This window comes from Nelusetta ayraudi, unplaced genomic scaffold (genome assembly GCF_046127955.1).
Source record: "Nelusetta ayraudi isolate G7.1 ecotype Tasmania unplaced genomic scaffold, CSIRO-AGI_Nayr_v1 ptg000042l, whole genome shotgun sequence".
NCBI classification, from domain to species: domain Eukaryota; kingdom Metazoa; phylum Chordata; class Actinopteri; order Tetraodontiformes; family Monacanthidae; genus Nelusetta; species Nelusetta ayraudi.
In genome coordinates, this window is record NW_027466092.1 from 20,016,253 (window position 1) to 20,077,200 (window position 60,948).

At 44.4% G+C, this 60,948-nt stretch overlaps 4 protein-coding genes and 2 long non-coding RNA genes across 18 annotated transcripts in view; all 6 read left to right on the forward strand.

Annotated features, from left to right (window-relative positions):
* Positions 1-9,029, forward strand: part of LOC142894177 (sodium/potassium/calcium exchanger 2-like) — a 37,900-nt gene extending 28,871 nt beyond the window's left edge. For 7 of the 10 annotated variants that reach the window (XM_076035377.1, XM_076035381.1, XM_076035379.1 and 4 more), the window contains 4 exons: positions 3,345-3,483; positions 3,581-3,670; positions 4,177-4,343; positions 6,153-9,029. In XM_076035377.1, coding sequence (XP_075891492.1) covers positions 3,345-3,483; positions 3,581-3,670; positions 4,177-4,343; positions 6,153-6,402 — 646 coding nt within the window. In that variant the 3' untranslated portion in view covers positions 6,403-9,029. The remainder of the gene's footprint in view (positions 1-3,344; positions 3,484-3,580; positions 3,671-4,176; positions 4,344-6,152) is intronic. The other 3 variants (XM_076035384.1, XM_076035383.1, XM_076035376.1) reach the window with 1 other exon arrangement.
* Positions 9,030-14,698: 5,669 nt separating this feature from the next.
* On the forward strand, positions 14,699-22,341 carry sepsecs (Sep (O-phosphoserine) tRNA:Sec (selenocysteine) tRNA synthase). 2 transcript variants are annotated; one of them, XM_076035410.1, is made up of 12 exons: positions 14,699-14,854; positions 15,523-15,638; positions 15,715-15,869; positions 15,961-16,079; positions 16,189-16,347; positions 16,431-16,584; positions 16,661-16,763; positions 17,999-18,128; positions 18,437-18,528; positions 19,402-19,495; positions 19,575-19,665; positions 20,393-22,341. In XM_076035410.1, exons 2-12 carry the CDS (start codon positions 15,525-15,527, stop codon positions 20,646-20,648), a joined length of 1,467 nt encoding a protein of 488 aa, XP_075891525.1. In that variant the 5' UTR covers positions 14,699-14,854; positions 15,523-15,524; the 3' UTR covers positions 20,649-22,341. The 2 variants fall into 2 exon arrangements, with proteins under 2 accessions (XP_075891525.1, XP_075891526.1); XM_076035411.1 differs by lacking the exon at positions 14,699-14,854 and adding an exon at positions 14,877-15,076.
* A 159-nt stretch (positions 22,342-22,500) lies between these two features.
* On the forward strand, positions 22,501-27,883 carry LOC142894187 (leucine-rich repeat LGI family member 2-like). The gene is made up of 8 exons (XM_076035407.1): positions 22,501-22,877; positions 23,033-23,104; positions 23,903-23,974; positions 24,494-24,565; positions 24,699-24,770; positions 24,851-25,020; positions 25,086-25,250; positions 25,736-27,883. The coding sequence occupies exons 1-8, from the start codon at positions 22,693-22,695 to the stop codon at positions 26,551-26,553; spliced, it is 1,626 nt and encodes a 541-aa protein (XP_075891522.1). The 5' UTR covers positions 22,501-22,692; the 3' UTR covers positions 26,554-27,883.
* Positions 27,884-29,092: 1,209 nt separating this feature from the next.
* LOC142894178 (coiled-coil domain-containing protein 149-like) lies at positions 29,093-38,457 on the forward strand. 2 transcript variants are annotated; one of them, XM_076035385.1, is made up of 13 exons: positions 29,093-29,297; positions 30,129-30,290; positions 30,400-30,438; positions 30,930-31,037; positions 31,139-31,255; positions 31,526-31,698; positions 31,914-31,986; positions 32,103-32,184; positions 32,695-32,839; positions 32,933-33,009; positions 33,454-33,486; positions 35,312-35,398; positions 36,812-38,457. In XM_076035385.1, the coding sequence occupies exons 1-13, from the start codon at positions 29,247-29,249 to the stop codon at positions 37,213-37,215; spliced, it is 1,551 nt and encodes a 516-aa protein (XP_075891500.1). In that variant the 5' UTR covers positions 29,093-29,246; the 3' UTR covers positions 37,216-38,457. The 2 variants fall into 2 exon arrangements, with proteins under 2 accessions (XP_075891500.1, XP_075891501.1); XM_076035386.1 differs by lacking the exon at positions 33,454-33,486 and having other exon boundaries at positions 36,812-38,455.
* A 3,945-nt stretch (positions 38,458-42,402) lies between these two features.
* Positions 42,403-47,774, forward strand: LOC142894180 (uncharacterized). Its single transcript, XR_012927784.1, has 2 exons — positions 42,403-42,527; positions 44,122-47,774. It is a non-coding gene; the product is annotated as an uncharacterized LOC142894180 (long non-coding RNA).
* A 430-nt stretch (positions 47,775-48,204) lies between these two features.
* Positions 48,205-58,696, forward strand: LOC142894181 (uncharacterized). Of its 2 annotated transcripts, XR_012927786.1 has the most exons (5): positions 48,205-48,615; positions 50,351-50,450; positions 57,181-57,262; positions 57,619-57,733; positions 58,460-58,696. It is a non-coding gene; the product is annotated as an uncharacterized LOC142894181 (long non-coding RNA). The 2 variants fall into 2 exon arrangements; XR_012927785.1 differs by lacking the exons at positions 57,181-57,262; positions 57,619-57,733; positions 58,460-58,696 and adding an exon at positions 50,740-51,473.
* Positions 58,697-60,948: the final 2,252 nt, after the last annotated feature.

Genomic DNA, 60,948 nt, shown 5'->3' on the forward strand with positions numbered 1-60,948 from the left:
CACATGCATGCACGTACACACGCAGGCACTCACCTCCAGCACAGTCTGTGGTGAACATCCAGACGCCGAGGTTTTAATGACGCTGGCAGATGGAAGAGGCAACCAGCCAGCCCAGCAGACGTTTTGGGGTCACACGGTGACAAGTTAAGTTTTGGTCTTTGTTTCTCCCGTGTCGGAGAAGTCATGTTCCGGGCTTCAAGGTCGATGTGTGTCAGTCACAGCAGCCACTCCTCCTACGGATCCCAGGATCCCCAAGCTGCACCTCCAAGTCTCTCGAAGGCTTCTGGAGAGGCCTGAGAAGAAGTTTTTTATTGTCTTTGTAGGTAGCAGCAAAGTTTAGTATTTGATCAGTTGATCTGACGACAGGAAACAAAACAACCAGCCAAAGCAAGACCCACTGCTTCCTGTGGAAAAGAAAAGGCTGCACGCCGAGTTCTTTCAGCAGAGGCGTCTGTCTCGAGTTAAGAAGTCTAGTTTTTTATCCATGTAATCAATTTTTCATTGTACAGACTTATTTTGTTTTATTTATATTTGATTGTTTTCATATCAGTTCTGTGTCTGTATTTTGTTTTTAAATTTAAGAAGTTATTATCGTAAATCAAATTTCTTTCTTTCTTTCTTAAATAGTGGAAGAAAAAAATATCTGAAACTGAAATAATATCTCCATCACAGGCTCTAAAATCATTATTATGCAGACTGTGTTTAAAGCTATGACATTTTTTTTTTTGTCTTACTAATTATTCCGGATTTAAACCTCAGCCATCTCTGGTTCTCATCCTGAGTCTTCAGCGTAGCTCCACGTCTCTGTGTGACATCTATGATCTATAAATATCATTGTGGAGCCGCACGGCAAGCTTTGGAAGACAAGCCCAGCACATTGATCCATCCTGCTGCATCAAACTCCTCCTCCTCAGATTGATCTCTTCCCTCTCCAGCTAATAATAGCCTTTCCTGATGAGACTGATGATGATGCTGCTGCTGCTGCTGCTCGAGCGGCAAAAACAGATTATTTTTCTTATACCTCCAAAAAGTTTGGAGAAAACTTCAAATAATTTCAGGCGGTGAGTCACAGAATCAGGAAGCTTGGCGCTGCGCACAAGCTTTGCCAACTGCTATTTTTAAAGGTTCCCACAATGCCGTCTGTGTCAGTGGGATGTAGTTCCCACCTTTGCATAATGCCGGGCGCACGGTACGCTAATTGTTTGACGCCACGGCAACCAGGCAACGGGGAAGAGAAAAATACGACGGAGGTCAAATTTAAATCTGCAGCACATTTTCCCCCGCGCCAGCTCCAGAGAACTGTCATATCCTGCAGGAATGTAACGCTCCGTTTGTCATCAAAAGCTCAACTGGGGATAATTTTCTAACACATCCAGGCGGTGACTCATGGCAACTTGTCAGATTTATTTTACTGTAGCGCACATTTGGAATATTTTAAGGTATCCTAAATCCCCTTGAATAACATCTTTAAGCACATCCTGTGCGATGGCAGTCTGTGACTCATGACTTGCTGGTGTACACTGGAAGCGGAAAGGGGAGGCTTTTAATTTAAAATTACATTTAGAAACATATTTTTTTGGAAGAACTCAATGCCCAGCTGATAAATCCAAGCAGGAAAAGCTTCATGGTGGAAGCTTGGAGGTGTCCGGAACAACGTTTTTCAAGACGAACAAAGATAAACGATGACCAATGAAAATCCAAACCAAACATTTCTATCCAACAGATTTAAATCAAACTTTTAATCTCAATTGTCATAGAGTCTTTCGGTCTCATTCAGTGCAATGGCACACGATTTAATACAACATTTTGTTGCCATTAGGAAATGTTATCCTTGACTACTGTGCTGCTCACCTCAAGTTCTCTAGTAAAAAACTAAAAAGAAACTCCAGAATTTCTATAACAATTACGCATTACCCAACTGCTGTGTCTCTCACATGTGAATATGGGCGCTATAGAGCAGCAGTGTCACCCTAACCCTGACCGCGCCCACACACCAGCACCATGGTGGTTTAGTAAAAAGTCGGCAGTGTTGCCCGACTGAGACGCCACAGGGCAGGAAGTGGCCCCTGAGGGAGTGGCATTTCGGTGGCCGTCTGAGCAGAGGGGGCGCCCGGCTCAGTGGGGGGGGGTCCTTCATCACACACTCATCACAGAGGGGAGTGGTCACAAGCGCTGTTGCTGCTGCTGCTGCTGCTGCTGCGGCAGCCAGTGCAGCTTCCTGGAAGTGCCGGCAGCAGAGATTTCCTCGTTGCCGTCAGCAACTGACGGTCACCTGGCACAGCCGTCTGGGTGCTGAGGGGAAGGAAGAAGGAAGGGCAGGGAGGAGGGAAGGAAGTAGGGAAAGGAGGAAAGAGGGATGAAGGAAGGAAGGAAGGAAAGAGGAATGGAAGGAGGGAAGGAAAGAGGGGGGAAAGGAGTAGGAAAGGAAAGAGGGAAGATAGAAGGGAGGGGAAGGAGGAGGGAAAGGACGAAAGAGGAAAGGATGGATGGCAGCGAGGCCTCTCTGTCTGGCCACGCTGCCATTGCCACGGTTACCAGCCGATGGTCGTCAGCGCTTGGCCGCTGCAGGCTGGGCGGGCAGGCAGGGTGAGCGTCACGTGACTGGCTGCGGCAGCATCGGCAGCATCGGCAGCCAGCTGTGCAGGATTAAAGCTTCCCTCCGGACGAGCTGAGCCGCTGGGGAGAGAGGAGGATGATTCTCATCTCCTCGGCACCGCCGGCTGTCTGTGGCGCGCTGGCCGCTCTGACAGTGACCTCTAACAGCCACGGGTGCGATGTGCACGTGCCGATCTGTCGTACGCACTCCTCCACCCACCTTCCCAGCAGCCCGTGTGGCCGTGAACCCCCCTACCAAACTTCCGGGGTCCAATATTCCAGCAGCCCATTCATTTCAATGGAGTTGCTCACCCAGTGGAAAAAAAAGTTAGTGGCTTCCTTGTTACTTCTGCATTAAGCAGCCCCATAGAGCATGGAGCAGTGTTGTCACTTCCCATCATGCCTCTGTAGCTCATGTGATGCAACAGGACGCATCAGCCAATCAGAATGAGCTGAGATGCCGTGACATAACGTTGGGAACAAACTTTTCTGGCGAGGTTTTGGCCTTTGTAATTTTTTTTGAAATATTAAAGATCCAAGACTTAAAAATCTACAATGGAAAGATTTATTATGAACGGTGTTTCAGGTCACAGTAAGATGTTTATTCTTGCAAAGGGAAACAGGCTTTTTGGGCCGTATTTGGTTTTTGGTGCCCACTGGGAAAAAATTGGCGATGGTGACAACATCTGCAAGCTGGAACCTCCGTCCGAGCGCTAACGTGGCTGTACCCCCCCCCCCCCCCCCCCCTGGCAGGCCGAGGAAGAGGAAGAGGAGGACCAGCCTCTCAGCCTGTCCTGGCCCGAGTCCGGCCGCAAGCGCTTAACTTACCTCCTCATCATCCCCATCGTCCTGCCACTGTGGCTCACGCTGCCCGATGTCAGGAAACAGGTACGTTGGACAGCAGGGACGACAATGATGATGTCCCAGGATGTCCACAGTTTGGGACTGAGTTTGATTTCCTGTTTTTCCTCTTCTTCTCCGGCAGTCGTCGGCGAAGTTCTTTCCACTCACATTCGTGGGTGCCATCTGCTGGATCGCCTGCTTCTCCTACCTGATGGTGTGGTGGGCTCACCAGGTACATTGACTCCACAGGACTCCCTGCTGTAAAAAAAAAACAAACAAAAAAAACATTTGGAAATTCTTAAAATGTCTGCTCTCCATCTATTTTCTACCACTGTTTATCCTGCACTCAATGTCAAGCGGGTGCTTCAGCCTTTCCCAGCTGTCTCCTACAAGTGAAATTTAAGTTTACTGGCTTGAACCAGTATTGCAGGGCCACGTATAGATAAAAACAAAAAACAGACAGCAATTCTCACTCAAGTTAAACATATTCTCTGAGGAACAGAGTAAGAGAAAGTTGTCACGCCCCCGCCATTTTCTGTGTAGAATAATAAAAATATAAACCGTGTTCTAGAATCCTCTCTGTCGACAATCGTCTTATTTAACAGCCCGAGTTGTTGTCGCTTCGCGAGCATCACAAGGGAGTTAAAAATAGCTGGAATAAGAAAAGATTAGGGTTTTATTTACTCCTCGGCTTAGTTTTTTTTCCCTTCTTCTTCTCCTTCCTCCCTTTTATTTCAGGTTGGAGAGACCTTTGGGATTACGGAGGAGATTATGGGCCTGACTATATTAGCAGCTGGAACCTCCATCCCCGACCTCATCACCAGTGTCATTGTGGCACGCAAGGGGCTGGGCGACATGGCCGTCTCCAGCTCAGTGGGCTCCAACATCTTTGACATCACTGTCGGGTATGGCTGATTAAAACCAGTGTAGTGATATTACGCTGGGATTTTAAGGTTTTAAAGCTACCAAAAAAGCATATAAAATCTTAACTTTGCACCTGTCAATCTAACTTGGAAACTATATAGACTTGAAGAATAGCAGGGATTCCCTTGTAGCGGCTGCAGTGTAACCTTATGGGGCAACTGCAACTTTAGAGTGGCTTCACCTGGAAGTCTTCAATCTTGCCTCCTGCAGTCTGAGGTTGTCAGTGTCGCATTCAGAAACATTACGGAAATGTTTTCCGGGAGTGAAGTCTTACAGTACAATAATACAATTTATTCTGATGAATAAGAAGTTTGGTACAAAATCAGATGGAGGGAATAACATGGTGCAAGCAGGAACTAAACCTGACCAGAGCACACAGTTTATGCCACGATACTATGCGTGCTTGCTAGCAGTTAGCCACATTGTTTGTCACTTGTTTAATCTAAAGGGGGTAAAGGATCAGTCCACAGAACATCAAGGCCTATTGAAACAAATGAGAGCAGACTGCCATCTAATGTAGCGAAGGAGGACATACATGGCAGTGCAACCACCGGAATGTCAGTAGCTGTGTTTTCATGACCCCTAGAATTTTGCAAAACCTAAATATCGCAATAAAGAACTGGTAATGGAAACACCTAAACTTTGAAAAACCTCTCAAATATCGCTGGAAGGTTTTTATGCTCTCATGAGTTGGTTTTTCAGACGCATCGATATAGAGGTATACCGCAAATGTGTCATGGAAACACTTTTTTTGCATTTACACTTCACCAGACGTGACGTACAGGGTCACGCAACCAGTTCTCTTCAAGTGAAAATGGTGCATTATGTTTGGACGGAGGAGGAGACAGAATATTTTTTTTTATAAGTAATCAAAGAGAAAAATATAACAACCATTCCTGACAGCAAATAACATTGAAATGCAGATTTATCCCAAAGTGTTTTGTACCTCCATCCTCCTCAATGTAGGGTCTCGCAGGACGAGATTTTACGAGAATTATTACGGTGTATGCGTTTCACACCATTCAATGGAAACACCTTGCAATATCGCTTTTATTTTGCGAAAAAGTGCAGTGGAAACGCAGCTTGTGATCACAGTGACAGTGGAGATTCAGTTCAGTGAAAGGAGTCCTATTATGAAAAACTGACTTTTTCCAGCTCTTTAAAATGTCATTTAGCGACCTATGCCAACGAGTTGCATATTTCTAGCTGTTACTTCAGCATTAACAGTGTTGCAGTGCTAAAACAAGCCATTTGGATTTCACACAACTTTCTACTAGAAGGTGAGCAGATGATCGTTCTAGACGCTTAGGCGAGGCATCACTGCCTCCTCACCCTGAGAGCTAGTTGCTAGTTGTATTGTTCACCCCTAGTTAGCGCTAGCATTGAGTGGATAGGGAGTCGCTTAAGTCAAGGCGGAGTCAGAGATAGATAGCAGGTAGGGGAGGGGGAAGAGAGCCTCTTCAGACTGAGTGACAGAAATGGTTGTTTTGTGAGGCCTATGCAAATCAAACAAGGAGTTTTTTGAATCTTGTTTTATTGTTGGATGTGGACCACAAAAATGGATTAATTTCATCTGGAAATGGCCATAACAGGGCCCCTTAAAGAGCCCAACTCCAGGCATTCCCTCAATCCATGACTCTATGACTCAAGTCATGACTCAACATTTCTCTTCTTTTTACGACCAAATATGAAATGACTGAAAATAAACGTTAAATCCGCCCAAATGATGTAACATTGTCGAGTCTTGTTGACGGCGCACCACACAACGTAACTCGTGTTTGTGTCTGCAGGCTGCCCTTCCCGTGGCTCCTGTGGACGTTGCTCAACGGGCTGAGTCCCGTGCAGGTCAGCTCCAATGGCCTCTTCTGTGCCATCGTGCTCCTCTTCCTCATGCTCCTCTTCGTCATCATCTCCATCGCCGCCTGCAAGTGGCGCATGAGCAAGCTGCTGGGCTTCATCATGTTCATGCTGTACTTCGTCTTCCTGGTGGTCAGCGTCATGCTGGAGGACAAGGTCATCAAGTGCCCCGTGACCATCTGAGAAGACGCCTATGACCACCGGGGGCGCTCCCTCTTTTTCTCACCAAGTCACCGACCACAAGCACCAAACCGTACGGCCATCCTTCCTTGCCGTCATCGCCCCCTGTTGACCCTCGTGATCCTTTTACCCAGGAGCAGCAGAAGTGCTGGACAGACGAGAGACAAACTCTGGCTTGGTTTAAGTTTAAGCCTGACCTGAGTGGATTTTTTTATTCATTTATTTATTCATTTATTTATTTATTTTTTACTGTTCATAGTTTAAGCCTGCAGTTGAGGAAGGCGTGCAAGAGTCGCTTCAGTTCGAAGCGTTATGCAGGCTGTTAGCATCGCGAGCGCAGCCTGATTCAACGTGGGTAAGTTGAAGACAAGGCAAAGTGGCTGAAATGTGTGTTTTGAACCACGTGCTTTGGTCAAACTGTGTGGATGGGGATGTCTTAGTTAAAGACTCTTCAGTTGGACAATGCACGCAGGCAATGAGGGACAAAACAAGAAGAAAGAAAGGAAAAATGCTCTTTCAAACTTTACTTCTTTACTTGTAAACTCATAATGTGCGCAGTTTCTGGTCAGATCCTCCCCGTGCTTCACGCTGGATGTCATCTCTTACCACTGAATGTCACCTCAGAGGCTTCTTCTTCTTTATCATTGTTTTTCATTTGAATAGAAATAATAGAGGTAGCTGCACTGTAGCAGTATTAGCAAACGTAGGGTCAACTTGACAATCTGCCATAGTTTTCCTTTGCCACTATAACCATTCTGAATGCTCAGAAACCTGTCACGCTTCACACAACAAAGATATCGAGACCAACTTGCTAACGTTTAGTCTCTTGGAGGAAAGAAAATTGCTATCTTTCAATTTTCTTCACTGGTTGCGGAGGGATAGAATAGAAAAAAAAAACGAAAACAAAAAAAAACCGACATGAGCACCGTAAGCTCGTTAAAGCTCCACGATGACGTGGATGCCAAAATAAAACATTACTGGAAAAGAATTTAACAGTGTTTAAGCGTCATGGTTGCGTTAGATTAGTCGATGTGTCGTTCACTTTGTCTGCAGTAGAACTGAGCTTAAACCACCGGCTAGTCCCACCCCTAGGTTAATACTTCCAACTGCATGTAAAGTAAAAGTAACAAATATAAAAACGACAACAATAATAGTAACAATAATAGACCAATCAGATTTTTTTTTTTTTTTTTAAAAAAAGAAAAGTTGTACACCAACATTTTTTTTTTATAACTGATGCAAACCACCGCTCGGACTCTGTGTAGGAAAAAAAAACAACAACATAACATTTACGATATCTATCCAACTCGTGCAATTTTTTTTTTATCCAATCAAAGGTGCTTTGTGTGCATGTGTGCAGTCCTTGCATCGGAAGTCATTGCCACAGCAACAGCAACAACACCACCTCGCCCTTGTGTTCATTGATGACTTATGCGACCAGTATTTTGGCAGGAAAATGCTCACTAATCTTCATTTTTATACCGAAATCCACAATCCCAGCCTCTCTGTAAACTACACAGAATGTGGAAATCACAAAGTAAACAGCAATATAGTGTGTGCGCAATTGTGTGTGTGCGTGTATGTGTGTGTGTGTGTGTGTGTGTGTGTGTGTGTATGTATGTGTGTTGTCGTCAAGAAACCCCACCCCATCCCCACTCCCACCACCCCCACCCGCCCCCACCCATGCGTCTGTCCTTGAGAAAAAGGGGCAGGGTGTCTGCGCCTCGACCCCCATGTTAGCTCCTGCTTTACCTCAACACTCAGCCTCTGTACAGCAGCAGCGTGGACGTGGGAGAATTCACTGTAAAATAATGGTACATAGATTCTCTGAGACTGTAAGAGAGCAGCGCATGCTGGGAAAATGCTATGGGCTGGTTACCCATCTACTGTACAGCTTTGACCCACTATATATGTGCTCACTATATATGCATCTGTATGGATCCACCATGATAAAGGTTTAGCTTGATGAAAAAACAACAGCTGTTTATTGAAAGAGATTTTTTTTTTTATTACTTTATTTTTCTTTCTTATGGTTAGTTTGCTCATTTAACCAAGACTCATGGTGCGCCCCCCCCACACCCCCCACACCCCCCCACCCCCACCCCATCATCCCATGAGCTCACATTACATTTTTAGCATGTCTTTAGAAGCTGCCAGGTCTCTAATTGGATGGATACTGACAGAATGTTTTTTGATTTGTTCTTTTTTTTTTTTAAATCAGGAAAGAAAGTAGCGATGTTAAATTGTTTTGTGTGGACCAATCTCATGTTACCTAGGTTAACGTTTCAAAAAATATCCATTATAGGCTGCTATGATGATTATCCCTGGTTAGAATCCCTGGGTAGAATGGAAAGCAAGATACGGAAAAACAACAACGAAAAGTCCAGAAGCTAACGGTGTTTAGCACATTACAGAATAGCTTACCTTAGATAAAGGAAAACAGTTGGCGGTGGAGCACAGACAGAACATTCTTGCACTGTACATGTTTTTATTATTTTCTTGGTGTTACTGTACGATTTATTTAAGGTGTACATATATACAGATACAAATTAACCATATAATCTCTATGTGTAAAATGTCTCCCTATGTAAAAAACTAAAAGTATATAATATAATAAAGATTCAAATATGCATCCATGTGTCAACTTGTTTTATGCACAGAGATGCACATCTCTTCGATCATTGTCTGCTCAGAAAAGATTTTCTTCATTCCAAAAAAATCCTTTTTGCCTTTTTCCACTGAAAATGTTTACGTTTGTGAGAATTATAGGGGATAGATGCTGAGCTAATAAAATCTCTGTCTGCATACTTGCACCTAGAATTTATCTAATAACCTATTTTGCAAATCTGAAGATGAGGTGCCTGAGAAGGAATTATTACTATGGAGGTCATATGACCCCAAATATCCACAAACCAAATGAAGCAGCTCAGGCTAGAGTTTGGTCGGTTTTATTCACTGAATTCTTACAGGATGACCATACCCTGTGATTGTCTTTACCTTTATAATATATTATGAATGTTCTCACGTTTAGAATAATAAATACTTGAACTAAGTTGTAGTACTCGTTCAAATCAATGACTCGGTACTGTTGAAATATGTATAAAATCTGCCCATCCGTTCTTAAGAGGTTTCAAGTGCCCTCCTGAATAAGTTGTGGAATCTGTCGCCCTCGTGTGTCCAACCTGGCGTACTGCAAAAAGGTGACTCAGCGCTTAATTCCAAGTTACTAAAAACAACAAAAATTTCCGCCGTTTTCCCTCTGAATGTCTTTGACGGTTTGTGTGACTGCAAATACGCGTGAGTCGAGCCTATTTGACTCCATACCCTGCTCTGGTTCAGTGGGTACAGTGTGTATTTCTGTGGAAGTTAAAGGCGGGCTTACCGCTCTTTTGGGAAAGGGGGCGTGTGGGAGTTGCTTCACCCAAGTAGAAAAAACAAAACAGGGACACTTAGGTAAAATCCCAAAGAAAAACGTCTTGGTTCTCATGTATGATGCAGACTAGTTCTTTCTTGATTCGGAGGGCTTCCAGATCAATATTACAGTACTGTGATTTCAGAGAAGATACGTGACGATATCAAAGTGTTTCCTTTTAACTTGACTCAAGGCAAGTCTCTGCTGTTGGGGGCTTTTCAGGAGTTCAGGGAAAACAAGCACTGGGCTGGGCTGCACACGTTCAAGATATTTGACTCACAATATAAAACTTGGATAAATGCCACAATTATCCCATTTGGGACAACTTCTGTCATTTGGATTCCAATGTCTTTAGTGTCAAATCTTTGCTGTAGCTATTAAGCCAAGCAAACTGTACCACGGTCAAAGATTTCATGGCCTGTTTCGTTTTGATTCTATTTTCCTGATTTGAAGATAAGTGACTTCTGCTAATTTTGCCAAACCATAGACGATAACGCTGCCACTGAGAGTAACAAAGTCAATGCTGCCTTTACCATAAAACAGGAAAACATTTGGGGGAACAACCGAGTCATGTATGTTTCTGTGCGCAATGACAAAAGGCTGGGTTTCTTTAGCAGAAGTGTTAATGTAAGTCCTTAAGTCCTCACAAAATGTTTCAGCGTATCACTACTGAGCGAGCATTGATGAGAGCCACCTGCGGCTGAAGTCAGGAATAGCAGTGCTTCAAGCGAGTCAGCTAATTTTACTTGCTGATGCTGATGGCTGCCTCATTTTCACCCAAGTCTCAACCCTGCACGTCCTGTTAGTAGGAACATTTCAAAACATCTCACAGTCAGTCACGAGTCATCGCCTAAAGTGTCTCATTTTGCTGTCTCTGAATTTCGGGAGACTCCAGGGGCTCCCGGGGGGCCTGACAGCATATGATGACTCACAGCAGGGTCCATTGCCATTCAGTTCAGAAACCAAGTGAGTAAAGCATTTTTCGATTCAAACAAGGACAGCATTAATTGAAAAATAAGTTGCTTGCTGGGTTTTAACATTTTTTGCCCAAGTTTTAAAAACGCATCTTGAAAAGAAATTAAAGATCGAGAGCAATTTTATTTACCAAGAACAAAAACTTCTGTGGCATCTGAAGTCAGATCATTTAAACAACGGGCTGCTCAATGCACCATCAAAGCTTTGGACTGAATACATGTTTCAGGTGGTTGGGTCCGGAATCACCTCAGCTCACTTAAGGCTGTGTGGTTCATTTATCTATATATCTATCATTTATCTCCCCTTGCCCCAGTCTGTGACCCTGAAGAACTCTCAATACTAAATGCTACACTAGTACTTAAGATACACCACAGTCCGATGCCTTTTTTTGCTTGTACACTTGGCCAAAAAAGTTTTATTGTGATTTCAATGAAATATGAAAATGAAAATTATCATCTTGCGTGTTTGCAAATAGTGGAGATAAGGTCACAACAGCTCGTTGCAGCTCATTCCAATATCCGGTGTTGTGTTGATTCCATTTGTGACATCACAGCTGACTTCCTGACGCCACCAATGACAAAGATCTGACGTCAGTGTGAAGCTAGTCACATTTTTTTTTTTAAATGTTCGCTGCACGTTAAAATTCCATAGCTTACTGTTGACACAGGCGTCACCATTGTAAACAAACACCTGGTGACATCACGGAAACAACAAGCTTTCTGAAGTGTGGGAGTTGCTGGGTGTGGCTACCGTCGACACTTAAGTGAGTCACCAGTTAAAAAGACGGCTATAAGTTATGCTAAACCAATTTGAATTGTGCACTTGAAACACGCTTGCTGAAAATTATTTAAATGTTTTAAACATTTAAATATATATATATATATATATATATATATATATATATATATATATATATATATATATATATATATATATATATATACAGGTCTGTCTGTTAGTATCTTCACATAAATGTCATGAACTTACCATTTTCCACTTTTTCACAAGCTGAAATAAATTGGTTGAACATGTGACCCTTGTTGTCTTTGAGGTAATTACTAAGAAAAAAAAAACACTTGTGTGCAGTATTTTCGTAATGTTTTCACGTTTAATTTCAAAGAAATGTAATTTAAACCACTTTAATACCTAAAACAAGTCAATTAAACCATATTCCTTGTGCGCATTCCACGACAAAGCACATACAAAAGGACAAGAGGGGGGGAATTGTGAAACGCCGTGCTCTGAGAGAGGAACCGGTTTAAACCAGTTATTTCGCTTGCTCATCCAAAAGCTTTAAACTGCAAAAGAAGAGAGAAAAATGAAATCGGGTTTAATTGCAGCGGCTGATGTAAAAGTGAGTCAGCACACATGTCCTTTACTCAGCACGGCACGGTGACTCCTCACTGAATCAGATGCACACAGCTGAAGTCCATCTTGAGTTCTGTCGAACTCAACCCTTACAGGCCGAGGCAGCCTTTCACACTGGTGCCCGATCTGGAAGCGACTCCACTTTCCGGTCTAGACGACATTTGAATCACTCGACGTGATTCATGGGTGAAGTTACGCCTCGGTGTGGACTTGCACTGGGCCCGTGTGTGTGTGTGTATGTGTGTGTGTGTGTGTGTGTGTGTGTGTGTGTGTGTGTGTACACACGGTCACGCTGCGAGTCTCGAGTGAATCACTGAATTCGAAGAGTTGGGACGATGCTCGTCATTCTCTTGAATCTCTTGACTGTTTTCGGACCAATTGGATCCTCCGTCAGCGGCCCAAAGGCGCGGGTGTCGCCCTGACTCCGAGAGGAGCGGCTCGGCCAAGCCTAGAAAGTAAACGTTTGGAGCTGCGAGAGTCCCACACACCCTGCAAATGCTGCCTGCACGAGTGGGCGGCGGCGCACGGCTTTTCCTCTCACACCTTCGGATCACCGGCGCATTTAAGACGAGCCAAGGTGGAGTGAGTGACGGAGTGACACACAGCTTCCTCACATCTCGGTCACTCTTAGGACTTGGGAATTGAAGGCCTGTTCAAGATGGAATGTTTCGCGTATTCTTCGAAGACCTGTTGGCTCACCGCGCGCGGTGAGGATGAATCGGACTCGCAGGCGATTGACCGGGACCCGAAACCAACACGACGGACCCCGGAGGGAAGGCAAGATATTGGCATAGCTGCTTGTTGGGTAATTCTGCTATGCCATCAACTTGCCATCCCTCTGCCTCCCCTTTACGGCCAGCATCTCATGGATCAACTCGAGCTTCTCGAATAGGAAAGTTTAGATCAGAATGCGTTCCTTTAAGTTGAATGCCTTTTCGAGTTGGCTCTGTGCGCGTAGCACATTACGCTTTAAGAACGACACTGTGATACGAGCAAATCATTTAAATGAAGCCTCTTTTGTCGGGTCGAAATGTTTTAGCTACACTCAACAGATGTCTCCTTTAGGCCTGTCAATTACAGCTGGGGGTTTGATATAGGATTTAAAAAACTTAATAACAAAAAACCTAAACACAGGGTGATAAGACACAATAAAAAACAAAAAACATCTGTATTAGTCACAATTATAAAAGAAGTTAAACTATATTTTTAGACGTATAACTATTTTTTTTTAAATTACATGTGGTTCTTTTTACAATTTCAGTTAAAAGTTATTTAAGGACTGGTTCATTTGTTTGTTTTTTTTAGTGACTGTTAATTTTTTTTTTTTTTTTTTTAATTGTATCTGTGACTGATTTGTTTAAAAGGAGGGAAATATGTTGAATGAAAGTTGTTGAATGTGTTTAAGTTGTTTTATTTCTTTGTTACACACACACACACACACACACACACACACACACACACACACACACACACGCAAATTACTATGACCACTTTAATTGCGATCTCCAGAGGCACAGTGTTTAAGATGATAGCTCTAAATAGGAGAGCAGATTGAAAACTTTTTTAATGCTCATCCATGTTTTTGAATATCCCAGATGATAGTGCAGTCATCACAAAATCAAAGGCGAGGGTGAGTCCACGTTTGGTGCTAGGACAGAAGTTATTTTCATGTGGCGTCATTGTCATCTCATACTCTGCGTATTCTCTTTTATGCCAGCATGTAGATCCCTATAAATGTCACACACAGAGGCTTAAAAACTATTAAATTAATTGATTGGAAAGAATACATTGCAGTATGTGTATAAACACACACACACACACACACACACACACACACACACACACAACATTGTGTGTTGGATAAAAGAAAAAAAAACAACAACTATAATTTGAGAATAAAAATGAAAACTTCCTCCAAAAGCTGAATGAGGATCCATAACATAGTTTCCACAGCAACTTTACATGCACCATTGTAAGTTATTGACTGAATATAACAAATATTTAGGCAACATTAAATTACTAAATTTATTTTTAGAATTATCTAAGAGAGATGACATGGGTCGAGCACATTTTCTTTGACAGGGTTTGTTTTGAAATAAATGTCATTTGTCGGCAAAGAAACCCAATATACCCTGCAAGAATGAGAACAATATAAACAACAGACAAGAGTAATAAAACAGTATTTGGAATTAATTGTCAAAAGGCTATCCTCAAGTACAAAAAAAGCTAATAAATAAACACTTTTATTTTCTGTGAAACCAGTCTGAAAGAGATAAAGGAATTAAGAAATACACGACTGTAATTTACCAAATTTTAGTTAATATATATATATATATATGTTTGGCATTTAGTGTGTTTATATAGCTTGACGGAAGAGATGTTTCTTTGGGCTTGCTCTGGCTTTCAGTATTGATGCATCCTCTGGAAACGGATGCGAGGTATTAATGCAAATAAAATATTATAGTAGTATTTTTTTGTTGATCTTGACAGCACGGGTTTTTGTCTGCTGCTTCTTCTTCTTCGATTCACATTTTCCTTAATACGCTCTGTGTTTAAATCACGTGACCGTTTACTGCATGTCATGTGACGTCTAATCTGAAGTTTTCCTGCTGCCCTCCGCACCACGCTGCCTGCTCTCTCAATGTCCCTTGACTGCTGACGGTCTTTGTGACGGTGGCCAGTGCCAGGAGAAACTGTCCGGTAAGCCGAGCTTTCGTCTGATGGCTAGAAGTCAGCATTTTATTGTGCTTCCGGTTTTCATTGCCAGGAGGTTAGCCGCGCTGCTAGCAGCCCCGCCGCTACCGTAAACAACTCTAGGTCAAGTCATTTTCAATGAACGCCTACGTGTTCCTCACACACTCTTTTTATAATCGCCTCGCGTATTCCTTTGGAAGTCGCTACCCCAACACCACCAGTGACAAGGTAATGTGCTTGAAAGCAAACCGGAAGCTCACATAAAAAGTCAAATAAAATGTGAAGTTTTGTGGGGGGGACAGCGCCGCGTGAAATATTAAACATTGAAGAAAAAGATGACGCTATCAATGAAACATTCTGTGTATTTCAACGACTAAGACATCAAAGCGATTCATTGTCCTGGTGTTGCCATTTGCTAAATTAATGAATTTTATTCTCGAAAATCAATTGTGAAATATCATAGATTTAAAAAATTTTTTATATGTGTTTTATTTAACTTCATAGAACAAATAAAATACACATGCTTAAGTTTCATTCCATCTTTTTACCTGACAGAGGAAAGGTTTTCCTTTGAATTATTGTAAATTAAAATAGCAGAATTAACCCTTAATATATTAACATTTTGGTGGGAGGAGTTCTGTCCCCCTCTCTGACTTCCTGGTTTGTCTCACTAGCAATGAACAGTGAAAACTTCAGCCTGAGTGAGAGGCTGGTGTCGCCCTCCTACATTCGGCAGGGCAGCCAGGCTCGCCGGAGCCACGAGCAGCTCATCAGACACCTGCTGGAACAGGTAGGACGCTCTGGCTCGGCCATTCGTCCCCGTGCCTCGTCCCAGTGGGGGGTGACAGCGTCTCTCCTCCGTGCAGGGGAAGTGTCCCGAGGAGGGCTGGAGTGAGAGCACCATTGAGCTCTTTCTCAGCGAGCTGGCCGTGATGGACAGCAACAACTTCCTTGGCAACTGCGGTGTGGGCGAGCGGGAAGGGCGCGTGGCATCCAGCCTGGTGGCGCGGCGCAATTACAGGTTTGTGCGTCTCTGAAATCCTCCAGTTTCAATCCAAAGTCCAGTTCCTGCTCGCCGCCTGATGTCTCGGCACGTTTGCGATTGCTGGCAGGCTGATCCACGGCATCGGCAGGTCAGGTGACATTGCCGCCGTCCAGCCCAAGGCAGCGGGGTCCAGCCTGCTCAACCAACTGACCAACTCTGTGGTGCTGGACATTCTGAAGCTCTCAGGTTTGGTGTGACGGATTATGACCGACGTGAACACCTCCTCTGTCCAAAGTGGGACATCTTATCTTTCGATGGTGTGACAGCCTCCTCCTCCCTCCTTCCCGGCTGTCAGGCGTACGAAGCGTTGCGAGCTGCTTCGTGCTTCCCATGGCGACGGGGATGAGCCTGACGCTGTGCTTCCTCGCTCTGCGCCACCGGCGACCCAAGGCTCGCTACATCGTGTGGCCTCGCATCGACCAGAAGTCCTGCTTCAAAGCCATGATCACAGCAGGTCTGTAGCCCTTTTGCCACGTGTCCCACCTCCTCCTGTCCCGCCGGCGTCCTGCTGCCTCACAGCCTTTGATCTCATCCCAGGTTATGAACCGGTGGTGGTGGAGAACGTCCTGGAGGGCGACGAGCTGCGGACCGACCTGGAGGCAGTGGAGCAGAATATCCAGGAGCTGGGAGCAGAGAACGTCCTGTGCGTTCACTCCACAACTTCCTGCTTTGCCCCGCGGGTCCCTGACAGGTAGGATATCTTCGGTCAACTCCTCCCCCTGCAGGCTGCGTGGCAATGATTTTATTTACTGGTTGTCCTCTCCTAGGCTGGAAGAGCTGGCAACTATGTGCGCCAAGTATGACGTGCCGCACATCGTAAACAATGCATACGGGGTGCAGTCGTCCAAATGTATGCATCTCATCCAGCAGGTATAGTTAACACGCAGCCAATCAGAGCCTTGCTCTTCGTCGATCACACTTCTATTGATTCATATGATTTATAATTCCCATGAAGTACGTCCAGACACAAGTGGTTTCCTCTTACTGAAAACTAAAGAAAAACACATGGACAAAATGATAATTAACATGTAAGAAATATAAAGACAAGTGAGGTTATGAAATGCTTGTAAATGTGTCAGAAAAGAAAATTCAAACCTAAAACAAAAACATACCTGGTTGGCTGTGTGCTACCACAAGAAATGAGGCTTGTCTTCTTCTCTTTGGTTACTTTTTAGCTCCTTGCTCTTATTAAAAGGTCCGCGCTCAGTTGACATTCATCTTGCAGCATACTTGTCTGACTTCTTCGGGTACCTTTGCACACACTTAACCACAGCGACCTCTAAAGGTGACGTGTAGAACTACACATAATAAATAAACAGTAAAAGTCATATAAAGACACACGAGGTATAAAATTGGGCAGTTACATGCTTATTATTATTATTATTATTATTATTATTATTATTATTATTATTATTTATTTATTTATTTTATGTTGTATAGTATATTTACATATATATATATATATATATGTATATATATATATATATATATATGTATGTATGTATGTATGTATGTATGTATGTATGTATGTATGTATATATATGTATGTATGTATATATATATATATATATGTATATATATATATATATGTATATATATATATATATGTATGTATATATATATATATGTATGTATATATATATATGTATGTATATATGTATGTATATATATATATGTATGTATATATATATATGTATGTATATATGTATATATATATATGTATGTATATATATATATATGTATATATGTATATATATATATGTATGTATATATGTATATATATATATATGTATGTATATATATATATATGTATGTATGTATATATATATGTATGTATGTATGTGTATATATATATATATATATATATATATATATATATATATATATATATACATATTTTTTTTTTTTTTTAAAGGAGAATAGTTACAGATAATAATTATATAATGCATGTTAACTTCACATTTTGCTAAAACCTGTGCACAAAGTTGTTGTCAATATTCCTTCATTTTAAAAATCTGTTGTCAATCAGTTACTTGCTGCCTGGTGACAAAAAGAGGAATGACTGATTGGATTTGTTTTGTTTTTTTTCCTCCACTTTCCCTCAGGGAGCTCGTGTTGGAAGGATTGACGCCTTCGTTCAGAGCTTGGATAAGAATTTCATGGTTCCAGTAGGGGGCGCCATAATCGCAGGGTTTGACGACTCCTTCGTCAAGGAGATCAGCAGGATGTACCCAGGTGAGAAACATTGTTTACGTGGTTGTTTACTAATCTTGATAAATTATGTGATTGAGTGGAAATTTCATTTCTGTTGAAGACATATTTCGAAGCAGAGCAACTCTACAAAGTGACCCAATTGTCACATAATTTGCATTTGCACACGTATTATTGCTATTAACAGCATGTTTTTTAGGATGTGTGAAATAGTTGTTGTAGCCTTGCTGTGTGCTTTTGTCACACTGGCCACTTAAACTGTACGAGATGTTTTTTTTTTTTTTGAATTTGATACTGAGTGCTGCTCTCATCACCTCCTGTCCTCCATACAGGTCGTGCGTCGGCATCGCCCTCCCTTGACGTCCTCATCACCCTCCTCACTCTGGGTGCTGCTGGGTACAGGAAGCTCCTGTCAGAGAGGAAGGTGAGGGATAACACAGCGTCAACAACAACAACAGCGACACTGCAGCAACTTTGTCTCAGCGTTTCTGCAGGCGAGGATGATTGTTTTTTTTAGGAACACGTGGCGTGAAGGAAACTGCCTCGCAGCGCTTTCATACGACCTGCCGCCATCACAACTTCCTTGTTTTTTATGATTATTATTTTTTTATGTCCGTTGTGTAAATAATTGATACAAAGAAGGCATTTTTTTCCCTCCACATTGTCTGCAGCGCTGAGTGGCCACGGTCAAATACCGTAAATAATTTACACAAACAGCCAGGCGTTTTGGAAAAAAAAACAAAAACGGCTGCGATGTCGAATGCGCAGTGACACACATTCACACACATTCACACACATTCACACACATTCACACACACGCAGACGCTGTCTGCACAGTCGCCATGGTGCCTCCCAATATGAAGTTGCCTTTTGTTACGGGAGAACAAAGGACACTCGGAGACATCATTGAAAGGCTGCTTGTGTAGGGAACGAGCGTTCTTCATGCTCTCACTTGAGGGACGGTGTGACTCAGCAGAACACACACACACACACACACACACGCACACACACACACGCGTGCGCACGCACACTGTGTTTTACTGTTATGCAGCTATTGCCTCTGTTGCCTCAGTGGAAAAGCACCTATTGGCCTCCTGTTTGATCGTTAGTTGATGTCAGGATGTAGAGGCTTTTCTGAGAAAAATATCCAGATGTTTTTTTTTTTTTTTGTTGCTAATGTGCTTGTGTTGCAAAAAGCGCTGCCGCCACTCTGATGAAGCCATTGCGGCATCGTAATGGAGCAGGCCACTGCTATTTATAGCCTCTACTCTCCATGTATCTGCGCCTCTTGCCTCAGGAGATCTACTCCTTCCTGGCGGAGGAGCTGAAGAGTCTGGCGGCGACACACGGGGAGCGACTCCTACACACCCCGCACAACCCCATCTCGCTGGGTAAAGCACGGATCACAAACACGCCTGCTTTAGACGCCCTCGTGCACGGCGTTGAACTCTTCTCCATCCTCCCCCACAGCTCTGTCTCTGGACGGCCTGCAGGCGAGCAGCGACAAGGCGGTGACTCACCTGGGCTCCATGCTGTTCACGCGCCAGGTGTCGGGAGCCAGGTACACCTTGCATGTTGTGATTCTCCTGGCATGAACATTTTCCACAAGGAAAGTCTTTGGAAGTCACTGTGTTGCAGCAGGAGTCACTCAGGCTGAGTGGACATGATTAATCAGCCGGATGGATGAGCCCAGGCTGAGCTACTTCACTTGATTGGATTGGCCTCCTCAAAGAGCTGCGTGTTGACTGAACCAACACTCCACCGCTGTTTGATTATCTGACTGAGCAAGTCGGTGCTTCTAAATATGAAAATAGAGGAAACAAATGTGATTTGAGTTTAATTCCTACAGCGATTGTTAGACTTTGCTTACTGAAAAAAAAAAATTTTTTTTCTTCTTGTGAGTTTTTAAAGGTCCAGTGTGTAAAATTTTTAAGGAAGCCCGGTATTTAAAGTAGCCCGCCGAGTGCATTTGTATGAAGGGCTCTGTCAGGTGGGCTTCCTTAAAAAGTGGCGGGTAATGGCAAGATGGCAGCTAAGTAGGAGCAAGAGCCTCATTTCTCTTTGCATATTCTTATATGTACCCATTGTAACGGTCGGGAAAGCACTTTTATTGTACTGCAAATTTACACTTCATGTATTTATGGGCAGTTAAGCGTTTACCAATATGAAAATCATGAATTGAAATTTCACACACTGGACCTTTACATATCCTTCCACTGGGTTTGGCTTGTTGCCATGTTGCTGACACGTCGCACCACTGTGTGTTTTTCCTTGTCGGCCATCTCCAGGGTGGTCCCCCTGGGCAAGGAGCAGACCATCGGCGGTCACACCTTCCGCGGTTTCATGTCCCACTCCGAGGCGTACCCCTGCCCCTACCTCAACGCCGCCGCTGCCATTGGCGTGACCCGGGACGACGTGGCGCTGTGCATGAAGCGGCTGGACAAATGCCTGCGGAGCCTCAGAAAGGAGGGGGGCGGCGCAGCGGCGGCCGGGGACGCCACCGTGGAGCATTTAGATCCCGCCTCCCCAGCCACTGACCACTAGCTCCATGATGGACGAGGGGACTATTTGCTGATTCAAACCATTTTTTTTTTTTTTTCATCTCGCGATGGCGCCTGCGTGTGGTGTCACATTTCCCCTGCGACGATGCTGCAGGATGAAATTCTCTTTTAATGATCGAGTTTGTCACTTTGAAAACAAATCTGCGCTGGGAATTCCTCCCGCTCTGCTGCATTAGGCTGGTGTTGTTTCTGCTCTTACTCCTTGTCATGTAACACAATACCAGTAGTGGGATAAACACCAGGCTCTCCCTTCTCATATCGGTCCTTGTTCATCGGGAGGCGGAGCCTGTCGCACACCCTGAGGTCCCAGAATAGACGACCACAGATGAGCAATCTATATTTCTATACCGCTCCTCTCAAGCCCTTGTCTTCCTCTTCCTCCTCCCCCTCACCCTCCTCTTCTTCACTGCCGTCAGCTTGTTTCTGCAGAGGCTCAGAGCGTGTTGGGAACAGGAGTGCAGCTCTGCACCTTGCAGTAAAAGACGTGGGCAGTCTTTAAAATATAGCGGTATTTTGAGTTTGACTTTCTGTCCGTTTCCGTCTCCCCTCCCCTCCCCTCTTCTTTTCTTTCCTGCTGATGCTGATATTGACTTGTAAAGCCCCACCCTCCTCCTACTTTCTATTGAACATTGAACATTCTCTGTGTAAGAGTTGGGGCTTCATGGTATTTCCGTGACAACACCGAGATTGTGTTGAATCCCAATGGCCTCTTGTAAAACCATCAGGTGTGTTCAATGTCTCCCTGCTGGATCCACACTAAACACTTTTTGGCCCATGAAATGGCCCAGCCTTTGTAGCACTTTGACAAATGGCCCTGTAGCTTTCAGTCCTGAAAGAGGGCAGCAGCAGCAGCAGCAGTAGGAGGGAACCAGGAAAATAAGATTGCGATTCACAGTCGGGCCACATCGTTCAGTCACTGCAATAACACAAGCACTGGTCTCAGTAAGGAGACTGTGATGTTAACCAGCCTCTGTTTGCCCCCTTCAGCTTCACAATCATGTTTCCACACATTTAAAGTACACCATCATTGTCTTTTGAAATTTTTTTTCAAGACTCTTTCCAACAGAAGAATGTGACATCTGAGTTGCAACGTCAGAACTGCCAATGATGGAATATTTACTTTAACTATTAGACACTTCTGTGGCAAATTGTTTTTAATGCAAGAATTCCTGATGCGTTAAAAATGTAATTCATCATTTTGTAATTGTTCACTGGCACTGGAGTTCACAAATAGGGAGACCGTAATGAATAATTATTTTTACTCATTTAAGTCCGTCCTTTTTTTAAAAAAATATATTTTATACACACACACACACACACACACACACACACACACACACACACACACACGGTCAGGTGGGGAGGGTTTGACTTAACTAAAACACCAAATTTGCATGGGAATTTCTTCATCCGGCGTGACCTTTCAAAATAAAGCGCTGCATCTCATTGCATGTGTGTGCTGCTGCGGCATTGAGGATTTGCTGACTCTGCACTTGCTCTGCTGCGCGTCCATGACTCAGTGTTTAGATTTGAATTATACATGAAATGTGTTCCGTCCGACGTGCAGCATCCCGGTGTTTATCACGCACATGCGCACTGACTGTGTGTCACTGCAGCTGTCTTCTCTCCTCGCGTCTTCCTGGAAATAAAGCAATAGACATTCGACCCGCTGACGTGACGTTTTGACGTACTTCTTTTTTTATTATCAAATTAACGCCTTTAAGAAAAAAAACAAAAAAAACTGTTAAAGTTCTGGTGGTATTCGCGCGCGCTTGTGCCACGTTTCAAGTGCGGCACGGCCTCGCGCTGATTTGCGTTTACGCGCTTTTATTTCACCCAGCAGTCTCTGTTCTCCGTCTTCAATAATTAATGAGAGTGGACGGAGCTGCGACTTGATTCGCTGACGCCGGGAGGGGAGCCAGTGCGGCACTTTTTTTCCTCTCACCACCGCGCATGCTGAAAACGCACCGCACCGCACCGCCCGCCGCAGGAGAGCTCCCCACAGGCGAGTCCCTCGTCCTCCCATCATGAAGCCGCCGGTGAATAACTGGACGTGGGCGCTGCTGTCCGTGTTGCTGTGCCTCCTCGCCCGGCCGGGACTTTCCAAGAAGGCTTGGCGCTGTCCGTCGACATGCAGCTGCTCCCGGGAGTCCATCATCTGCGTCGGGTCGCCGTTCGTCCCAAGAATCAGCCCCAACGACATCACCTCACTGTGAGCAGCTTTCAATGGTCATTCCCCCCCCCCTTAAAACATGACGCTCGGAGCGTGCACGGGCGCTTTGTCGGCGATCTGGTGGCGCAGCATCCCATCACTAGCCGGTGATGCCGTCGCTCCTCACTGTTTTATTGTCCCTTTTATCCTGGCAGGAGCCTCATCAACGGGACTTTCTCCGAGGTCAAGGAGGCGATGTTTGCACACATGTCATCCCTCCAGCTTCTGTGAGTACACTCAGTAGCATGCACTCATCCATTTAAAGCGCGCATTATGCAAAAAGCTGTGGTAACTGGGCAAGAAACTTGTTTCCAATGACTCAGACATAGAGGTTAAAAGTTATGTAAATTTAATTCCACCACTATTGTGTTGCTCTGGCCAGTGAGTGAGCTCCCTTGGGGTCCATCCTTCACTTTCCTACACTAGTCTGTGACAGTAAAACAGGTTTTGGAAACCAGTGATGTCACAAAGGGCACTGTTGATACCATTCCCAGGTTATTGGTGACAGGTGTTGGTTCCAACCTGAGATATTGCTTTTTGTGTTTTTGTCCCTTTCCAAACATGTGGAAGGTCCAACAAAGCATCAATTTTATTCGCAAACTCTACTCAGGTTTTTGTAGTTTTTGAAGGCTTTAAGCAGAGGGCAAAATGTGATTCCCCCCCCCTGCAGTTTACTTTCGAAATTAAAGAAAACTGAAAATTGGTTGGAGATGGGACATTAAAATATCCTAAAATTGTTGTACTTTTCACATCGCATCCCCTTTCTATGTTAATACAAAAGGAAGTTGTAGTTGAAGGAGCTGTAATTTTATTTTATTTTAATTCAATTTTAGTAGCTTCTGCGTGTAAGTGCAGCTCCTGAAAATATGTGCTAATATGTGTTTTTCCTTCACTTTGCAGTCTTGGATGGATTCATCTCACTAATTTATCTCCATTTCAGTCACTGTTGTATTAGTATTCACTACAACATACCACTAATCCAACCAGAATAACAGTGTAAACGTTGTTCATTTTCTTCTCCACAGGCTCCTGAATTCTAATTCTCTGACGACAGTTAGAGATGATGCGTTCTCTGGCCTCCCACACCTCGAGTATTTGTGAGTTTCTGCTGCTTTTTGACAAAATGCATTGTGGAAGAATAGTGCCATCGTGTGGTCACAAATACACCTTTTCATGAAAAGGATAAAAAAAAAAAAAAAAAAAAAAGAATTCCGGTAAGATGCTGCATGAGACGGGTTTGGGCACCCCAATATAGTAAACATATGGGTTTAATAATGTTATCCTCTGGGCCCATCGACACATCCATGTTTACCCCCCCACCCTCTCCCTGCCCTAATTGGCACCCCAGGATGCTACATCTATAGACATCCTGCCCACTAAAACAAAATCCTTCATTATTTGTTGCCATGTGTTTAAGGCTTTATGAATACATTTCTGCTGATATTGGAAACTAAAAAATATATATTTTTTATTTGCTGTTAAAAAAATGCAAGTACATTTACGGTAAGACATCACAAGACAATAGTGGGGCCTTAAAACATGATGTCACCTCCTTCATAAAGGAAAGTATAATGATGTGTATCCATCTTTGTGCTTTTTGCTCTTCTGTCTCACAGGTTCATTGAAAGCAACAAGATAGAGACTGTGTCCAAGTATACCTTCAGGGGCCTCAGGGACTTGACTCACTTGTACGGCCAAACAAAACACCTTTCTTTGATGCATCTTACTGCTTTTGTTTTATTTTCAGTTCAGTTTATTTATGGTTTCTTTTCAATTTCCTTGCAATAAAATGCCAATTGAAATGTTTGTTTTTGCCATCAGGTCTTTGGCAAACAACAACATTAAGTTCCTGCCCAGAGACATTTTCATCGACTTGGACTCTCTCATAGAGCTGTAGGTCGTGTCTGTGTGACACACGTCTTTCTTTCTTTGTGCGGTCGTTTGGCAACTTCCTGTCTCTTGTTTTCCTGCAGCGACCTGCGCGGCAACGCCTTCGAGTGCGACTGCCGAGCCAAGTGGCTGATGTCGTGGCTGAGGAGCACCAACGCCACAGTGTCCGATGTGGTGTGCACCGCACCAGAGGACTTGAAGGACCAGCATCTCAATGATCTGGCCAGCCTGCAGAACGAATGCGTCTCAACTGGTAAGGCTTTATCATCATGTGGGGAAAAATATGTCCCTCTGACTTTGACCGTGTTTTGCCTCCAGACTTTGTCCTCCATCAGTCCCTGGCGTCAGAGTCGTTGTCCGTCGACACGTTCAGCTTCAAGAATGACGTGTATGTGACGATCGCTGCTCCCAGCACAGACAGTTGCCTGGTTTTCCAGTGGGACCACATTGAGATGAACTTCAGGACGTATGACAACATCACAGGTACAAAAACGCTTGCAAGAATGTTATGAATCAGCATTTTGAATTTTATTGAGTAACTCATATATAATATATTCATTTTTTTTTTTTTTATCATTGTTAGTTCAGTTAATTTTATTATTTAGTTTTACACTTGGACAAAAAACATTTTAGAGGAGTTAATCTACATATATCTCAATTAGCCAAATGATATTAGCCAAAAATTCATATTGACCATTTTATTCAAAATTTGTGGTGCATTGCTTGGGAAATGACAACACTGCAAACAATTACAGTGTCTTATTGATTTTTAAAAAGGTAAATGACAATGACATTTTTTATGTATTACGTTTTTACATGCAAAAGTGGCAGTGCAGTAAAAGTGCATCAGAGTAAATATAAGTATGAAATAGTAGCGCCATCATCTCAGATGTTTTGTGGTAGCCGAGTCTCGGAACCACCTGCTCGAGGAGTTGCGCCGCTTCATTTCCTTGCGCTTCCTGTCACAGGTCAGTCGATTGTCGGGTGCACACCGTTGGTCATCCAGGACCAGGTGTTTGTCATCGTGGCTCAGCTCTTCGGCGGCTCGCACATCTACAAGTTCGACGACGACCAGAGCCGCTTCAGCAAGTTCCAAAACATTGAGGTGTCCAAGATCTCCAAGCCCAACGACATTGAGGCCTTCCAGATCGGCGCTGATTGGTTTTTCGTGATTGCCGACAGCTCCAAGGCCGGCCTCTCCACGCTCTACAAGTGGAACGACCAGGGCTTCTACTCCTACCAGTCGCTGCACGAGTGGTTCCGCGACACCGACGCAGAGTTCCTGGACCTGGACGGCAAGGCCCACCTGATCCTGGCCAGTCGCTCGCAGGTGCCCGTCATTTACCAGTGGAGCCGCAGCGGCCAGAAGTTTGTCCTGCAGGGCGACATCCCCAACATGGAGGATGTGGTCGCCATCAAGCACTTTCGCATCGATGACGAGCTCTACCTGGCCATGACGCGCTACATCGGCGACTCAAAGGTGATCCGCTGGGGTGCCAAGCAGTTCGCAGAGGTCCAAGCGCTGCCGTCGCGGGGCTCCATGACCCTGCAGCCGTTCTCCTTCAAAGGGCGCCACTACCTGGCGCTGGGAAGCGACTACACCTTCTCACAGGTGTACCTATGGGACGACGAGCAGAAGGTGTTTGAGCGCTTCAAGGAGGCTTACATCCAGGCACCTCGCTCCTTCACCGTGGTGTCCACCGACCGCAGGGATTTTATCTTTGCCTCCAGCTTCAAGGGGAACACGCTGATCTTCGAGCACATTATCATCGACTTGAGCTTGTAAAAAGAACTAGCAAAAGAAAACACAAGGGGGGTGGTGCCTTATTGCCCGTCCTGCAATCAAACGTCTTCCACTTAACTTGTACATATAAACAGAGGGGGCGGAGCCAGCTGAATCAACTGGAAGGACTTCCCGTCAGCCATCTGTTCCCATCGTCTTTCCAGCGTCTGTGCCGCTTCATGAACAGCAAAGGAGTGCCGAGAGGACGGGGTCAGTAGCACCTCTGAATATTCCACAAATATTTCCTGAAGGTCTAACATGATCTAATCCCATTGTATGAAATGTTTCCTGTTTAAAATATTTTCTTCTTTTTTAAAAAAAAAAAAGAAAAAAGAAAAAGAAAAAACGCCATTACAGGTGACATACCTCATGTCCTCATATCCTTCGTCAGGCTAATGTACAGTATGTTGCCTTATCCGCACTGGGGTTCCCCAGAGAGTGGGCCCACAGTGCCACCTCTGGCCATGATAAGGTACTGCACCCCTTTGCTTTTTCTTCAAACAGGGAATGTCTTAAAAGCACAAACCTTTAACAAGCATAGCTTATAGACTGTAGCGTAGAAAGTAAATTACTGTGGGTGCTAAATATTGTGTACAGTGAACCGTGACAATTGCGTGTTTTGGTAGCATTAGGACGAGAAATCTTCCATACAGGAAGTAGCTAATGCCTTTTTAGGGTGTTAAGTATGAGTCCCAATTTTACTTCAGGAAACCTTAACGTGTAAAAATCAGAAGATCCATAAATCTATCTTCCTTCCTTTCTTTCTTTTTGCACCAACAGTGTTTAGGTAATGTCAGGGAAATTGAATTCAGTTTTTTCTGGAGAAATGGTTGAAAACATTTGTCTGAAATGCACCACTTTGCTTTTTGGGAGGAATAAAGAAAGTTGCCTAGCAGCAGAAAGGCAGCATGTCCGGGAAGGTAAATTTAGAGGGATGCAATTTATCAAAAATAAAAGCTTAAAAAGGTGTTAAAAAATATGTCTGCTGTTTATGAAAAGCTTTATATTTCTGCCTTTCTTTTCAAGATAAAATTAGAAACAAAACAAAATGGAATGCGAACGAGATATATCTAATCAAATTTGCATTGCCACTATCTGTTTGTCTTATCTTTGCACTACCAGTAAGGGAACAAAGCATGCTGTTTAAACTAAAAGGGTGTTTGAAAAATAACTTTTTGATGAACTTGAACTCGGAATTGTAGAAAAGTGCTTTTGATTTTTTTATGAATGGTGTTTTTTTAAGGTTTTGTTTTTCAAGCATCTTGAATGTTAACCTCAAAATTATCTGTAACCCTCTTTGGCCATGCTTCAAAATAAAAGTTTTGGATAGCGACGTGTTTTTATCTGTCATTGTTTGTCATGGAACTTGGTCTTTGTGTTCAAAGATGTTGTTTCTACAGTGGCTGGGTAACAGTTGCACTCTGAACAAACTGAACTGCATCAGCAAACAACAAAGTTAACGTAATAAATAAAATTACATGGAATTCAGAATACCCTTGTAGCACCACCATGATTTTTCACCTGCAACAACAATCCATGATCTGTAATGCAATTAGCTGTCTCCAAAATCATATTCTTCTGTAAGTATACTTACATGCAATCCAATTTATTTTAATTAAGAGTTTTTCAAAATACAAAGCAGGGTGTCTATTTGTAGCCATACTAGTAGCTACTTTGATTTAGAGAAACACCGTGTGGTAATTGAGTAACTCATTCAGGATCTTGGTTTTGAACTTTGCTTTTGGACTGTGTCTGAAAATTACACAGTATTTTTTGCATACTTCTGAGTGCAAATATTTTTTTTGCACTTGGCTAACTGAGTAAAGAAATATTTATAAAAATTTACTTTTGAAATTGCTAGTTTATTATAGTGCAAAAGAAGAATCTACTTGAATCTACTTTTACTTTCGCACCCAATGTGCACATCTTTGCACAGAGCTCTGTGCAGATGCAATGGCAAATGATCTCGCTATGGATGATTAGAGGAAAGTGACAGAACGTCTCTGCTGGCCTCTTGTGGTTACAAGTGTTCATACATCTTATTCATGCCCCAATCCTCCTCAAATATGTGTATCGTTAGTTTTTATGAGAATTGTTTAATATAAGTATGTTTTAAACAAATTATTTCGGAAGGATACAGCTACTTTGTGTATGTTGGGTATTATTCAAGTAATTCTACCCATTCAAATTAACTTGTTACTCAGTAACCCTTCAAAAAAAAAAAAAAAAAAACAATTAGAAAAATAATATGTTTACTCATTTTCTTTTATTGATGTGTTTTGATTCTTTTTTCTGAAAACGATGTGTTATTTTCACATCTTCCGGTTGCTCTTATTTTGTTTTAAAATGTTTTGCTGCCTATTTCTCTCAAATTGTATTTTAATTGAATGACGGGTCAGCCATTCTGGAAACAAATTTACTGTTTGTAATTGAGTCAATTAAATATAAAATAAAGTAATACAATAAAAATCAAATTATAATAAAAATGATAAAGCCCACCGGAAATGTACTCTGGTTTTCCAGGTGCGTCAGTGTAACTTGATGAGTTCAAGCCGGACTCTTAAAGTGACGTAGCAGGATAAACAAACAGAGGAGAGGCTGCCCGACAGGCACAGAGGCTGTCGTTAGATCGTGAGATTCTGCTACAACATAGTTATATCCATATTGTAAATATAGATACAATTATTACTCGGACGATGCAACCTTCCCGGAGGAGCGACAGCGAGTGGCAGGGACTCGTCAGCGAGGTAAGAGCCCGGGCAGCTTGTTGCGGATACAGACTCATTTCTGCCCGAAGCACAGCTGTCCATATGGAGGATGAGCGTTCCAGTGTGATGGCCAAACGAGCAGAGAAAATGACGTTCGCCACGTTAAACTCTATGTTCAGCCTGTTGCTAAACAACAGGCTGAACGTTCAAGCTAGCAAATTAGCCTTTCTCAACGTTGGTTGGGCAAACAAACCTGTGGTGCTGCGTTCAGGGGCACGCATTACATTTTCTCGTCGAACCTCACCATTGATTTTTAATAATAGTATTTAAAACGTATGTTATTGATTTTTGATTCATTGAGAACGAAACTATCATACTGTCCTTCGTATTCCTATAGGGTGATGAATTACTCATCAAAAAAAGAAACTTGAGCTTTTTGGTGCGTTTTTTTTCTTTTGAAACGAATTATTTTGTCTCTGTTTCTGAACGTTCAGTGACTATGTACTGCATTTAGGCCATAGTGTATTCATTCATTTGTTACTGCAATCATGCTAGCATCATTGCCTTAATTATTCATTCATTGAAGTCACTGTAATGTTATGTTTTGTACATCTTTCAAATTTAGGTTTCACTTTAATTGATATTTCCTATTTTTCATGTTAACATTTTAATTGACTTATAATAAATACAGCTTCAATGGTTTGTTGTCTGTCTGTGTTGCTTCTGCCATGAACTGGCAAATTGTCCTGGATGCAATCCTGCATTTCCACAAGTGAGATTATTTCCAGCAACTCTCACCACCGGATTCCAATTGCAGGATACTTGGTGACAGAACATGGATAATAATGATAAATCATTCCATATTTTCAGTTCCTGGTCTGCAAGCGTAAACTGGAGAGCAAAAAAGAGGCCCTGCTTATTCTGTCCAAGGAGTTGGACACATGTCAGCAGGAGCGGGACCAGTACAAACTGATGGCCAACCAGCTCAGAGAGCGCCACCAGGGCCTCAAGAAGAAGTACAGGGAGCTTATTGTGAGTCACCGTCTAAATTTAGCTATTTAGGAAAAAAGTGCATTGAATTGTTTCTTTTTGTTTTTTGTTTTTTTATTTAAATTGAATCATCTTTCTTCATCTGTTTCAGGATGGGGATCCTTCACTACCGCCCGAAAAACGCAACCAGGTAAATCGCTGCCCCTCTGTGCTGCTGTGTTAGTATTCCTCCAGTACTTGACTTGTATATTTCAATGTGACAAGAGAACAGCAGTACAAACAGGACGTCAAACAATGAATCCGGACAGCAAACCAAACACAAAGCACAACATCATCCAGTCCAACTGGAACAGACAGATATGGGAGACATGACAGATATGACAGAGTTATGTGGCAGGCGCCGGTCAGTGGTGCCTTCAGGATCATTACAATGCACACACATCCAGGGATGTATTTTAAAGGATCTCTCCATGAACGCTGTTTCTGATAGGAATGTATAGATTTTTTTCCCCTGCTCATTTCAGAACTCGTCTTGTAACCTTATGACCTTCTTGTGAGCTTCTGATTTTATCTATTAGGCTTCAGTTGCACTAATATAGTTTTCACGTCAGTCGCAATTTGTGTTGTGTAGTGGTCCTCCCATTGTTAGGTGACTTGTGTGTTTTGCTGACTCTTCTTGAGGTGAACTTGGCCCAGCTGCTGCGAGACTCGAGGGAGCGAGTCAAACAGCTCTCTGAGGAGGTAAAAGAGCTGACGCAGAGGCTCTCCGAGGCCCAGGGGGACAACAAGGTAGGGGTGACACACACACACACACACACACACACACACACACACACACACACACAAACTAAACCGCCATCCCCTCTCCATCACTGTGCTTTGCTCCACAGCTCCTGAGGTTGACGATCACGCGGCAGCGGCTCGGGGACGAGGAGGTGGGGGCTCGTCACTTCCCCGCCCACGAGCGCGAGGATCTGGTTCACCAGCTTGAACGAGCGGGGCTGCAGGTCAGCTTGACTAACCGAGGTTTAAGCTTTTATTTTTCTTTCGAAAAGAAGTACGTTCCAAACTAAGAAGTGTGTCTGGTTTTGCCCATTAAAACATTGTGCTTTCATGTCGTTTGTCAAACTTTGCATCAACCTTTCAGGGAGAAAACCTCGAACATCAATGTGCCGCCGATTTAGGACTTTGACTCGTGCTTTTCCAAAGGGCAGCATTATGGGATGTAGTCACTTCCTGATGACTCAGTGGTAACTTCCTGTCCTTCCCGCCCCCAGATGGAGGAGATGGAGAACAACATGAAGTCGGTGACAGACGAGCTGCAGGATGTGAAGGCTGAGCGCGACGTGTACCAGGAGAAGACGTGTCGCCTCAACGTGGAGCTCAACCACGTTCTGGGTAACCACGAGGCGCGCATCATTGACGTAGACGCCCTCTGCATGGAGAACAGGTGCATTTCGTCCTCTATTTATTGGGGGAATCGGATGCGTTTTCACAGAAGCTACCAAACGTCATTGTCTTATTGTGGCCACTGCCGGTCGTTTTTGTTTAAATGGCGCCACCTGGCGGTGGCAATGCATTAAGAACAGGGAGGTTGAAAGTGAGAAGACGCTGTGTGCATTTGCTGGAGCGAGTTGTGGAGGAGTTCCTGCCCTCTGTTTGCAGGTATCTGCAGGAGCGCTTCAGCCAGCTGCAGGAGGAGGTGAACCTGCTCAAGTCCAACATCATGAAATACAAGGTTCCCACACACAGACACACACAACACCAGCAGCACTGCAAGTCAACACAATTGCTCAGATTTTTTTTTTTGGTCAGTTCCTTCTTTTGTTTTGAAGCCGCTCCTTCTCCCTGCAGACGGCGCTGGAGAGGAGGAAGAACTCGTTTGGCAAACCATCCGGCAGCAGCCCGCTCACTGGAGTCCTCTCCGCCAAACAAGGTGGACGACACAATCTGTTCGCCTTAAATCAACAGCAGGTTAAAAATACATTCTGCGTGCGTGTTTGCAACACACAGACCCCCACTCTCTCCTTTTAATTGTAAAATTTTGATCAGGCAAACAAGGGATCCTGCCTCGGGCATAACAAATCAGTGTTTGCATCTGCAGCGCGCTGCATTATTTAATAATTGATTCCTTCCTCCCCCCCTTCCCCCCTCTCCACTCCGCCACCGAGACCTTGCCCAGACACCAGCTGGGTAACTAATTGCGTTGTGAGTGCTGGAGAGCAGTGGCTGGTGGTGGGGAAATGAGCCCGCTGCCGTGACTGACAGCCGCTGCCAGACGCGGCACAGTGGGCTCTGCTGCTAACGTTGGGAGAGTGTCACCTCTGAGGCTGCTCGCACTGTTTTCCCCTCGCGCGACACTGTTTTTTATTTTATTTTTCTTTAAAAAGTTTGGTGGAAGAAATTAATTTCCCCCCCCCTCTTGATTTCCTGCTTGTTTTTTCAGTGCAAGAGTTGCTCCTGGAGGAGCGGGGCTGCAGCCTGCCGGCCACGCCGCAGTCCATCGCCGACCTCAAGTCGCTGGCCACGGCTCTGCTGGAGACCATCCACGAAAAGAACCTGGTCATCCAGCACCAGAGGCACACCAACAGGTGGCACCTCCGTCAGAACCTTTACATACACCCCCGCTCCCACAGAAAACAAAAACAAAACATCCACTTAATGCTCATGTGTGCCCCCTGCAGGATCCTTGGAAACCGGGTGGCAGACCTGGAGAGGAAGTTGAAAACGCTGGAGGTTTCTGGACTGTGGAGTCTTCCAGGTAGGAAGCAAAGAATGAAATTTGAGTCTGACTTTGAGTCGTGATTTCCTGTTTATTGCCAGAACTCTTGACATCTGCAAGGGGGGAATCTGGTGCAACGAAAAAGAAAAGTCAAATTTGCTCCTCCAAGATGTATTAATCAGGAGCAGCTTCTTCTGGTTGTCCTGGCCTGTAATCCTTTACCATTATATTTCTTTTGCACATTTGTACAACGGACTACGTGCAATTTGCACGGGCGGCTTCAGACTTGCTGTGAACACACGGTGAGCTGACGGCGTGGCTCCCCACCATGAGCAAACACTGCCGTGTGATGCGTGTCTGTTTGGAAATTACAAGAGGGAAGCCAACTCTAAATGAACAAGCCGTTTTTCTGTGTGTGTTTCAATAGGTTTGTTGTATTCTTCGACATGACTGTTTTTTTCTCTCCTCCTGGTTTTGTCTCAGGCTTGACCTATCGTGTGTCTGTTGGAATTAGTAGTATGTATTCCTAATCAAGCTCGTCCATTCCCATTCATCCTGTCACGCCATGATAAAAAAAAAAAAACTAAAGAAAAACAACCTGAGTGGACACCTAGTAGCCACAGCCATCCCATTTATGTGTGTGCGTGCTCACAGTGTTGCTAATTGGTATTCATTGGTATTGGTATTGGTTTTCTGGTGGTCAACGGGAATGGAGAGATATGAACTCTAAATTATTCAATGTTAAAATTCTTTAGTTTAATTTTTAAAAATAATAAATCCACAAAATAACATAAAAATAAATCTTAAAAATATCAGGCATTGTTTATAAATTTGATTAAAACAGCATCCACTCCCTTCTCCTCTTAAAGCACAAACTCCTCTCCAGCCAAGCAAAATGGAAATCAGCTGTTAAAATCAATAATGCTAATTTTCACAAGTGACTGAAAGTTCGTGGCAAAAACGAGTCCCCCGATTGCTCCACTGGAGGGAGCTATTGCGCCGCCTATAATCCCTTCCCGAACGGATGGAGCCGGGCTTGATGGGGGTGGGGGGGTGTCGCGGCGCAGCTGAGCGGAGGTGCCCTGTCATGAGACCGTCATTCTCCCCGCTATAAAAGTGACAAGCATCCATTACTGAAAATGATTGCCCACATTACAAACACATTTAGGGGAATGTGCCGTTATTAGGGAATTTGTAGGCGAGGGGTGGGGGGCGGTGGAGGTGGAGGGGAGGAGGGGGGGGAGAGTAACAGTGAGCTGTCCACCACAGTTACCAGAGATGGCAAATATAGAGAGCGCTGCTGCCGTCTGTGGCCTTGGTGTGTTGTGAACTGGGGCAGATGGATAACGGGGGAGGGGGTGAGGGTGGGTGGGGGTGGGGGTGGGGGTGTGGAGGGGGATTTCGGCTGCCTGCCAAGATGCAGGTGTGTACCAGTAATTCCTATTTTCCGCACCTTTATCCTCACTCTTGACACCAGTGGTGCAGCCTCGTGCCATTAATTGTCCTGCAGCTTCTGTGAATCCCCCCCCCAAAAAAAACGCACATTTTGTCCTCTGCGCTAAACTGCCTCCTTCAAACTGATACTCGGTGGACCCTGCACCTGCTTAGAAAGAGGAACAAATGAAGCTAAGATACATTTCCTACATTTCAACATCTGATTGATTGATACTTAAAACTGTATACTTGTGTTTCTCCTTTTCTTTATAAACTCTGTGTTAATGGGACATGTTGGAAGTCATTTAAGACCCTATATTTCCAGATTTTAATGTGATAAAAAAAACCCCACAGTGTACTAGTTTGAAGTGCAAGCTGTCAGTTCTGCAATATACATATCAAAATGAAGAAATATAATGCAACATACATCTTATGGCAAAATGTCTTATTCTGTAAAATAGATAATATAATTAAAAGGACAAACACAGCTATTGCTTGTTGACACTAACAGGCTGTTTTCATTGATACTGCAGCAAAGTCTTTGAACAACGCCTGCAAGAAATTTAAGATAAAACTATACTGGTTGAGGTGAAGATTTTTGAGAGGAAATTCATCTGATTCCATCCAAAAACCACATCAACGTCTGTTTGTCATTCAAGACCAATGCGTCAAGGTGCCCCATGCTCTTGTTTTTGTGCCTTTCTGTCTCGCCGTGGACGTGCACGCTCTCTTCCCTTCTTGTAGAAGCATGGAAACTGACCTGCTGCACAGTGCAAACATGCATGCATAGTCCACTTCACTTCAGCTCCGTCCAAGCCCACCAAAACATTTTGCACCACCACATTTTTTTATGCCATTGTATAGTTATGCATGTTTAACGAACAGCGGCGCTGTTTGTTCTTCTAAGGGGCGCGTGAAAGCATCCCGCTGGCCGAGAACCTCCAGCCGGAGCTCCGTCCAACTCCGGCTCACCCACACCAGCCGTTATCCAAAGGTGAGTGTGCGCAAGAGTGCCCCCCGGTGGAACACGATGCACCCAGCAGGCTCGGCCCCTCCCACCCGGGTTCCTCGGCGCCTCCTGTTGGTGCAAGCTGCCCAAAATGCCGTGGCATTTTGCAAATGTGAGGCAAACCCTGGCCTGCTGACATTCAGAAACTTCTGCAGTGTTACTCTTTGTGATGGGTGGTGGGGGTGTAAATATGAGTGCCTGCTCAAGTACAGTCCCTGACTGTGCGGGGGAGGGGGGGAGAGAAAGGTGTCTGGCACTCCGTGTGCAGTGTTTAACCTTTTTAGGCAGCGCAGCACCAAATATGGGTCAGTAATCCCCAAAGTGAGAGCGAATTTCGGTGAAGAAGCAGAACTAAGCTGTCGCCGCCACCGCCAAGATGAGTGAGGGAGAGAGGGGAGTGGGGGTGGGCGGGGGGGCGGGGCACACTTGTCCCCATGTCTGCTGCTATATTTAGCCTGTTGCTGTGGAAGCACTTCAGTCACATAAGTAATTGAAAAACTTTCAACATTGACACAGCAGTCCAGCTCTGACACAGTTTGATGGTCTCCTGTGGGGTTTTCCCACATCCCAATATCATTTATTTGCACTGTATAAAGAATGGAACGCTGTAGAATGAAATTTCAAACTGGGTTTACCAGCAAAATCTTTTTGTGGTTTCGCAGAAATGACAATTGGATGTGATTAAAGCCGTCATTCAGGCAGAGGTTGGACCACCTGCATCTTTTTTCCTGAAACCTCACAAACGCAAATAAATGTGTCTTAATCTCTATCCTTCATCAATCATTTTATACACCAATTCAGGAAAAGGTTTTAAACCAGAGGTGTCAAACTCAAACACACAGTGGGAAAAAATGTCAAACTTGTACGAAGTGGCGGCCCAACATGAGTAAAATCTTACCACAGATATAACAGTGACCCTTTAATATGGACCCAAACACATTTTTGCTTCAACACTGAATATGGAACAAGCGATGCTTTGTACTATACAATAAATAACTTCATATTGCACACATACAAAATTGAATTTCCAATTTAAAAAAAGTAAAATAAAATGTAAATAAAAATTGTATGCCTCTTTTTTTGCAGCCTTCTGATTGAAATTTCAACAATACCTTTTTTCCACTAGGTAATATTACATTTAAAAATCAAATAGCAATAAAATACCAATAGTAATAGTAATAGTAATAATATCCCTTCAATGAACGTGCAACCATTCAAGCCCATGCCTTGGAGCAGCAAGAAAAAGTGCATTAAAGCAAACGTTACTTCTAGTCTGTTACAGTAACAAACCGGTTTAAAATTTATCGACTGCAAGTCGAAAATGACTTTGTAGAACTTCACATTGACGTGAGGATTTGAAGATGGTTTAACAACAGTAACGATTTGTTGTTTTGGCAGCTTTGTCCATCGTCAGAGGTTCCCAAGAGTCACTCTGGGACCATTGCTCCTCCAGCGCCGGCAACCCGGATGCAGCAGGGGGCGCCAGCAGCGAAGACGCTCCCGTGCTGCTCGACAGCCCCGACTCCAACGGAATCAACGGGACCTCGGAGGAGGGGCGTAGCCCAGTGGAGGAGTCGGGGCGAGAGGTGGAGGTGGCGGTGGAGGGCGAGGAGCTGGGCTCCACGGTGGAGGAGGGGGAGGAGGCGGCGCTGGCGCTGGACGTCCTGGCCGCGGAGCCGCAGCAGCCGCGGCCTCGGGCCAGACGTCCCGAGGAGGACGGGGACGAGCAGCGATTGGCTCGTCCCTCGACTGAGGTGTCCAGTCCGAAGGGGCCGGAACCTGACGGTCCGCTGCCACTGTGACGCAGCTCCAACATCCTCTTTCTCACGGCCGGGATCAGGATCATCCATCGGCATCCGTCTGCTCTTTTGTGTTTGCGTCCTTCCTTCGGAGCCGCATCCAGGAAACGCACTTCAGAATCACAAACTTTTAAGCCCTCCAGGAAAACAATCAGAATTTAGCACACAAAATAACAAACATCTCCTGCGGCCCTCAGTTTCAGTCTTTCACCCCCCCGCCCCCCGCGAAAAGAAAATTCCCAACTGTTTGCTTTCTTCTTCCTCCTGAGGGACGGCGGTGAAACCGAGCGCTGCATTTTCTTGTTGCTGTTCTCCAGGGGGCCCTCAAATTAACTCACCACAACTCCTAATGAATGTTTTGTACATGTATGTAAATGAAATGTGTTAATATTAGTACACGATTTGTGCGCATTTCTTCTGCAACCTTCGTTGAGAGAATGGAATGGGATGACACGTGCCTTAAGCTTAAACTGATGATTGTCTATAGAAAAGTGTTTTTAAGGCATTATGCAGAAATTGTTTTGAAGGCATTTGTAACTTGAAAACACTTGAAAGTGTGTGTCTCCAAACATAGCGAAGTAGTGCGTGCACTTTAAATAAATTGTCAGTTAACTGTGATATAATGGATACATGCTGCATAAATCAGAGGGAAAGCCATTTAATTATGTTCTCATTCAGGAACATTGCTTGGCTGATGATGGTCTGCCCCTTCGGTGAGACTGATGTCATGATGAAAGAGAATATATTAACGCTTTTAGACTGCAGTTTCAAATAATAACGTGGTCAGATTGGGTTTTTTGTGCATTACAGCATCCAGCCACTGGGAGCAGGTGCCACTCTCTAGTCCAGGGGTAACCAACCTCTTTGAACCCGAGAGGTACTTCGTGGGTACGGAGTCAAACCCATGAAGTACCAAACTTCATGGGTATGTGATTCATATGTGATTCAAACGGGTATGTGATTCATACCAGTTTGACTGAACAAGGTTGGATACAATTGAAATTTAGATGCAGATCAGCTATAAATAGTTGATCTGCATCAATAAGTAACAGTGCTATTTTTAGAACAGGCCCGCAGGCGACTCTTGTGGTTTTTGGGTGCTACCTGGTGCCTGAAGGCACCATGTTGGTGACCCCTGCTCTAGTCTCTCTCTAAAAAGAAAATCTTCATTACAATTGATAAAAGTTGGAAAAATTAGTTTCAAAAATCAACAGCCTGACGATGCTAAAAACGTCCACAGCATTCACACCACAAACTTTCCCTCACCTTCAAACTACTCGCATTGGAATTCACGTGTGGCTTAAGCTTGGGCGTGTGACTTTGTGAAGTCGCAGTAATATTTGTTTGTGTCTCCACACACACACACACACACACGGACATGCGAGTGTTTGACAGTGATGTTGTGGAGCGTAAAATGAGCCCATATCTGCAGAAAATCACTCCGACTAAAGCGTTCACGAGGTCTGTCTCTCATTAATTTTAAATGCAGCCGCCTCGCTGTTTTGATTGTTTTAAAGATTAGAGCAGCTTAACTCGACTCTCGTCTCCTTCAGCCTGCGGAGAGAAATCCCTCCATCGCGACGAATACATTCTCTCCTTTGAGTGAGTGTTTATAATGAGCGGCAGTGCACAAGCTTTGTCAGCTCGGTGTGCACGGATGCAGCTACACCAGCTCAGCGGGCACCTTATTCCAAAACCGGAGGCGCTGAGAGATCTGAGGACACGCCCACTTTGCTGCGCAGACAAAACCTCGGTCCTCCCTGTCCCGCCCCCTGCAGGTGACAGGTGTTCTTCCCTTGCCGGTGGCAAGCCTGAATCCGCTGAAAATGTTTGTTTTGCTAAAAGGAACAATGTGACCTGGTTGCAGCTTGCCACTGGGTTTTTTTCCTCCAAATTTGTGCATCAGCTCTGTATTTTTTTTTTTCACTGCCGAAGGGAATTCAGCGAGCCTTGCATATATTAAAACAGGTGGAGATGGAGCAGCGAGTGACTTGGAGGAGAAATTGACCGTGTTATCTTTCAGATGTGTGACCGGATTAAAGTTGATATTTCTAAACACAGAAAAAGTGACACCAAAAGAATTACATTTTCAGGTCTCCTGGCTGTCTGCTCTCTGTAAGATCATTGTCTCGCATTCTTAAAGGGAATTATTATTATTATTATTATTTTACATTTACTCAATAGAAATTTCAGATCTTGGTTGCCAGATATCAAAGGTCAGTGTCAGTGGGAAATTGTTACATTCTCTGTGAAGCCTTTATTTCACTGCACTAGAGCCGTAAATATAATGACAAATAAACCAATGGTCATCAAGTAAGAAGTTTAAACATTTTATTTTCTTCTATCCATCTATCTATCTATCTATCTATCTGGTCTTTAACGTCATCGGTCAAACTCTCTCTGCTGCCCCCTAGTGAACCCAGGAGGGAGCGCTGCTACCTGTGATACCGCTCCAGATGAATCGAGGCTAATCGACTTGCTGCCAGGCTAATCCCGTCCCTCTGATCTACGACGGTGATGGCCAAGTACTCTGGTTGCCCCTCCCCAGTATCAGATCTGCCCCAGAAGTTCTAAAGCTGGGAATCATTTCCATGCGCATCGTGGATCGTGTTTTTTTTCTTTTTCTTTTTTTCTTTTCAAATTTGTACTTTTTCATCTTTTATGTGTTCAATTTATATACTGTATATACGTTGAATTGTCTCGTCCCACTTCAGAGGGACACTGCAGAGAGGAGGAGTTCAGCTGGGTCACAGAGATGTTCCCTGGCTCTAATAGGTGTGACCAGCAGAGGTTTGACACCTCCACCATCACTGGGTCCCTCTGAAAACAAAAAAGCCTTGAAGGATGGAGTTGGACAAGGGCGCGTGGAGCCAGCAGTTTCCCACTCAGTGGGGTTAATTACTCCACCAACCAGCTGCCACCTCCTCCTCCTCCTCCATCAAGTGACGGTCAGCCGCCTCATGATCCACACTCCACTGCCTCACCTTGGCTCTTCTTTTTCTTTTTACACTTAACTGGGTTTCATCGCACCACAGTTTGACTCCCAGGGTGTTCGCTTGGAGGAGTGTGACTGTTGCTGACGGGGCTGTTATCATTTGAGCTAATAGGGGGAAGAACAGACAAAATATGTCAGTCTTCCTTGTTTCTGCTTGTGGACAATTCTCATGCTTGGTTTGTACTTTTTGTTATTGTTATCACTCTGCGTTCAGGACCTCAAGAATCCCTGTTTGTTTCATCACCATAGCTGTCAGCATTTATAGGCCGTTGGTTGGAGATCATGATAGCTGAGTTGGGCTAATAAAAAACGAAATAATTTGTGTATCTCACATAAGGGCTCTACATTTTCTCTATTGTCTATTGTAAAAAATGGAATTCCTACTCTGCTCTGCCTGTTCCCCCCCCCCGCCCCTCCAGCTCTTCTTACAGAGTTCCTGCTAGCACATCTGAAACTGAGTCCAACAATAATGACAACAACAACAACAACAACAGCACATCTCCTCGGGTCCAGCTGGGGGCCCTAACTAAGCATGATGGTTTATCTAAGGAGCATGACAGGCAGGGCCCTGTTGAGGTCAGTGTGCAGTGACAGCACGCGTTCAGATCTTCATGAGGATAACGAGGAGATGATGGACCCGCCCTTAACGGAACCCGCTAATCAGCAATGGGGGCGACCAACGGCCAGCAGGGGGCGTCAACATTTGACTAAAATCTCCAAATAGGACGTACCCAATGTAATTTGCCCTCCAGTGGCATGATGGCCAATAGAATGTCATGAGAATTTTGATATTTTAAGTAATAATTAAAAATTATAAGATATATCAAATGCATGACATGAAGTTTAAAAGGGAGCAATGTTGCTTCCAGTCTACTTGAAATCAGATTTTGTTTCAAGATCAAAATATTGCCGTACTTGACCAGATTGTGTGCCCGAGTGGTTGCAGTCTGACTTCATTTTCAAAGATAGTCCCCAACTCCTTGAAGCTCTGCAGGAACAGTTCTGCGGCAGTGTAGCCGAGCCATTTCATACGCAATTGCACCCACCAGTTAATAGCCTGTGAAGACAGCGACAGATACACAAAGTGGAAAATCCCTGCTATTTTAAATGATCCTTTAATATTCAAGCATCACCTGCAGGCCGGACCCCACAGCTCTGAGCAATGAGCCGTCTGCCGTTATGCTGCTTGTTAGCCGTGTCCAGGCCGTGTAATTGCCTGTTTCGGTCCTGCTGATTGTCCTCAGAGACACACTGTTACTCACAGTATAATTGTAGAGGTTGAAAGAAGGGAGTCCCCCCCCCTTCGCCCCAACAGAGCCCTTTCATATGGCCACACATTGCTGTTTTATACGAGTAGGAATTCAAAATATGATTACATATTTAGATGTGAAATGGAGACCATGATTTCTGAACAACTGAGGTTGTGATGTTTGGCTGTGCAAATATTTCAGTGATGTATTCAAATTAAGTGCTGACGCCTCACTCCAAGAAGGTTGCGGGTTCTGTGTGAACTTTGCATGTTCTCCCTGGGTCTGTGTGGCTTCTCCGGCTTCCTCCTACAGTCCAAAAACATGTAAGCTGAATTTGGAACTCTAAATTGACCGTAGGCGTGTGTGTGTGTGTGAGAGAGAATGGTTGTTTGTCTTTGTCTCTATGTGGGCCTGTGATGATCTGGCCACTTGTCCAGGGTGTCACCATGCCTTTGCCCATGACAGCTGAGATAGGCTTCAACAAACCACCGCAACTCTGAGTGCAGGAAGAAGTGGGTATTGAAAATGGATGTATGGCTGTATTCAAAGGACTTTATTCTTCCAGGAAATAAAACCTGAATATTGCAATCGAGATTGAAAAATAATAGCATTAATAAACTCCACAAACAGATCACCGAATGACATGAATAAAGTAAAACATGTACTATTTAATTTTTGTCTTATATTTCTAAAGTAAAAACAAACAACCAAACAAAGAAACAAAAAAAACAAAACAAAACAGGGTGTGGGGTGAAATCATTACCTATTTTGTTTTAGATAATGACTGCAGTGCAGTGCTTATAATTTACAGCACATTATTATTGTTATTATTAAAAGTAGTAGTAATTTTTTTTTTAAAACATTTTTTTTATTTGAAATAAAGAGTTTTTAAATCGCAACTTATTTCCGGTTTGTGCGGCATCCGGTGTTACTGTCAGAGAGAGTCGGCGGACCTCCTGCGGCGCATCGCGTGCATCCCTGGCTCGGCCTTTTTTTTTTTTTTCCGGTGCACTGTCTCGTGCTAAATGTTGACGCTCAAGGATCATTTCCCGCGGAATGACACTGATGAGGTAAGAAATCCGAGTTAATCACCACATTCGCTACTGTGCCGCCGTGTTGTTCACCCGTGTCTGCGAAGGCTGTTTTAATTCTAGCCGAGCCAACATTAGCCGCCTCGAGGAGCAGAGAACACGTGGCCAAATGTTGACACGACATGACGCTGTCAGGGAGCGCAGGGCTCGGTAGATGCCACCACGTGCGAAGTATGCGTCGCTGTGTAACGAGTCGTGAGTCAGAATCAAGACGATTCTCACATGCACAGTGCAGAACGCAACGCAACCAGACATCGAGGTGTTTTTTTTTTTTTAATTAAGCACACCGCGTTTCACAGGACGTGCAGAATATTTCTCAGTAATGAAGTTAATCGAACGCTTTCTGTTTTCTGTAGCAGTAATTTATTGACGGTCCCTAACTCAGCAGAGCGACTCCCGGTCCACCGTGAGAGCAGCAGCTGCAACATCAACTGACGTTTGTTTCTATCACCGACATTTCTAAAGAAGAAAAAAAAGAGAGAAAGAATTATGAAGTCGTGGTTCTGACATCACGATGTATCGCGAGAACATGGGTGCGTTCAAATTCACAAAGTTTTGACTGATGGATTTCACACTTGGATTTCACCTCAGTGCTGCAAACGGAAATGGATGGAGTCGCATTCGGCTCCCGGTTAAAGGTGCATCGTCATGACAGAGCACTGTGTCCTAATTTTATGCATCACCTACACAGTGCCAGTCAGGTAAAGGCATACCCATAAGCATTATTACATACTGTATCACAATCTCTGCCTATTTGGCCAAGTATGTAAATTAAGGGAAAGAAAAGTACATGTTGTGCACCTTTTTTGACCACTATATCTTGCTGGTGGAATGAAAATATATACAAGACTATATTCAAGTGTATATTATATTTTAAAATATAATATATATGCAAGTATACATTATCATATACAAGATATACCTGAATATAAGAAATATATATACAAGTCTACATTGAATACTGTAACAAGATCAGTACGAGACAGAGCATGGTCGTTCAAAGTGTTCAAATATTTAAAATCTACAACAGCTTCAGTGTTATCACTCCAGATTAATAACTTCAATTACCTTCTTCATGATTATTATTGCAACTATTATTCATATTATTCATACTATTACCTTTATCCTTTTCTTTTTCATGTAAGTTTATCATAAGAATAAAATACTTTTAAAAATAAATATAAATAATAAAATAGGTTTGTGTTGATTATTTTTGATAAGTTGACTGTACAACTTTAGTCAGAAGAAAACAGCAATAACTTTCCCCAACAATATTTTGTCTCGTGGAGTTCTACTGCAGGAAACAGTTTTCAGTGAAATCAAAGTTTATCTTCCCAAAGTTGAGAACAGAAAAAAATGTTTAGTATCTTTGTTTAGTATGTTTAGTAAGTCAACTAAGGTCATATCAGAACAATGAGTAAAATAAATAAACTCATTGATCAAATAAATCATCACATCAGCACATTGTAGCTTTGTGACTTACATTGATGTGGTTTCAGCAGACACATGCCGTGGCATTTGTTTGGAACCAAGGCAAAAAAGGCCAATGTTAATTTGGGCCGCCCTTTTATAGGAGGCGTCCCAGGAAGTAGGCGGAGACACACTGAGGCTGGTGCTGCAGATTTGAAGGAGCAGTGTCTCCTTCTGGAGAGGAGGGGATGTGCAGGGAATGAATGGACTTCTAACAGTCTAGCACCCTTTCATTTTATCGTCATGGTATTTCTCTTAACCTTTTCTTTTCTTTTTTCTTTGTATTTTGTGATGAATTGTTTCCCAAAGATTCCTGTCTGGGAGTTCAGAAAGAGCATTTGCACGGTTCCTACATCCTCGACCAGAAACGGCTTTATCCTGGTCAGCCTGACAGACTGCGAATTGACGGCACAGGTGAAATATAAGAGGTGCACTGGAGTTTGAGCCTGAACTGATCCCACATCAATGAGAATGTGATATTCAGCATTTTAATTGCTGTAATAATTAAACAACAAAAAAAAAAAGGCAAAGCAGTGAGCAGCTGCTGCATCTTAAACAGTTTCTGGGCTGAGCTGACTCACTGCCTGCGATGGTTAAGTTTATTTTGAGTTCTTGAAAGTGTTGGGTTATTTGCAAAAGAGAAGATTAGAGTAAATCACCGGTTGAGCCTTCACCTCCTCCTGAGGGGAATATCAACTATCCTCCCAACACTTGTGAAATGAAGTGGTGTAATCTCACCGCTGCGTTCCTCCCTGATTACGACGCAGCTCATCAGTATTCCACAAGTGACTTTAGCTGCCCAGCACAGCGCCGGGACATCGAAACATAAATGGATCCTTTTGAACATTTGTTTCAAGTGTAAAAATTGATAATAGGTTAAAGATAATCTGTGATTGATTTAAAATTGAGAAATGACAGACTAGCGTAGAAGCACCTTTGTATTTCACTTTTGTTTGACCCAATATTTTTGGCTCCTGTTCAAGGAATTCAAATATAGTAACACTAATAATAGTATAGTAGTAATTATGTTATATTATGTGGTTTTTCCAAGTGTTTGTTGTTCACCCAGTTAAAAAAGCACTTCAAGGTCCAGTGTTTAAAATCTGGCCTGATTTATGAGTTTTATATTGGTAAAAACTTAATATACTGCCCATAAATACATTAATAAAGGTGTGTACTCACATTACAATAAACGTTATTAGTTTTTCCTACCCACAGAACTGATCTTTTTTATTTATAAGCATACACATATTTTTAAGCTGCTGAAGCACCAGACAGCGCGATTCGTATTTAGTGTGACTGCTCACGTCTTCAAATAAGAAGGTGGAAGAGCTATCAAGGTTTGTGTGTGCAGGCCACCGTAGTTCACAGGGAAGCCTGGGAGAGGGAGAGTGAGTGAATGAGCGCTGCAGTCTAAAATATAAACACAAGATGTCGCTGTTTCTTCTCAAAATCTCCAAATATTACAGACTTAACCTTTAAAGACAACATTAATAACAAAAATATTATATAAACTCTGACAACTGTTTTCCATCTTATCTTAAATGACATAAAAAGCAAAAGCCAGTCTTATAATTTACTGGCAAGAATGACAAAACAGCTGCAGTTTTTTGCTGGCCAGTGAGTTGGAGTCACTCATTGCTCAGAAAGTGACAAAAAGGAATGCCTTCCGGCCGCCCTTCACGTCAATGTGTCCTCCAGGCTGTCAGAGGGCCTCTGCTGCTGAAGGCTCTGTTCCTCTAAAACAGCTCTTAGTGCCGCCTGCCAAATGTTTACCTCCTCCACACCTGTCATTGACATTTTTTTGCTTCTCCTTCTGATTGGCTGACATTTCACAGACTGGCCTTTAGAAATGATTCACACCACGCCACTCATCCCCACCGCCAACTAATGGAGCGCAAGGAAGTCTGGCCCGTCTCGCCGCTAAGCTGCTTTTTTATTTTCTTTTTTTTTCAGTCAGAAGCTGCCTGGTGCAGATGTTGACAGGGGTGACTTTCATGAAGATTCCTTCCACAGGACATACAATCTGTCTGCGGTGTTGCCTGCATCGTCAGCTGTCAGCGAAGCCGGCGTCCAGCAACCGGCACAGAAAGGATGACGGCCGTGAACAACACACACTTGTGGACGGTGACGGGATGCAGCGAGCTGGGCCAAGAGGTGAGGTACGGCACTCCACTGAACGACTCCAAGATACGCCATGGGTAGAAGCCTCATCCAAAAGGCCGAATCGACTCACCGCTGGAGACATGGCAACGTGCTGGCAGAGGACATAATGGGCTAGCTTAAAGTTGGACATGAAGGTACCAACATTCCTGTCCGCCTGTTTCAGAATAGTGTCGGTCTAAATCTAAACGTTTCCAGCAGCTACTGAACTGTTGCTGCTGCTGCCTTTATTAGCCGGTGGATCCACACACTGTGATTCATACTTTATCTGTCTAGAGGACAGGCCTTTATTAAATAAACACCAGGGGGAAAATATGTTATTTTTTGTTTAAATAACATGTTTTGTCATTTAAACAAAAAATATGTTTAAATAATGTCTTCATATTGTGTAAAAAATATCCAATTACTGTCCTCCTTAATAGTAGGTGCATTAAAATCAGTGTAGCAAGTATGTAACAATCACACACAGGTTTTAGTTATACTGGAATAATCCAATAAATTGAGTTTAATTCATTCCACTAGTGCTAAATAATTGAATTGCACTGACTTTAGTGTTGCATTGTTAAGCATTGCATTGAGATTTAGGGGAAAAAAACAAAGTCTGGTGGGAACTAACAAGGATTCTGACGTGTCGCAACAATCGCGATAACATTCTGTGATGATAACGTCGTATCTTGGACTTTTCAGCACTTTCTGCCCCCTGCAGTTGCCTTCCCTATAAAGTAACTTTGGGGATTTTTTTTTTTTTTTTTTTTTTTTTAGAATGTCTAATGTTTCTTAATATTTCAGATGATTCATGCTTATCTATGCTCTTTGAATCGGTCCAGTAAACAGTCTAAGCCCAAAGCTGCAGCACACCTTCAACGGCTGTTCCGTAATCCTTTCCGCTCAGAAAATTCTGTCCTCTTTTTTGCACCTCAACATAACCTATAGTACAGCATATATTTTTTAAATTAAAGTGAGCATTCACTGTTCATTCTGTTATAAAAAAAAAAAGAAAAAGAAAGAATGAACGAAACAACTCTGCCAGACATTGCCGGTGTCTAAACTCGGTTGTGGAGAAGTCCCCTTGACAGTAGTCTGATTTGTTCCCGCAAATACACCCAATACATCCCACTTAATGCCTGCGGAACTGCCTTAAAGCCTTAAATGTGACTTTCCTCCGGGGGATGTTGGCGCTGACAGCCGGCGTTCACGTCCCTCCGCTGTCACTCGTCTCCTGACAGCCTGTGACGGCTGAGGATCTTGCGGAGAGAAGTCGCAAAACTCGCAAAAACGCGCCTTCCTCAGAGGAGAGGGCGGCGGCGAGGTTGTTGGGGAACTTTCCACGGCCGTCCCGTGAAGAAAGCGTGTTGTTTGCGACATCAAAGGCAAGATAGGTGTTTGACAGACTGTTAAATGAGGTCTCGGCTCAGCCTCATCACCCCTTCTTCCCCCTCCCTCATCCCTCCCTCCCTCCCATATCTACATTTGAAAGTTTAATTTGCCTTGATTAAGAGCAATTATGATGTCTCGCAGAGCGTAAAGCCTCGACGCAGAGACACCGGCTGCCGAAAATGTTTGAGCTTGAAAAAAAAAAAGAGGGGGGGGGGGGGGGGAGAGAAAAAAAGAGCGGCGGCGTCCTTCAGAATCCTAATGGGCTCCATCCGAGAAAGCGTCGCGATCCTGACATCAGTAAGGGGAACCTCCGTGTAGGCAGCACTCAGAATTTTATGGAACAAATGTAAATTCGGCAAAGCAAAAACTCTTTTTTTTTATTTTATGTTTTTATGAGAAAGACCTAGACCTATGTTTTGTTTTTTTCCCCGCTAATTTGCTAAATAGCTAAAACCACCAAACACAGGGACAGTTTCTTCCCCCAGGCTGTTGCTCTGATGAACTCTCATCATTCACAGAGACACAGAGTAATCCCTGTGCAATAACCCATCAAATCCTGTTCACCTGTTCATGCTGGTGAACACTTTCACCAGTATAAACTGGTGAACACTTTGAACGACCATGCTCTGTCTCGTACTGATCTTGTTACAGTATTCAATGTAGACTTGTATATATATATTTTTATATTCAGGTATATTTTGTATATGATAATGTATACTTGCATATATATTATATTTTAAAATATAATATACACTTGAATATAGTCTTGTATATATTTTCATTCCACCAGCAAGTTACAAATCTTGTTTCATTTTGTTTACTGTCTTTTTGTGTTGTTAATTTTTTAATCTACACACAGAGAACAGAGGCAAGCTGGAGTCAAATTCCCAGTTTGGCATCCACAAACTTGGTCAATAAAGCTGATTCTGATTCTTCTTATTTTGTTTCTTGTGATTATTTCTTGAACTGGCGACTCGTCCAGGGTGTATCCTGCCTTCGCCCTATTACAGTTGCGATAGGCTCCAGCCGACCCCTGCAACCCTGAGTTCAGGAAGAAGTGGGTTTTAAAAATGGATGGATGAGTATTTCTTGTATTTCTGGTTTCCTTTTTTAGTTGATGTACTTATTTTTGTGTTCCATTTTCTCCTTTATTCGTAGGGCGGCTGCACTAAATTGTTTTGCGTGTGGTAAATAAGGTTTGTTTAAGAAAAATGAAAATCATTGCCCGCTGCACACTTCCTTTTCCTGTGTGCACAGGTGCCAGAGCACATGTATTTTGGCATGGGGTTAGGAGTTGGGATTGTGCATATGATGGCTTGGCCCGCGAAAACATCATCGCAGGCACTCACAAAACACAGCTGCAGCAGCATCAGCACGGCCTGAAGACGCCCGCAACTCGCAAATGTAGATACTGTCACTTTCAAAAAACACATTAGATACCACAGCGTGTGGGCCGCAGCAGTCCTGTAAGGTGCAAGCCTGCCGTTTGCCAACATGAACAGATAAAAATCAACAGGTTGACAAACAGCATCACCAAAAACAGGAAGGCACAAACATCACAGCAGTGACTTCGCTGCTTCGGACCCAGTTTAAAACTTTTCCAACCAAGCTGACGGCAGCATAATCACACCGTCCAACGCCGCAGAACATTATCTCCAAGGCTGAACAGCAGACGGGATTTAATTAACATCAAAATAGTGCAGCCAGTGATTGATGGTGAAAAAGCTGGAGTGCAACCTCAGTCCTTCTACCCACCGCTCCCTACTGCAGTGCCTTTTATTTTAATATTAAGAAGCCAAACTGGGCTGAGAGGGATTTTTCACAACAGTGGCAAATGTGCGTCAATCATTCATTCATTCATTCATTCATTCATCTTCTATACCCGCTTATTCCTATTCAGGGTCATGGGGGTCTGCTGGAGCCTATCTGCCCAGCTGTCTTAGGGCGAAGGCAGGGGGACACCCTGGACAAGTCGCCAGTTCATCACAGGGCCACATAGACACAAACAACCATTCGCACTCACATGCACACCTACGGACAATTCAGAATGTTCAATTGACCTCACATGCATGTTTTTGGAGTGTGGGAGGAAGCCGGAGAACCCGGAGAGAACCCACGCAGACACAGGGAGGAGAACATGCAAACTCCACACAGAAAGGTCCCAGGCCCGGAATCGAACCCACGACCTTCTTGCCGTGAGGCGGCGGCGCTAACCACTGCGCCACCGTGGCGCCCTGTGCGTCAATCGTAGTCTCTGTTTTGCACAAATCTGATTTAGGTTAAATTATCTTTTTTTTTAATTTTAGATTTGATGTCATGCCATCTTGACATTAAAATATATTTAAAAAGAAAGTACAGTCCAAAAACTCATACATTGTTGTGGAAAAAAGTTTCCGGACACTTACAGTCTTAAATATTGTCATGAGAGATTTTTTTTTGTCTCTTTCAAAAGGTCTGGCAAACAAATTGAAATCATTTTGTTGCTTATTGTTAGACAAAATAAGAGAATTAGATTCTGGTAGTTCTTGTACTCATGATGTGTTGCAAAGAACGTCATCTTGCTAAAACATCCAGTTCTGAGTTAGATGTTCCAGTGCACGGGCAGCATGTGGGTTGTTGGTGATGGCACTAAAATAAACTGCACTTGGAGACAAAAGATTGAATGTCGGCAAAACAGTACATCACAAATGCATGAAGTGTCCAAAGTTTTTTTTTCCACCACTGTATTTTGATGAAGTCTCGTTATGGTACAGGTCACCATAATAAGCATATCATCTTTGTCTTTATAACAGCTACCCCCTGATGACCACCTCTGGCTACACACAACCTGTGGACTCTCTGCGCTGAGATCCCAAGGACGGAGACCTTCTGTTCCTCCTCTCTGGACTGGAGGTACAACTTGTTGATTTTTCATTTGAGGCTCCAGTAGAGCGACCCAAAACCACAGATTTAAATATAAAAAATAAAAAACATATTTAGCCCCTCTTTTACAGCCGCCTCTAAAAATTCAGACGCTCTCTTTCGTTCAGATCGTCCACATGTTTGAACGGAAATAAAAACAGGATGGTCTCACAGGGTGCAACTGGCACCTGCCTGGTCATGTCGCTTAACTGGGAAAGATGCCAGTGCTCTTACTGACATCACAAATTGCAGATTCCCAGAGCCTTGTGTTTTGGCACAGGCTTCGTGAAACGTGGGGCAAGTGAAAGAAGCAATGGATGGACTTTCCTCACTTCTGGGGAGTTGACTGACAGCTCGGAAGACCACAGATAATATTCACAGAAGACAAACTGCAGAATATGGGACCTTTAAAAGAAGATGCACGCAGCGAAGCGACGGGGTGTTTTCTGTCAGCTGTCTAATTGGCTTTTTCCCTCAGATGTTTTTTCCCCAAACCAGGCCATCTGGTGTAAAGTTGTGCAAACTTCACATTGTCGAAAATAGGTTTTGCCCTTCCTCTGACTCCAAAATAAACTCATTTATTGCCATATTTGATTTTCTGCACGTGTTGTCCAATGATGTGCGATGGCAACGAAATCGCAAAAGAAACTTTGTGACAGTGCTGTGAGCAGACAAATAAAAAGCGCCCCCAGAAACGCTGGCGACTGGCCCCGATAGTTGCCTGTCAGCGTGGAATCATATCACCTCGCAGGCAGGCGCTGCTAGCTGTGCGCCGTTAACACCCTGCCACGGCTTGTTTATTAGCCTCAATTATTTGTCACTCAGCGGTTAGCGGTGGCCCTCCGACTGTCACCACTCAATCTGCCCGATCAATACTGGCCTGCTTACTGCAGGCAGATAAAGTCGTCTGCAGGGAAAAAAAACAAAAAGCAAAAAGGGACTGGGGAGCGGGTGGGGTGGCTGCGGTGTTTGTGCTTTTTTGGTTAAAAGTCAAACCATCTGCATGCTTTTTTTTTTAAATAAATAAATAAAAAAAATCATCACCCTCCTCCGCTGCCTGTCCTGCGTCACGTCAGAGCTCCCACGGTGGGTTCATTATCACCCTCCACCCAACTAATTGGGTTAAAGGAACTAATGTGCGGTGGGCCCGGTGCAGACGGCTGTTCAAAGGGAGCCGCGCCTCCTCCGGCGCTCCTTAACCTCTCCGCTCTCGCGGCAACTTTGATGTCGACTAATGATGGCGAGGGAGGTGCATCGGCGCCAAGAACATCCGCGCTTGATCATTTTTCTCTCCCCTCCCCCAATATTGGCGGAAAGAATAAAAATCCGGGCCCTCTCTCTCTCTCTCTCCCCTTTGCCTAATCTTGCTCCTCTCAATTTTATTTTTTTTATTATTATTATTTTTGCCCGCTTCCGTAAACAAACGGCTGCAAAACAAGCAAGTCAGCAAGGGGTGGTGGTGGCGGTGGTGGTGTTGGTGGTGGTGGGCGGGACTTATCACAGCTGTTGAGCAAAGATAAGTCCTAATATTTAAGCTTCCCCCTCAGCAGCTGACATCAAAACACGCCGATTTGGCAGGAGGCTGTGCGCCAGTAGAGAGCGGCGCCTGCTTGCCTGCCTGCCTGCCTGCCTGCCTGCCTGGATGTGGCGCTTTATTAGCTCGGCTCCTTCTGGAGGTCGCAGGGAGAGCCGGTGGACAGGTTTCCCTGCGCTGGCCAAGCTCACACACACACACACAAATGCAAACACACATATGCGGCTCCATCATGTCCCTGGGGGCACAGACAGCCAGCTTGCTTTCAGCGTTTTGGCAGGGGGGCCTCTTTTTTTCCCCTCCGCCTCCTCTCCCCATCTGTGGCAGCTGCAGCGTCCCGAGGCCTGATAGGCTATTAATACCTCGGCTAATTTCGCCAATCCATTCAGATTTACTTGTTTCCGCTCATCGACGCTTTGATTAAGAGGCACACGACTGACCGAGCGACAGGCCGGCGGGGTCTGACTCAAAAGGGGTTGTGGGGATGGGAGGAGGAGGAGCAACAGGAAGTGGAAACTAATGCACGCAGCGATACAGGAAGTCACTTTGAGTCAAGATGAAAATTACCCCCGAAGAAGAGTCACTTTTTTTTGTAGGCCCGTTGATTTGACCTCATGCTGCGGCCGCCCTGACTTGCGCGTCTCCCTCCGGCCTGCAGGTGGTGCAACAGCACAGGCTGTGATGCCGCCCTCCGGGGGAACAGCTGCTTCATTAAGGACCAAGTGATTGTTGTTGGCCAAACAAAGGAAACAGTCACTCTGCAGTGGGGAATCGTCCAGAGGGAGCGGCGTGTTTTTTTCCCCCGATTTATTTGGGGGAGAAGAAGAGAAGCCGAGCTCCTCGGAGTTGGGCCGTCGGACGTGGAGGCAGAGTTATGTTAAAGAGGAGGTCGGTCAGAGTGCCGGCTCCTCCCTTTCCTCCTTCTCCTTCTCCTCTCCGCCTTCTCCTCCTCCTCCTCCTTGTCTCCCGTCGACCCACCGAAGCGATTTCCTGCCAGTTACGCGTCAGCGCTGCAGCCTCATCTCACATTCCCCTCTCCTGCTACTGTGTGCCGTGGAATAATTGAACCCTGTTTGAGTCCGTGAGCTGTGCGCGCTCGCACGCACGCACGCACAAACACACACGCACGCACGAGCACACACACACACACAAGGCGCGCGCGGCCATGTTTTCCATGATTGCTGCGTTTGACAACAGAGCCACAGGGAGCTCGGCGAAGCGCGCGGCAGGCCAGGTTTAATTTCCTCCGTCAGATGGAGCGATAGTTAGAACAAATGTTCTGTTTCAGGGGAACCACGGCCCCCCCCATTCCCACCTCCTCCCAACTCACCAGATTTGCTGCTGCCACTGTTGATAATTCTTCTTCTTCTCCTTTATTTATTTCTTTTTTTCACGCCACACGGTCTCCTTTTGCCCCCGTCTCGGGAAAAAATGAAAATGGACAGAGGCTGCCGTGGCGCCAGGGTCTCATGGTCCAAAAGGTCCTAACGGCCTGTTGCTACACGGAAAGAGACATACGCCGAGGAGTGTGTGTGTGTCTGTGTGTGTGTGTGTGTGTGTGTATGTGGGGCCGCTTCCGTGGGCAGCCTTAGGAAGGCACTGCCTTCTCTCGGAGCAGCCGCCGCGGGGACGCCTGGGACCGTGCACGAGGTGTGCGTTTCTTTCCAGCTGATGGGACCCCTGGGGGTTTGAGGGGGGGTGGAGGGGGGGTGGAGGGTGGGTGGGTCCAGTTGAGCGGGAGTGGGGAAGGGAGGAGGGGGGCGCTGCGCACTTATTGATAGCGACGCGGGACAATAGCTCTCCTTTTGTGTGTCACTTTCCATTTATCAGAGGCCTTGCCGCGCCACCTGCGCCACCTGGCTGCTGGCCGGGATCTGACAGGACCTCGCCGCCGCCAGCCGGCGAGCCGACGGCCTACCCGAGCATCTGATCTGGGTGGGGGTGATGTTGACGAATGACTCTCCATCTCGCATCCGCTCAAATTCAGCCGCATCAGGATGACGCAGGAGCGGCCGGAAAATATTTATGGGCTGTCAAAGTTAAACGGCTCCTGATTCCTGTTTTTTTTCTTTATTATTATTATTTATTATTTTTTATTTTTTATTTTCCAAGAGCTCAATTCAAGCTGGATTTTGGGATTCCGTCCCCGCGTGGATTGATCGGAATTTTAAAGTGTAAGATGTGCCGTAAAGCAGGGATCAAGTGTGTTATCGGGTTTACACAGGCTGAGGGTTGCCCACAAGGTTCGGGATCAGACATTATAGCACCATCTTTCTTTACTGTCTCCAGTTTTATGGTTTCATCCCCTGCAGCTCCCTTTGAATTCTCTGTGTGTGTGTGCGTGTGTGTGTGCGTGTGTGTGTATGTGTGTGTGTGTGTGTGTGTGTGTGTGTGTGTGTGTGTGTGTGTGTGTGTGTGTTGGCCAGCTTAGGAGGCTCAGCATTCTTTGCTAGTTTGATCTGCCACTGCTTGATAAGATCTGCTTCTTCTCCCTCTTTTTTTTCTTTCCAAAAAGTTCAAATATGATTCCCAGTGTTTGGCTGCCTCGTTCAGAGGGATATCCACATGAAACAGGGGCTTCGCTTGTAAAGAAACAGGTTCAAATAATGCGCGACTCTTGACACGGCTGCTCCGTGATGATATCGGAACGTTTTAGCGCAGAAAAGTTTGAAATGGTTTATGCCACATTGTAATGTTTCTGTCAATTTATGCGAAAAGAATCTTGCCGAATATTGAGATGAAACGGCCCAGAGCTGACTTGAAGTCATTCTGGGCTTGTCAGTATGATGAAGCATTGATTTTAATGTGACGTAACAGATGATCATTTTAGCTTCTGATTGTGAACCCTGGGTCTCCTCTCACATTTGCTAATTTTACTTAGATTGCAGTGGAGAAAGTATAAAATATCACAGGGAAGAGAGAGAGACGTGAAGGAAAGGCTTTTTAATGTGTTAAACTCTTTCGGAAAGGAAATTGAAAACCATTTTTTCTAAAATGTACATCAGAAGTTTACTATTTAGTCGTGTTGATTTGTGAGGATGCTAAAATGGTAAGTATCACCCTTTGTCAGTCGAACCCATCAGCCCCTGTGACGTGAGACATGATGTTACCACCGAACTTGGTAGCATCGGCCACGTTGAGCCTCGCGTCAGCTGCCGCCGCCTCTGTTTTTCCTTGGTGGAGATGCGTAAATCACCCTCTCATTGCCCTGCCAATGGAGGTGACATGTTCTCGCACGGCGGCGCTTCATCAAGCGAGAGCCGCCCGAGCACCAAGAGGAAGTCGTGAAGAAGAATTAGGGTTCTCTGCATCTACTGCCGGGCATGCTAACGACTGCATTAGGCACTCCTCAATTAACGCAGAGCTCTGCCTCGTCATAGCTCCATTTCCCGGGAAAAAAAGCCACCCATCTTTCTTTTATTTTACCCCCCAGAGCTGTTAAATCATTTAGAGCCAAAGCAGCAAGTGACTAATTGCGAACGAGGATTATAATCTCACTTCTCTTCCAGCTTCTTGGAGGATTCTTGCTGTGCCATTTAACCGGCATCAAGTTGGAAACCTTCCCTCAAATGTCACTGGCGATTGCGCTGCGCATCAATCTTGCCGTGGCTGACGTGGCTTGTGCGCTCGTGATCCTCAGCCACAGTGGAGGTCGGATACTTTTCGTTTTACATTTTTTCTTTTCTTTCTTTTTCTTTCTTTTTTGATCGACAAGCCAGTGTTGTCCCCCTACACACACGCCTGTGTGTGCACACACGCAGCAGGGACTGTGAAATATGGGCCCTGTTAGCCAAAGCAGTGGCTTTCTTGCAGGTAATAACCCAGAAATAACACGCAGAGATGATGCTCTAATGATATTAGTGATGAAGAAGCCAGGATTATCCAGTGCGCCAGCAGACTGGAAGGAGCCGCCGTGCTAGGCGTAATGGCTCTCCTCTGCATAATCCTTCAGAATCAATGCAGTCAATGAGGCCACCCACACCCAAATGTGACGGGGTGTCATGCGCTCGCGTGGCATCTGCCGGTGAGCCGACCGACACGCTTTTTGCGAAATGACGTCTAATATTCTAGCTTTACTTGTTTTACTAAATCTTGGCTTTAAACACTCTGGCTTATTGGCTCCCTTGAGATGGGATTCCGCTGCACCCTCAGTGATGTTTTCTAACATTTCAACATTCCTGAGCACCAGCTTCCAGGCCGTCCTTTTAAATGAGTCCCAGTGAAATGACAGGAATTCCCAATAAGATGCATCTTTTTTGACATGGCGCCGTGCGCAACATCTTATTTGCTGATGGTTATTTTGACTCGCATTAATATTGTTTAAATGTAAGTTTAAATTGACAGTGACAAATGATAGGTTCAACGACTTTATTTCCATATAGTAAAGCAATAAAGTGAAGTCTAGATAAATGGGTGTCTAAAATGATGTGACGGCACTTAAATTGATAATATCTAAATACTATGCAAAAAATAATTTGAAAGTGAATTATCTCTACAGAAAGTATGAGCATCAAGTTCAGTTCTACAGCATCATAAATAACACACAACCTTGTTTCTGTGCATTTATTTTAGAACACAGTAATACAAATTAAACAGCACCAAAATAAATCACAAAAATTGTACTGGTCTCAAAATAAATCTTCAGGATCTTCTTGTCATGTTGTTTCACAAATGTTGCACATGGAAATCCTTCAATATCACATTTCTGTTTGGAATTGTGAATTATTGCATATCCATCTTGAAAAGGCCCAGCACAGATGGTGGACAGCTTTTTCCGAGTATGATCGCATCAAGCCCCAGGAATCTAATATGGCAGCCCATTCATTTCACGCTCACCTGGCGCATGAGCCTGAAAAGTCCAACGTCTTGAATTGGCTTCTCCGTTTACTTCTGCATTATGCAGCCCATAGAGCATGCGAGGTAGTGACACTCCCATCATGACTCTAACCCCCATGATGCATGACAACGCATCAGCCAATCAGTACGAGCTGAGACACAGCATGTGATGAAGTGACATTAAGCTCGGAAATAAAATATTTTCTTGGCCTTTGGAATTTTTTTTTTTTTTTTCAAAAAGTCCATTCATTAAAAATACATAATATAATGATTTGTTATTGACCGTGTTTCAGGTCAGAAGTGTCCTGTCAACCATTTTACAGAAATGTATTTTTGTCTTATGGGCTATAGGTAAAGCGCTACATGGGATTGTGGTTGCAGTACCTCGAGCAGCCACTGGGAAAAATTGGCACGCCGCCATACTGGAAGTCAGGTATCCAGATATTATAAAACACCCCTGCTTTGGGTCTGTCAGCATTCATCGAAGACACACGGGGCGTAGCTACAGTGAGGGTTGTTCAGTATGAAAATACTGGAATCTACTACCAGTTTGTAAACAAGATGCTGCAGTACGGTCAGTCTAATTAGAGCTGGACACAGTTTCCACTTTGGAGGAGAGCAGCGAGCAGCACTGGAGGTCCACTGCTGACTGGCTTCGGACTGAGGTTGGGTAAACACCGCTGGGCATTGTGGCTGAGTGCAGGGTGTCACCCGTCGCAACGCCGCTCTTCACGGACTCTAGCTAATCCCTGGTATTGAATATTATTACCATTTGCCGTGTGATTCAAGGGGCCGTCGTCTAGAGAATGCCGAGAGTCGGAGACTGCTGTCCTAATCACTTTCAGCCGGAGACTTCCCCCACCCCCGTGCGTTTGAATACGAAGGGGAACATGCCTTTGGCCAGGTGAGATAACTGAGGCGAAGGGCTGAATAAAGGAGGCTAAAAAGTCGCTCCGCGGCATTAATAACTAAAGAGTCGGCGGCGTTCCTCGGGCTGGAGAGAAATCCTCGCTGAAAAGGTAGGATTTAAAAGCTTGGGCGGCTCGCAGGGGCAGAGCTGCATCAGCAGAGGACTGCAGAGACCTGTTTAGGTTCAGCGTGATGCTTCAGCTTTTCATCTGCGGGGAGGGGGTGGAGGGCGAGCGGCTGGGAGGGGGCGGGGAGGCTGACCAAGATGGCCGGCGGGCAGTGCCCCCACGGCCGCTCGGGTCGGCCCCCGCGGCTCGTTCCCGTCTCGTCGGTCGTCGGCGGGACGACCTGAAGTGTGCGGAGGCATTTTTTTTTTTTTGTCTCCTCTCCCGAAAACACCCACTCATAAATAAAGCGATGACATCGGAGTGGCGTTTGCCAGTGGAGTGGGCTCTGACCCGGCCACTGCAGTCTAGAGTGCGATGATAAATCTAAAGGGTTTTTTCTTTCGTTCTTTTTTTCCCTGTTACATAAGGAGAACTCATCCTGGCGGCGGTCAAGGTTCGCATGAGTGCAGCCGCAAATCTGCCTCCGTCATCCCCCCACCTCCCCGTTTGTGTATTTGTGCTGACAGTGAGAGACCCACAGGGTGATGTGACTCATCTGATTCATTTTGTATCATCTGTTTATTTTATTATTTTTCTTTTTTTTTTATTTGCAGTGAATCAGCCGCAATTTCTTGGCCTGGTTGTCGGAGGGATTCTTGTAAAAAAAGATCTGAGAGGTTCTTCGTTTCCCAAGTTTTGCAGCCCAAACAACTTTTCGTACTGCTACCCCTCCTCCCCATTTTTCTACTCCTGTGCACATAAACCGTCAATAGGTCCATTGTGGGTTCAGAGGTTGCACCCCCCCAAAAAAAACAAAAAAAACAAAACAAAAACCCCCCCACAAATATACAGGCAGTGCAGTTCAGAAAGCAAGTTTTATATATATATATAACACAAACTTTGGTTTCACTTTTTCAAACTTTGTGTATATCCAGCTGTAGCTGCTCTTATTAAGGCCACAAGAGAGCATACTGTATCTGGCCTTCAATTCTGCAAAATAAAGAGAATTCTGTAATTCATTCATTCATTCATTTTCCATATCCGCTTGGTCCCGAGCTCAGGGTCACGGGGGTCTGCTGGAGCCTCTCCCAGCCGTCTTAGGGCGAAGGCATGGTGACACCCTGGACAAGTCACCAGTTCATCGCAGGGCCAATTCTGTAATTCTTTCAGTCTTTTCCTATGTCTAGTCTTTATGAGGATATAATGATTGCTCCTCATTTCCCCATAACAAAGAGGAACCACACAATTACATTTTTTTTTCAGTGCTTCCTTTTCAAATTTTTGGAAGGATTTTTTTTTTTTTTATGCGAGGCGAACTGACAGGCGTGTAGAGAACGCTCAACCATAGCGTCAAACCGCATGAAAACATCAACACAGAAGAAGCAAAGGTAATTCATTTGGATGGGACTCGGAGCAGCAAGCCAGCTTCTGGGCGCAACTGCACAAACTGCTGCGGTGTCCCGCCGCCCCCTCCCTCCTTTCATGCGCCCCCTGTTGGCTCGTGTTAAGCAGCATGTGTGCAATGCGCCAATGTGACAGCTCCATGAGGTTCTCCGGTCAGCTGACTCACATCAGGGAAATTAGGAAACTTTTCCAAGTTCGGACTAAGCTGATTTCTGCTCTCGCTTCCTCGTCCGTGCCGCACTCTTAGATGATCAGCGACTCATTTCAAATCTGTTGGCTCTTTTTTAATTCCTCTCTGTTTGAATGCTGTCATGGTGAGCAGAATTTTCTGATGGAGGGTCCCAGATGTCATCCATCCTGATCCCCAAACAACCAGGATCCTGCCCTGGCCTGTTTCTGAAGGTTGTCGTGTTGACGACGACGGTGGAGATGTCCCTGATCGGTGACCACGTTTACATGCACGCCCGATTCTTGTTTTATACGGAATATTGACAATATTCTGGTCATGTAAACCTGTGCATTAAGGACATATTCCAGTTGGAGAATACTCTGAATAAGACCCCTGGCATATGAATATGATTTATCTAGAATATTGGAAATTGGAAAATGCCCCATACTAGTTAAATCTGTGTATCCTCACTGTCATTTTTGAGGACAAAATCAGTCAACAGGATTGTTGCGATTAAGTGGTTAAGTTGTGGTATGAAAGTGCAAGTAAGACAGCACAATGGTGATGTATGTTGGAATCAAACTACAGCTTCTGCTGATTCTAAACACTATTACGACTAGTACGACTGCTACTACTACTACTGCTTCTTCCTTCTTCTTCCTCGGTGCTTACAGTAGACCTGACGCCTACAGGCAGTCGCTGCTCCCGCAGGTTCGCCTCGGGGGGCTTTTATGGAACTAGCCAAAACGGGAATGAGCCAAAACTTTGACCTTAATCTGAATATGGTGTGCATGTAAACACAGTCAGAGGCAGCAATTGATGAGCATTTGCCAAGTGAAAGGTTAGCGTCACCCCACCCCCCAAACAATCCACATCTGCTGCCATCGTTTAACGTGGAGGTTCTCCAGATAAACACAGCAGTGAGCTCACCTGACAGGAGCCAAGATGGAAAAGCCTGACTCTCATTCACGTGGCATTTGACCAGATGGGGGAAAAGTCGTTCACACGGACATAGAGGAGATTAATCATGCACCGTGGTCATATTGGATGCACTTCTGCCACTCTAAATGCTAAATAATTCTTACTAATTTATCCTGTCGCTCTCTCAGATTCAAAAAGGGGTGCAGAGCGTGTAAATCAGAGTGGACTTCCTCCTTGTGACGGGACACTGGAGACAAGCCTACCGGAAGCCAACCAAAAGTGGACATGGTGGAATATAAAAATACAGTCGCTTAATAGGCAGATGAAACATTTAACTACGTACATTTGCGTTCCCAAGCAAGACTCCAAAAGTTTCCTGGTTGACCTGAATTTGCTGTGAGCTTCCTGCAAACCACCATTAAACAATGGAAAATCAGCTGGTGTCAAATGAACCTGCGGAGAAATGTTTCCCATGTTATCAGGTTCATTATTTCACAGCATTTTTTTTAAAACAAGCTAAAGCCCTCCACATCCAGCCTGGACTCTCTGACTCTCTTCAAGCAGACACACTGGGGATGTCGACAAAGAGAATAGGTGCCCCCAACTTCC

Excerpts from the sequence above, each read along its gene's own strand:
- sepsecs (XM_076035410.1), top strand. The coding sequence starts at position 15,525 with ATGAACAGTGAAAACTTCAGCCTGAGTGAGAGGCTGGTGTCGCCCTCC. Across the intron at positions 15,870-15,960 it reads GTGGCGCGGCGCAATTACAG|GCTGATCCACGGCATCGGCA; the intron begins GTTTGTGCGTCT and ends GATTGCTGGCAG. Across the intron at positions 16,348-16,430 it reads CAAAGCCATGATCACAGCAG|GTTATGAACCGGTGGTGGTG; the intron begins GTCTGTAGCCCT and ends ATCTCATCCCAG.
- LOC142894187 (XM_076035407.1), top strand. The coding sequence starts at position 22,693 with ATGAAGCCGCCGGTGAATAACTGGACGTGGGCGCTGCTGTCCGTGTTG. Across the intron at positions 25,021-25,085 it reads GAACGAATGCGTCTCAACTG|ACTTTGTCCTCCATCAGTCC; the intron begins GTAAGGCTTTAT and ends TTTTGCCTCCAG. Across the intron at positions 25,251-25,735 it reads GACGTATGACAACATCACAG|GTCAGTCGATTGTCGGGTGC; the intron begins GTACAAAAACGC and ends TTCCTGTCACAG.
- LOC142894178 (XM_076035385.1), top strand. The coding sequence starts at position 29,247 with ATGCAACCTTCCCGGAGGAGCGACAGCGAGTGGCAGGGACTCGTCAGC. Across the intron at positions 31,038-31,138 it reads AGGCCCAGGGGGACAACAAG|CTCCTGAGGTTGACGATCAC; the intron begins GTAGGGGTGACA and ends TTTGCTCCACAG. Across the intron at positions 33,010-33,453 it reads TGGACTGTGGAGTCTTCCAG|GCTTGACCTATCGTGTGTCT; the intron begins GTAGGAAGCAAA and ends GTTTTGTCTCAG.